Source organism: Beta vulgaris, chromosome 1 (assembly GCF_026745355.1).
Source record: "Beta vulgaris subsp. vulgaris cultivar EL10 chromosome 1, EL10.2, whole genome shotgun sequence".
Lineage (NCBI taxonomy): Eukaryota > Viridiplantae > Streptophyta > Magnoliopsida > Caryophyllales > Amaranthaceae > Beta > Beta vulgaris.
In genome coordinates, this window is record NC_079202.1 from 38,491,790 (window position 1) to 38,563,878 (window position 72,089).

At 41.3% G+C, this 72,089-nt stretch overlaps 3 protein-coding genes and 1 long non-coding RNA gene across 4 annotated transcripts; 2 read left to right on the forward strand and 2 right to left on the reverse strand.

Annotated features, from left to right (window-relative positions):
- Positions 1-8,336: 8,336 nt before the first annotated feature.
- LOC125492730 (uncharacterized) lies at positions 8,337-8,961 on the forward strand. Its single transcript, XM_048635446.1, has 2 exons — positions 8,337-8,677; positions 8,736-8,961. The coding sequence occupies exons 1-2, from the start codon at positions 8,337-8,339 to the stop codon at positions 8,959-8,961; spliced, it is 567 nt and encodes a 188-aa protein (XP_048491403.1).
- An 11,648-nt stretch (positions 8,962-20,609) lies between these two features.
- Positions 20,610-21,522, forward strand: LOC109134902 (uncharacterized). The gene is made up of 2 exons (XR_002039810.3): positions 20,610-20,928; positions 21,261-21,522. It is a non-coding gene; the product is annotated as an uncharacterized LOC109134902 (long non-coding RNA).
- Positions 21,523-30,885: 9,363 nt separating this feature from the next.
- LOC125492724 (uncharacterized) lies at positions 30,886-32,336 on the reverse strand. Its single transcript, XM_048635441.1, has 3 exons — positions 31,827-32,336; positions 31,600-31,725; positions 30,886-31,446 (listed from the first exon to the last, which is right to left on the reverse strand). The coding sequence occupies exons 1-3, from the start codon at positions 32,334-32,336 to the stop codon at positions 30,886-30,888; spliced, it is 1,197 nt and encodes a 398-aa protein (XP_048491398.1).
- A 2,094-nt stretch (positions 32,337-34,430) lies between these two features.
- On the reverse strand, positions 34,431-35,009 carry LOC104896800 (uncharacterized). Its single transcript, XM_010683594.2, has one exon. The coding sequence runs from the start codon at positions 35,007-35,009 to the stop codon at positions 34,431-34,433; it is 579 nt and encodes a 192-aa protein (XP_010681896.2).
- Between the last annotated feature and the right edge of the window lie 37,080 nt (positions 35,010-72,089).

Genomic DNA, 72,089 nt, shown 5'->3' on the forward strand with positions numbered 1-72,089 from the left:
AGAAACTCTGTATTTGTATTCTGGACCTCACTTGTTTTTTGGGAAACCCATGATTATGAAGAAATGGACACCTGCTTTTGATTTTCATAACGAGATCTTAAAAGTAGTTCATATCTGGGTTAGGTTACCAAATTTACCTTTGAACTGCTGGAGTGAAAATTCCTTGAGTAGAATTGGAAGCCTACTAGGTGTTCCTGTGTATGCAGATGAGTGCACTACAAAAACATTGTGCATATCCTTTGCAAGAATCGTGGTGGAAATTGATGTGATGAAGGACATTCTGTATGAACTAGCTATTGAGGATCCTAATGGATCTATCTTTAAGCAGAAAGTCATTTATGACTGGCTACCTGATTTATGTAAAAAAATGCCAAGTAATCGGTCATGATTGTGAGACCAAAGTTAAAGGCCCTCCTAGACTTGTGTAAAAAAGGGTGCCTAAGAATAGAGGTAGATAAGAAGGAATTCAAACAAGATAGTAGGTAAGGGAGAAAGTTGGTATTGAACTGTTAGAGTCAGAAGAGTGGATGTTGATCCCTGCTTAGCTGGGGGTCCTACTATAGTAGTAGAGCCTGATGTGGTGATTACACTTGTGGTAACTCCTGACCATCAAGCTAGAGTTTCAGAGGAAGAAGAACCATGGAAGATTGTTACTAGGAAGTCCAAGGGGAAACATGTGGCTTTTCACAAGAGTGGTAGTATGACTTTTTCTCAATTGGACTTTGGAAGAACTGGGGGTGCTAGGGCATCAAACCCCTATCTTTCTTAATGGGGCTGCTTACTTGGAACGTGAGGGGCCTAAATGACCCTATGAAAATAAAGGAGGTGAAGCAGGTTATCCAACAACATCTTGTTAACTGTTGTGCTTTATTTGAAACTAGGGTGAGAGCTCAAAATTGTCTTAAGGTACAAAAAAAGTTTGGTGACCATTGGAGGTGGGAAACTAACTATGATTTCTCTCCTAGAGGAAGGATTTGGTTTGGGTGGAAACCAGGGGAGATAACAGTGAATGTCCTTTGTAAGTCTGAACAATGTATAGCCCTCAAGGTTCAGAATGTTTCTAGAACATATTTGTTAGTTGTGGTATTTGGGCTTCATACTATTGCTGATAGGAAGGGTCTATGGGACGAATTAGAGGGGATGTCTAGAACTGCAAATGATCCTACGATATGTATTAGTGATTTCAATGCAGTGCTGAGTGTGCAGGATAGGTTAAATGGAGTGGCTACCAGTGAACAAGAAACACAAGACTTTGTTGAGTTTATGAATGCATCTCATATGTTGGAAGATCCTTCTTGTGGGTTGTTTATTCATGGAATAACAAAGGCCTTGGCAATCTAAGAATTTGTAGTCGTATTGATAAAGCTGTTATAAGTGACAACATGCTAAAGTTATACCCTGAGATGATGGTGAAGTATCAGCCTTGTGGTCTCTCTAACCATACACCTCTGGTTGTTACTTTCCAATCTGAACCTCAGGTGAAGGGTAGGCCCTTTAAGTTTCTCAACATTCTGGCAGAGGACAGAAGATTTCTAAATGTTGTAACAGAGGCCTGGAGAGCTGTCAATGATAGGCATCATATGAAGAGAGTCTGGAAAGACCTACAAGCAATCAAAAGAGCTTTGAAAAATCTTAAGAGCACTTACTATTCCAATGCTCATGTTAAGGTAGAGGATATATATTAGAGTGCAGTTCCAAATGTTACAAAATGACATTGCTAGAAATACTGACCCTTAATTGCAACAGGAGGAGAAAGACCTAGGCAATAGCCTTAGACATTGGTCTAAAATTGAAGATAGTATTGTTAGACAAAAGGCCAGAATTGACTGGCTGTCTAAAGGAGATGCAAATACCAAATTCTTCTTCACTGCAGTCAAGATTCGTCAAGCTAGAAATAGAATAGGGATCTTGCAGAATGCCCAAGGTGAGATCCTTACTTCTTCAGAGGCAATCAAGGAGGAGATTGTAAACTTTTATAAGGACTTGCTTGGTTCCTGTGCTCCTACATTGTCTGCTATTGATTTAACTACAGTTAGAGCTGGGCCAGTCTTGCAATTTGATACTAGATCTTCTCTTATTCATCTAGTGACTACTGATGAAATTGATAGAGCTTTGCATAATATAGATGACAATAAGGCTCCTAGCATTGATGGTTTTAATGCTTTTTCAGGGTCATTAAGCTCTGGTAAATTTCAGGGTCATTAAGCTTGAAAATACTTGCAGAAACTTATCAGTTTCTACAGTTAGAGAATTATTCTTTTACCATGAGAAAAGTACCTATGCAAGATATAGTGTCTCCACTTCACCTTCCAATATCCATGCATATGGATTAATACTCAATTGTCCACAAGATGTTGCCTCATATATCCCATGAAGCTTCTTGTCGCTGTAGTTGAATAGGAACAGAGGCATGCCCGGAGTAACATATTGCACATACTTTATATGTGGAGAGGGTAACCCTGTTAAGAGTTTAGCAAGTTTCTTGGTCAAGCCAAATTATACACACCAGAACAAAGTGCAAACTCTAAAAAGAAAATTCTATTATGAACAAAAGATGGCCAACTAACCAAATAACTATATATTTGCTTTTACATACATTGATAGTGTTGTGCTTGCACCCAAAGATTACTGGTAACCAGATAACTATAGCAATAATGCAAATTATTGTAATATTGTCTCTTTTTTCTCTTATGTTGTTGATGATGTACGTTTACTAACTATTACAATGTTTGAATTTTTAGGTGAATAATGAACCAACTGGAGGAGATCAAACGTAGACGTCTCACTATACACACTATCGGCCAGATTTAGCTAGCTATATTATAGTGATGCGGTACTTGGTGGTTAGAAGGAAAACAATCTATATGTACTTATGTGAAGTATTTGTGGTACTAAAACAAATATTTATTAGTTGGGTTTGATTAAGTACCTTAATTTTCGTTAATTAGGATTTGTCATGTATACTCTTAATTTAATACAAATATGACAATTTTTTTTGGCATTTCAATAGTATTTTTGCATTTGTTGGATTGTTACTAATTAATACATATCCAAGGCTGCAATATTATAGGTTTTCGGTAGGTTACAGTAATAATCATTGCAATATCCCCACAAAAAATGAAAAAAAAAATTTATGTCATAAAGGCGTTGCAATAGCTATATGATAGTGTTGCAATATATAGGAAGGCGTTGCTATAGAAGCCAAAATGGGACACAATCTAAATATTAGGGTCGTTGCAATAGCTATCGAATGTCGTTGCAATAGATATAGAGGCGTTGCAATAGACTTTATAGATAACGCAACGGCTCTTTACACCTATTGCAACGGCTTTGTGGTAGCCGTTGCAATAGATCCAAAAGGTCGTTGCATTAGACCTATAGCAACGCCTTCAAATGCAACGGTTGGAAGTCGTTGCCTTAGGCCTACTGCAACAGTATTTGGTCCTAATGCAACGGTTTTTAGGCGTTGCATTAGGCTTTAAATGTAGTAGTGATATTAGAGTGCAGTTCCAAATGTTACAAAATGACATTGCTAGAAATACTGACCCTTAATTGCAACAGGAGGAGAAAGACCTAGGCAATAGCCTTAGACATTGGTCTAAAATTGAAGATAGTATTGTTAGACAAAAGGCCAGAATTGACTGGCTGTCTAAAGGAGATGCAAATACCAAATTCTTCTTCACTGCAGTCAAGATTCGTCAAGCTAGAAATAGAATAGGGATCTTGCAGAATGCCCAAGGTGAGATCCTTACTTCTTCAGAGGCAATCAAGGAGGAGATTGTAAACTTTTATAAGGACTTGCTTGGTTCCTGTGCTCCTACATTGTCTGCTATTGATTTAACTATAGTTAGAGCTGGGCCAGTCTTGCAATTTGATACTAGATCTTCTCTTATTCATCTAGTGACTACTGATGAAATTGATAGAGCTTTGCATAATATAGATGACAATAAGGCTCCTAGCATTGATGGTTTTAATGCTTTTTTCTTTAAAAAATGCTGGCACATTATTAAACATGATGTTTATAGTGGGGTGATGGAGTTATTTGAGAAAGCCTATCTTCATAAACCAGTTAACAACACTGTCATTACAATGGTGCCCAAAGTTGCACAAGCTGTTTGTGCAAAAGACTTCAGGCCAATTGCTTGTTGTACTCTCTTGTATAAAATTATATCTAAGATTCTCACCCATAGGATGCAAACTGTGATGCATGAGGTGGTTGATGAATCTCAAGCTGGGTTTATCCCAGATAGATATATTGCTTGTGACATTCTATTAGCTACTGAGCTGATTTAGGGTTACTCTAGAAAAAATATTTCACCAAGATGTGTTATTAAAGTGGATATAAAGAAGGCTTATGATTCAGTGGAGTGGCCTTTTCTAGAGAAGATATTGCTTGAACTTGGGTTCCCTACAATTTTTGTGGGATGGATTATGGGTTGTGTTAGAAGTGTGTCCTACTCAATAGTCATAAATGGAGTTCCCTCTGTTCCTTTTAATGCTAAGAAGGGTTTAAAACAAGGAGACCCTCTGTCTCCTTTTTTGTTTGCTCTAAGTTTGGAGTACCTTAGTAGATGTTTGAAGGAACTCAAAGAGGAGCCCAACTTCAACTTTCATCCTAAATGTGAGAGGATTAATCATAATCATCTCATGTTTGCTGATGATTTGTTGATGTTTGCTAGGGCTGATGTTCGCTCTGTTGGTAAGATTATGGAAGCATTTAAAAAGTTCTCCGAGGCCTCAGGGTTAGTTGCTAGTGTTGAGAAGAGTAACATCTACATAGCTGGTGTGACAGATGATGAGTGCCAGGTGATTGCAGACTCTGTTAACCTTCCTATTGGGAGTTTTCCCTTCAAATACCTTGGAGTTCCTCTTGCTTCCAAGAAATTAAACACCTCTCAATGCAAGGTATTAGTTGAAAAAATCACTGCTCGAGCTCAGAGTTGGATGACAAAGCATCTAAGTTATGATGACAAGTTACAACTGATTAGAAGTATTTTGAGTAGCATGCAGAATTTTTGGGCTCACATCTTCCCTCTCTCAAAGAAGATTATCAAAGCAGTTGAATGAGTCTGTAGGAAGTTTCTTTGGACTGGTAGACTTTTTGCAATCCTAAGGTGGCAGGGGGATGGAGTTTGATCAACATGGCAAACTGGAACAAAGCAGCTATGCTAAAGCTCCTTTGGGCAATTACTTTTAAAACTGATAAGCTTTAGGGTAGATGGATAGTTGCTTACTATTTGAGAAGGCAGGATGTTCATAGTGTTGTAATTAACAACAATATGTCTTGGAATATGATAAAAGTTCTAAAGTCCAGAGAGCTTCTTGGTCAGGTGGGGAACTGGGAGAATGTGATGCATCAGGGTAGATTCAACATCAAAAAAGCTTACAAGATAATCCAAGGGGAGATCCAGAAAGTTGACTGGAGAAGGCTTATCTGTAACAATTGAGCAAGCCGTAAAAGCAAATTCATAGTTTGGTTAGCTGTTCAAAATAGATTACCTACTACTGACATAATTAATAGATGGAATATTGCTTGTCAAATGCAATGTAGTCTGTGCACTAATTGCAATGAATCCACCCAGCATTTGTTCTTTGAATGTAGCTACTCTGCTCAAATATGGAAGGGTCTTTTGTAGTATATTGGAATCTACAGAAATGCAGGTCCATTTGAAATGGAGTGCAGATTGGTGTGCACTAAAGCTCATAGCAAGAGTGTCAGAGCAAGAATTTATGTGAAAATATTCTCTGAAACCATCCATACAATCTGGTGCTAGAGAAACAATGTTGTTTTTGCTAATTCCCATTGTCCCCCCTCTATTCTGATTAAACAAGTGTTATTTCAAGTAGCCTGTAAATTTAATGAGGCTGAGAGGAAGTTGTTAGTGCAGTAGGCTGCAAATTGTTGCTTGTTCTCCTTAACTTGTTGTTGGGAGGTTGAGCTAGTTAGCTTACATGAGACTTGGCTGTAACTCATCACCAATATTTTTTTCGGTTTTCAATAAGAACTTTGAATTGCCAAAAAAAAACATGAAGTAATTGAGATGCTAAAAGAATTTAAAGATTGTTTTGCTTGGGAGCACCATGAAATGCCTGGTATTGATAGGACGATAATAGAACATAGATTACTTATCAAGGATGGATACAAGCATGTGGCTCAAAGTCCTAGGAGACTGGCGCCAGAACTAACAGAACCTATACAAGAGGAGATAAACAAACTCCTTAAGGCAAAGTTCATAAGGCCTTGCCAATGTGCTGATTGGATTTCTAATATAGTCCGAGTGGTTAAGAAAAATGGCAAGATAAGAATCTGTATTGACTTTAGGGATTTGAATATAGCAACACCTAACATCAATATCCCATGCTTGTAGCTGATCTTTTAATAGATGCAGCATCAAGATATGAATATATATCTTCCATGGATAGGTACGCAAGTCATCACCAATTAAGGATTGCACAGGAAGATTGTAATAAAACAACTTTTAGATGTCTAAAGTCATTAGGTTTATTTGAATATGTAGCTATGCCATTTGGTTTAAAAAATGCTGGTGCCACATACCAACGAGCCGTGAACGCAATCTTTTAAAAACATGATTGGTAAAATAATGGAAGTTTATGTGGATGACATACTTGTGAAGTCAAATGATCTTTTAAGACATAAAGAACATTTGGTTAAGTCATTTACAAGAATGAGAATATCACCTAAATATGAATCCACTGAAATATGCATTCGGGGTTAACGCCAGTAACTTTCTAGGATTTTCTCATTCATAAAAATGGAATGGAAATTGATCAAAATAAGGCAAAAGCAGTTTTGGCAGCTAAGCTACCTTCTAATAAGAAGGAGTTGCAAAGCTTCCTTGGACAAGTAAATTATGTTAGGAGATTCATGGCTTACCTAGCTGGGAAGACTAAAAAGTTTTCACCTCTATTAAGATTAAAACATGAATCAGACTTTAAATGGAATAAGGATAATCAAGAGGCTTTTGATCAAATCAAGCAAGATTTAGCAAGTCCTCCAAGACAAAATGGAAAACCATTAAGGTTGTATCTATCAGCTTGTGAAGATTCCATTGGTAGTCTCCTTACTCAAGAAAATGAGAAGGGACATGAGCAAGCCATTTTCTATCTAAGTACAATCTTGCATGATACAGAGTGAAGGTATACCATGGCAGAAAAGTGGTGTCTATGCTTATATGATGCATCTATTAAGCTTATACATTATTTCATGGCCTTCACAGTGGAAGTGGTATCTCCAACAGATGTCATAAAATATATGATATCTCAACCTTTCATAAAAGTTAGGTTAAGTAAATGGAGTCTACATCTACCGCAGTTTTCCTTAATATATATGCCTCAAAAGGCAGTAAAAGATCAAGTTTTAGTCGACTTCTTAGCAACTCACCCTTGCTGTGAATATGGAATTATTGATGAAGATGCTCTCCCATGGACATTATTCTTTGATGGCTCTAATACCATAGAAATAGAAGAAGATGAAATATATATTCTATCTCCTGATGGGATTCCAACTATATTAACAGTAACCTTAAAGGGTCCATGCACTAATAATAGAGCAGAATATGAAGCTTTATTGATTGGATTGGAGTTATTACTAGAATTGGGAGCTAAGAAAGCTAAATTTTATGGAGATTCTCTTGTTATTTATCAAATGACTGAAGAATTTAAATGTATTTCCTCAGTATCCCAGGAATATGGAAAGAAAACACAAGAATTGTCTAAATAGTTTAAAATGACTTCTTTGATGCATATTCCTAGAGAAGAGAATGGAATAGCATATTAGTTGTCCTAGATAGCTTCTGCTAGAGAGGAGATACCTTCACCAAATGAAGATATCATCCTTCAAGAAAAGATCCTAGATCCTATTAATGGAACTGATAAAGAAATATCAGAAAACAAATTGGAAGTCTATAGAATTTCAATATTAAGAGAGGATGAGGATCGGAGAAAGGAAATTATTCAATATCTCCAGAATCCAACTAGGATAAAAGTGCCAAATAGAGTTAAAATGGCTGTAACTAAATTTCGCATAAAATTTGGGGAACTACACAAAAGAGATTTAGAAGGATTACTTTTAAAGTGTCTAGATGTTGGAGAAGCTTAACCCTCATGGTAGACAATCATCAAGGACTATCTGGTGCTCATCAAAATGGCTTAAAAATGAGATGATTGTTACACGAACATGGTTTCTATTGGCCTACTATGAGAAAGGATTTTATAGATTATGCAAAAGGCTGTAAAAGATGTCAAAAGTTTGGACCCATTAGTAGGGCACCAGCTTCAAAACTGAAGTATATTCTTAAGCCTTGGCCATTTAGAGGATGGGTGTACATGCTATCGGAGAAATTAATCATGCATCTTCTAAGAAGCATTCATATATCCTAGTAATTACTGATTATTTTAATAAATGGGTAGAAGCGCTGGCTTTCGTTAAGATCAATACACAGGTTGTGATAAACGTTTTGGAAGAAAAGATCTTTATAAGATTTGCGATTCAAGAAACCATAACCTTTGATCAAGCTGCAATGTTCACAAACCCTGATTTATTAGATTATCTTACCCAATTTGGGATTACTAAGTTGCATTCAGCACCATACTATGCGCAGGCTAATGGTCAAGATGAGGCTATCAACAAGATCATAGTAAAGGGATCTAAAAAATGGTTGATAATAACCCTAGGAAGTGGGATGAATTGTTGGTATATGCTCTATGGCCTATAGGACCTATAAAAGAGAAGCAACAAGAGGTAATCCTTTCAATAGAGTTTATGGGCATACTCCAGTAATTCCTGCTGAAGTGAATATAAGATCATCCAGAGTAGCACAACGAATGGGATTATCTGGAGATAATTATTATTGGGTAATGAACATTGAGGTAATGGATGCTCTAGAAACCAAGGAAGAAGCTTTGGCTAAAATGAGAATCCAAAAAGAAAAGGTTGCTTGAGCCTATAACAAAAGGGTAGTGCTTAAAAACTTTCAAGAAAATGATAAGGTTTGGAAGATTTTTCTACTAGAAGCAACCTATATAGACCCTCAACTTGGAAAGTGGTCACCTAAATGGCAAGGTCCGTTTATCATTCACAGGAGATTGTCTGTAAATGCATACATGTTGAAAGATATAGACGACAATGTAAAAAATAGGGCTTTAAATGGCAAATTTCTTAAAAATTACCATCCCTATATATGGGAACAACACAATCTTGTGTTTCAACAAAAGCATACAGAATTGTTCCAAAAATCCAGGGATTACTAAGAATACATTATTACTAACTCAAACATTCAAGCATTGTCTAACAGCTAAGCTAAGATTTTTTATCGTTGACCAAAAGTTTCTCCCTTTGGAGAATCAAGTTCTATTTGACACCAATTTCTTTTAACATATCTTGTCTCAAAGTGGCAAGCTTAACGTGTCCCTGGTCCAGCTTTCCCTTTTCAATATCAATGGAGCTTTGAAGGGAAGATTTCTCATTCATATTGGTGATTTCTTCTTTGTTAATCTCAACCAGGCGATTATGTAAGGACTGCATTTTATCAGAAAGAGACTTCAGTTGCTGATCATAAGATTTTAAAGACTTTTGGGTTTGTGCAGTGAAGCTTCTAAAAGATTTGGCTTGGGCTTCCAAAGAAATCTCATCTTCTTGGAGTTTGTGAACTGAAAACTTAAGAGATTGAACTCATGTTTCAGCATTGCATTGCTGAAGAAGAAGAGTTTCCTTCACATAATCAAGACAAATATTCAAAGCCATGGAATATTAAAGATTCCAAAATATGCTTAAGAGCTTGTCCAGAAGCCTGATCATGAGGATTTTCTAAGAGAGCAAGGTAGAGGTTCGATATCTTGTCTTCTTGTTTAGTGTGTTTAGAATGTTCATCAGGACCACTCGTAACACAGCTAGAAGCAGGTTGGTCCCTCACAACAATGGACATGTCCACATTTATTAATTTCCTCCATCAAACTTTTTCATCACACTTGCTTCTTCAGTGCTTCCCTCTACATCATAAAGAAGAGAAGCCAAGTTAGCAAGATAGTGAAGTTTGGTTTTTTGAGGACATGGCCTCAAATAGAGGAAGTCTAAAATGAATCTATGAAAAAAAGAACGCAAACCAGTCCCGGAAGAGGATTGTGAAGATGATGGATCCTTTGATATAGGGGTGTTCAAAAGTTCAATGTTGCTTCTCAAAGGTGTAACATTTAAAGGAATGACATATGTTGGGACCTCTTCCCTAAGAATAGAGGGGCTTGCTATGACAATCTTTGAGGTAGGAGGAGAATCTAGAAATTCTCAACGGTCAATGGAATTGAATCCATAAGATCCTCATCGCCTTGAGAGAAGATATTTTTTTCAACATATGCCATGTTAAGATGCCTAGCTTCTCCTTGGGGGGGACCATGTCCTTCATGTCCTTCCAAAGCACCATGCCCTTCCAAAGTATGGATGGTCTTTAACTCTAATTGGGGGGGCAATCTTTCTTGGTGTCGAGATAATAGGCTCGTTAGCATGTGTAATGTTGGGTTCATAAAAAATGATTACCCTCCATATTTCATCCCGGACCAACTGTTGGGGAGCACTCGCAGCAATTGGACTGATAAGTTTGAGATTTGAAGGTTGTCTAAAATTAAGATTTGCTGGCCTTTCCAAAGATGGATCACTAAGATCCTTAGACTTACACTTTATCGGACCAGATGAACCTGTAATGCACAATAGATTATGCAAAAACAGGTTAATGCAAAAATAGAGTTTCACATCAAGGAATATAAAAAAAATGTATATACCTGCTTTGGTTCTTTGAAGTCTTAGCATCCTCTTCATCAGAAGAAATATTGAAATGTTGGACTTTAGAAGATGCTTCTAATTTGGGGCGTTTCCTATAGGAATTTCTCAAGGATTTAGGAGCTGAAAAGGAATTCATATCTCTTTTCTTGGAAACTTTATGAAGAAATTCAAATTACTCTATAAGCCCTGGTATGGAGTGCTCTTAGAAGTGGAGAGGCAGTTCTCATCTCTCTTTCTAGCAGCTCTTTTCCGAGGATCAATTTGCTCCATTAGTGCCATTGTTTGAATGTCCTCTACAGTCTGGTCATCCCCATCAGAGACCCCTTGATCATTGACAGTATCATAGTCGTCTTATGAAGGAATAGGCTTAGGGATCCGTTTGTCCACAACGTTCCTGTACAACTTGCCATACCTAGAGTTCACTTGCATTCCCTCAGGAACTTTCAATTTTTTCTTGCCAGCTTTTGCTAAAAAGTAATGGAAGGAAGAAAGAAATTAGATAGAACGTCTTCTTTCCAAAGTTATAAAATAACTAAGAAGATAGATCATTTACAGCCTAAGAAGAGTTGATCTTCAAAGTATGATATAGCATCAACACATTGTTGATCACTTGGGAAGGCATGATCCCACCATGTCTTAAATCCTCGAACAGCTTTAGAAACCCATTTCCAAGGAGTAATGGATATACGGGTGATGCTGAGAGTGTTACTTCGAAGGGCTTTACCTTCCTCAAAACGAGCCCGTGACATCCAAGGATCATTACAGGTCAGGAAATACGGTATGGCTAACATCCGGAGTAATCCAAACTGTTTAGCTACCAGTTGTTTTAAAACCAAAATATTCAGGCTCAAGTGCTACTAAATCCCTGGACCTGAGGACACTACTCTAAAAGTTCCTAATCCCCACGAAACCAGAGTGAATGGCGTCCATGCTCCCCAAACCACACCTCATCAGAACTTTGTAAGCTCAACGTGACAAAAGGCAATGGCGTAAATGTCACAAAGAATGTGGACACGCCACCAAAGATTGCAGAAAATTGAAAAAGTCTTATGACAACCTAGCTGATCAAGGGAAGTTTAACCGCTATGTTAAGCATTCAAAAGAGGACAACGGAAACCAATAGGTGGATCGAAATACAATAGAGAGACAAATGGGTTCATTGGTGTAATAGCTGGTAACTTTGTGTCAGGAGGCCTCATAGGTTGATCCCGCAAAGCCCACTTACAGTGTATAAAGTACCAAGTGCTTGACATCCACCACCCTGCCCCGACTGCCTGATGATGATATTTAGGGAATCTAGTTGAAATCTACACAGACCACATGATGATCCTCTAGTTTTCGACCTAATGGTGGCCAATACTAGGGTGAAGAAAGTACTTGGCAACAGTGGGTAATATGTCGACATAATCATCCTAGAACACCTTACAAAGTTGACGTACAGTGAGACAGATGTAACACATCTGAATCAACCACTCATAGGCTTCGGGAAAAACTCAGTCCACTCAGCCGAATTAATCAAGCTACCCACTTGGATGGAAAAGAAAAGCAAGGGGAGAAGCCTACTAATAAGCTTCCTAGTGGTGGACATCCCCTATACCATACAACATCATAATGGGGAGGCCGACCCTAAACAAGGTTAAAGCCTTAATCTTGATTTACCAACTCCTCGTGCAGTTTGAAACCGATGATGGAAAGGTCGGAAAGATCCGGACGGATCAGCAAGCAACAAGGGAATGTTTTGTAAATAGTATGAGAAGCAAGGTCGACGTCCAAGAGGACTCGAAAAAGAGAAAGCAAGAAGAAAGTAAACCAACAAGCAGCCTTGGGGTATACATCACTGGGAACCATAAGCAATATGAACTCCCTTAGCCATCCAAAGACGATAAGGAAGCTATCATCGACGAAGAGCTCGGTCTAACACTAAGGGTAAGCAAAAACATGGACTCTAAAGTAAGAGAGGAGATTATATAAGTGCTCATTGAGTACAGAAATGTATTCGCCTATGAAGCCTCGAAAATTCCCCGTTTAGGCCCCAAAATCATGTGCCATGAACTCAACATTAAAGAGGAGTTTCGACCAATCAAGAAAAAGTTAAGACAACGGTGTCCTGAACGCAACGCCACAGTAGTGGCGTAGGTCAAGAAATTGCTTGAAGCAGGCTTCATAGAAGATTTAATGACAGTATTCAAAATGGCTAGACAATGTAGTATTCGTAAAGAAATCAAGCGGGGAATGTCGAATGTGTGTAGACTTCATATTGAACAAGACCTGCCCAAGAGGCAACCATCTTATGCCCAATTGACAGGCTGGTGGATTCAACTGCCGGGCATGCCCTCCTAAGCTTCATAGATGCAAATGTCAAATACCATAAAATCCTAATGGTTGAACATGATTGTGTCCACACCGCCTTCGTCACCAAAAAGGGGTATATTGCTACAAAATGATGTCATTTAGACGTAAGAATGCAGGGGCTACATATCAAACGAATTGTGAATAAAATCTTTAACGACCAGCTCATTCGAAACATTGAAGTATATGTTGACGACATGATCGTCAAAAGCAAGCCCAGAACGATCATGCCTCTTACCTAAGGGGGACCCTTAGAACTTTAAGACGATTCGACATGATGTTGAATCCGAAGAAGTGCGTAATCGGGGTTAAGGGAGAATAGTGCCTCAGATTCCTTGTGGATGAGAGAGGAATTGAGGCCAACCCAGACAAGATAAAAGCTGTCATGGAAATGAGGTCTCCTTGGAACATATGAGTGGTGCAACGCCTAACTAGCTGTTTGGCTGCCCTCGGACGTTTCTTGTCCAGGTCAGCATATAAAAGCCTATGTTTCTTCAAGGCTTTGGAGAGAAACGAGTGCACTTGGGACGAAGAAGCTGAACAAGCTTTCGCCGCACTCAAAACACACTTATCAACCCTTCCTAATTTTGATTCCCTCCCCACCGGGGGTTAATTTGTTCATATATTTAGCGGTATCAGAATATACGCTCAGTGTCGTTCTGGTAGCTGAACGAGAAGAAAAATAACATTAAGTCTATAGCATCATCCATGCCTTCCAGGGGGCTGAAGCAAAATACAGTGAACCCTAAAATATGGTCTTCGCCCTTTTCGATGGCAAGTCAGAAGTTAAAATCATACTTTCAAACCCACCAGATCACGGTCCTCGCCGGACAGCCGCTTTGAAAGCTAATAGAAAGCGGAAATCAATCTAGTAGGATGAATGACCGGGCATACTAACTAACCAACTTTGGGATAGAATATGAACCAATGAGGGCCACAAAATCCAGGCCTTGACTGATTTCATAATGGACAGTACAAGGCCCCCAGTCGAAGAGCAGGATAGCTGGGAACTGCAGGTAGATGGATTGTACCCAAAAACCAGGTGCGGAGCAGGACCGATGATTAAACCTCACTCGAGAAATATGGAGTACGCTATAAAGTTTGAATTATTGGGGTCAAATAATGAAGTTGAATATGAAGCCCTTATACTCGGACTTCAACTTTGTATCCATGCCGGAGCCACATCGATCAAAGCTAAATTCAACTCACAACTCATTGTAGGGGTAAGTATCGGGAGAGTATGAGGCAATAGAGGACAATATGAGGATGTACTTACCCAAACCTAGAGAACTCATCAAGCAGTTAGCTCAGTTCAGCATTATTCATATACCCATATCGGAAAATAAGCAAGCCGACACACTTGCTAGGATGGTGAGTTTAGCAGATGGACTAGCTCCATGGACCATCATGTGGGATCTCCTGTGCCAACCAAGTATGAACGCTAAAGAAGGATTCCCACTGAATCGGCTATCCACGTGGATAAATGAGGTGATTCAGTATCTGCAAGATGACGACTTACCTAATGATTGCGAGGCCGATCAAATCAAACATAAGCCAGAGTGGTTTTTATGGCACGATAACCAGCTCTACAAAGAATCTGTCACTCATCCACTGCCCAAATGCGTAACACGCGAAGAGGGGGATTACATTTTGAGGGAGATGTACCAAGGGGCATATGAAAGCCACCAAGGGGGAAGAACCATAGCCGGAAAAGACCTCAGAGCTAGTTACTATTGGCCAACCCTAAAAGGAGACGTCATGACTTAGTCAAGAAAGACGTCATGATTACAGCTTGGAGTACTAAGGGCATTGTTATCTAACAATGGACGACAGTTCAACAGTGGTCCGACCCGAGAGTAATGTGCCCAGTTCGGTATTCAAACCAGGTTCTCCACAATATCAAGGCCACAAACCAATGGACAAGCTGAGGCTGCAAACAAAATTGTCCTCAAGGGGATTAAGAAATCCCTGGAAGGCGCTAAAGGGGCATGAGTTCATGATTTGCTAGGAATCCTATGGTCTCCTCAGACAATTACAAAGGAGGCAACAAGTCAATCCCTCTTTCGTCTTTTATATGGAAGTGAGATAGTCCTCCTAGTAGAGGTCGACATCCCTTCACCCCGAGGGACGGTCTATGAGTTCAAGCAAAATGAAAAGGAAAAGCCCATTAACTCAATCTGCTGCCAGAAACTAAGGGAAACACATTGTTGAGATCCATTCTGTACAAGAAGCGTATCACTTGTCACTTCAATAGACGAGTCAAGGCAATACCTATTTGGCTTAGCGATTGGGTAGTTGAGAAGGCGACGCCCTTACTCGCCCATGTAATGTTGCTAACTTGAAAAAATTCTATGTGTAATGTTTGTTGTTTGCAATAGGGGAATAATGTGTATAATAGCCAAGGAACTCTCACTAGTTCGACTTATCTCCTAACCCAATCAGATTGTTAGACTTTACCAGTCATGAATGAAAGGACTTACCAGAAGTCCAAAATTTTATAACAATTATTTAAAGGTAAATGAGTTAACAATTCGATTGTGACTAAGGGTATTCATGGGTGGTTAACCGTCCCGAAACAACATTTCGGTTCGCTATTCTTGAAAACCGTAATCGTAACCGTTTATACCAGTTACCGCCTAAGCGGTTGATTGGTTATTCGTTAACCAGTAACCGTTATTTAAGTAATAGTATTATATTTTACTTTATATACATATATATTTTTCATTATATTGTGCATATATTTTGATATTATATAAAATGTATTATAAAGTGTATAATAAATTTATTGGAAAACATAACTATCACTAAGTTTCATTGCATTTCCTAAATATAGTGTTTATATTAGTACTAGCATTTCTAAATAATCACATACTTCCTCTAATTGTTCTATCTTAGTAACAAAATATTAGAATAATGTAATTGTTTGTAAATGTTTTAAAATAATTAAATAAAGAAAAAATATTTCAGTATATCGGTTAACCTTCACTCAAAAATCATAACCATAACCGTAACGTTTAATCGTTAATCTTATTGGTTTGGTAACCGTACTATTAAAACATTTTTTGTCGGTAAGTTTACCACCCATTTTGACCGGTTTTTGGGTATTTCGGTTTCGGTTTTTTATGAACACCCCTAATAGTGACAACTTAACCAAAAATATATTAACTTAACTAATTATTATAAAGAAACAAGAGGTTGGTAAATCGGATATAATTGTAACAAACAAAAAGTACACGAAAATGGGAAAATAAAAAATTTCATTAAACGAGCTTCATTACATAGCCAAATACAATTCATCTGCAGTACAAGCCGAACTGAGACAAAAGTTGGTAGAACGAATCCTCGGTCCGCATGAGGCTTCTTGCCTCTTCGAGCCGCTTCATACTTAGTAAAAAATGACAAAGTACCTCATGGGACACTAGGGGGCAAAAAAAAAAGGGCTGCGCTTTTTCTATAAGCGCTATGTAGGGCTGCGCTTTTGAAGAAAAGCACAGCCCTTCACTTAGTAGGGCTGCGCTTTTGGAAAAAGCGCAGCCATTCTGTAGGTAAGAAGGGCTGCGCTTTTTCCAACAGTGCAGCCCTTCTGTTATGTAGGGCTGCGCTTTTGAAGAATGTGCGTCGGACGAGAGCCAGAGTGCGACGCAAAATTAGTGCCATATGCGTCGGATCCTCATGAAGTGCGACGCATATCAAGGATGTGCGTCGGAGGCTGAGATCCATCAGACGCACATCGCTGCATCCAAGGACAAAATTTAAGGCCTTATCTGCGTCGCACGTTATTATGGTGCGTTACAAAAGGTTGATTTGCGTCGGACCCTTGGCCCATCCGACGCATAACACTTGAAACACTGCACTCATGAATGGGCTAAGTGCGTCGAGTGGTCTCCACGTGCGATGCAGATGGGCTTCCTTCCCTTAAAGCCCATATTAACTCCCTTTGCGCCTCTTCCTTTCAAACCCTACCTACCCTTTCAGCCTCAGCCGTTCCTTTCATTTCTTTGCAAACCCCACCCCACTATCTCTGTAATAGCCCTGTTTTTAATCACCTTTATTTAAAAGCTAAAAGTGGATAAGACCATCATTCTTAATGGTTAAGAAAGCTTGTGGATAAGCATTACCATTCTTAATGGTTAAGAAAGCTTGTGGATAAGCATTACCATTCTTAATGGTTAAGAAAGCTTGTGGATAAGCATCATCATTCTTAATGGTTAAGAAAGCTTGTGGATAAGCATCATAATTCTTAATGGTTAAGAAAGCTTGTGGATAAGCATCATCATTCTTAATGGTTAAGAAAGCTTATGGATAAGCATCATCATTCTTAGTGGTTAAGAAAGCTTGTGGATAAGCATCATCATTCTTAATGGTTAAGAAAGCTTGTGGATAAGCATCATCATTCTTAATGGTTAAGAAAGGTCAAAGAGGATAAGAACCATCATTCTTATTGGCTAATAAGGCTTTGGAAACCAATAGATAAGTGAGAAAGTCCTTGAGAGCCTTAAACATTAAGATTATGAAAATCGTTTGGAGATTGTTTTATCGGGTAGCGATGAACTTCCAGTTAAAGAGCCAATTGGGATTGAATCCGAGCTCGGAACCCAACCAAACTTGATATATGACATGCTTGGGATGTCTTAAGGTTAAAATGGTCATTTATCCCCAAGAATTACGTGGATTCATAAGGTAAATTGCATACATAGTAAAACTTGACCAGCTGAAATTACAGCTCAGACCTATCCTCAAATAAAGCTGCTTAGCAGCTACTTAAGTGTCGATCTCTCAAAGAACTTTTTATGCATGAAAGCCAACACCTTAGGCTAACACCTCAAGCAAGAATCACCAAAAACTCCAAGAAACCGACCTTGCCCAGAAGAGGTTTCCCTCCCCTGGGGGTACCGCCAGAACAGACTATAAAAGCCTGTTCTGGATTTTCGTCTCTTTTCTCTTATTTCTTCCTCTTGGACACCCACTTTTCTTTACATGAACTCTTCTAGAATCCATACAAAGTAGTTCAAGCTTTGGTTCCAATCTTTAGACCTTAAACTCATATAGAAAACCTTGCTGAAAGATCACATAAGTTTGTAAGTTCAACAGTTTACACCTCTTGTATTTAAGCTTAGTTTTTCATATCTATAAGCTTGTTGAAACTAATCTTTAGCATTTTATACATTCAGGGGAAGCTGTAGGAGTAGTTAACCAAGTGGATTAAGGAATTTCGTGGCTTTAAGCATCCTTAGTTAAGGTACACACTTAGTTTGGTTTTACCCTAGAGATTTCCATACCTATAGTTAGGTGATTGTTTCTTTCTAGTGTAAAGCATGTCTATGAAATGAATTTACTTATGATGTGTATTTTATTATGTGTATATTGAGTATATTACATGAGTATAACATGCTAAGGTTCATTAGAGATGTTTCATTTGACCTAAACAACACTTATACACTAAGTATTACGATTATGATTCTTAATGGAATGTGTTTAGTACATGGACTTGTGGAGTAATTATGATGATTAAGGTGGAGTTGTTATGTTATTGTTGTTGTGGAGTTGTTGTGGTGGTTGTGGTGAAGTTGTTGTGGATTGCTATTGTTGTTGTTGCTCTGTTGTAGTAGTGTTGTTGGGTTATTGTTGTTCTGTCATTGTGGTTGTGGTGGAGTTGCTGTGAAGCTGTTGCCTATTGTTGTTGTTGTATCGTTCTTATTGGATAGTCGTTGTTGATGATGCGAGGGAAGTCCTAATCTTAGAATTGGGAAACTGTTATAATTATTGTAGTTGGAGTTGATATGTATGAAGTCGAGTTATGAGTTATGGGAATGACTTCATTAATTTCTATTTGCGGGATTCAGTTTTATTAGCATAATGGTTGCGTTAGAAGAAGATAATTAGAATAGTTAAGATTGGTTGTTGATTATTGTTATTGTTATGAGGTGATTATTGGAGGATGATTTTGGAATGGAGTATCATTCGGAATTATGAAGGAGATTATAATGTTGGAATTGATATATTGGTTAAGGATTTGAGTGCAACATAGAAATCAGTTTATTGAGGTTTATTTACGAGTCGAGCTAGCTTTATATTCTCAATATAATTGTTGGTAGCACAATTAGGTGCTTGATTTAGGTACAGTTGTGAGTTATGTTTAGTTTGTTTAGTTATATAATTTGGAATTATGATTATGAATTGGGATGCAAGTCGATGTAGCTAATATCATCGAAGTTATAGATATTAATTAAGGATTAAGGAAATTAGAATGTTAAAGGTTGATAATTTGTGAATTGGGAATTAGTTTAAGTTTGGTTATTGATTATTGATGTTATCGTGAGATGGTTGTTGGAGAATGGCTATGTAGACGTATATAATTCAAGATGATATGGGAAATCAAGTTATGATGCTTGGAGGTTTCGTATAATTGTTATAGAGTTGAGGTAACCTTTGGGTTCAGCAAAATATATTTAAATGCTCCCGTGGGCGTTATATTGAATTTTGGATATCATATATCGTTTGTGGTAATGGCCATGATTATAGATACATCTCTGTGAGTTAGTTGTGAATTGCTATTGGATTGTTATAAAAGTATCATTTTGTTCAATTATCGAAATCGTTCGAAAATACTATATTTCTCAAAATATGATTTGGTATGATAATGAGGAAATGATTCAGATATGAGTTAAGACCAGATAAGGTCGAATATGGTGTTATGTTATGAGTATTGAGGATTCAAGTATGAATCATTAAATATCTTATTTTATAAATATGAAAGTGAGGCATGAATAGGCACCCGAGTTAGGGCGGGTAGAGTCCCTAACTGTAGCCTTCCAGGAGTGGGAATTCCTGGCGTTATAGGACATGTCCGGGTAAGTCTTGCAAGCATAACAATAAAAGGCTGGGTGACGACCCTCACTAGTTTGGAGACAGCTGGTACTGCGTGGTACCCCTCTCCACTCGCGTTCATGCCAAACGATCTGATTTTGTGAAAATATATCAACTAAGTTGAGTGTGATTATCTGTTACTATAACTATGTGTTAGTTTTCAAAATACACCTAAACTTGTATTTTCTATTACACAGTGTGTACTCAGCTTTGCTGATGGTGTTGTCATTTCTGTGGCCTGTCACTTGGTGGGTGGCAGAGTCAAACATGTTGCAGGTTTGGTGTTGTGAGCTCAGGATTCTGAAGTGAAGCAAGATAAAGATGTCGTCGTAGCTTATGGATTGAGTTTGTATTTTAGATAGTCAATTAAGGAATAGTTTCTGATATATTTCGTTGTATACAATATTTGGGAATATTAGTCGAGATATCAGTGTAATTGAAGTCTTATATAAAGGATTTTGTTTTGTGGGCCAATAACCCACAAGTCCAGGATCGTTTTCTAGGTTATGTTTCCGTTGCGAGTAAATGTTTAATTCGAGGCTTATTAAGCATTGATTGTGATTAGTGAATCTTAAGTGTATTTACCTAGCAGCTCGGGAAAACGGGCTATTACAATCTCTCTCCAATTCTCTGGTTCTTCAATTCAAAGGCCTCTTCCTTTCATTTCATTCAAATCCCTCCAAAACACCACCAACTACATCCGAATTCGAACAAATCGTATCTTCTCAAGTTCAAGCTCTCAAGTTCGCATCCACTAAAATCTGTCGAGCACCTTTTTAGTTTTACGGCGAGCGAACGAAAGTAAGACCTTCAGCGAACGAACGAAAGTCATTCATGAGTAAGACCTTTTCGTTTTTCGGCGAGCGAACGAACGAAAGAAAATTCTGATTTTCCGTTTCTCGTTTTCAGCACTTTAACAGGTTTGAATTCTTTCGATTCTTAATCAGCGTCTTCAATTTCGTTTTTTTATTTTTAGATATGATTTCTATTTTAGTTTTCAAATCTGAAAATTCATTTTTTCAGTTAAGATCTGAAAAAGAAAATATTTAATATCTGATTTTTTTTTACTATTTTGGCATTTGAAAAATAAAAACGCACAAAGTTCATGCAATTGAAAATAATAGCCTTTCGTTTCTATTTTTATTTTTTCTATTTGATTTTTCTTGTTTACTTTTTTGGTATTTTTAAGGCTTATTTTCAGATTTAGAATTTTCTTGACTTTTATTTATGAAATTCTTATGTTCATTTTCAGATCTGGAAATCGTTCTTGTCGAAGTCGTCTCCCTCGAGTCATTGGAAAACTCGGCCTTAATCTTTTCACATGGAATAGGAATTGTACCCAGATATATAGTTACTTATAACATTATTTTCAGATGGAATTGTTGTAGATTCAATTTTAGTTTAACATTTCATTGTATCTATATTATTATAGTGGTTCGTAATACATATATGACCTTATTAATGCAAAAATACATTTTTTTGTATCTATATTATTAGGCAGTTTGATTGTGATTTTCAAATCATATTATGGAAACTATTTGCTTTTGGAATCATGTTAGTAGGAGCAATATTGTATGTTTTGGAGAAAAAGAAAGTTGGAAAAAAGCACTCATTAGCGTCGCATGGAGTGATACATGCGACGCAGATCATAGTTGCTTGAGCTTATTGTCATCTCTCCTTTCTGTGTCGCATGTTGAGACATGTCTGACGCCGATGATAAACCAAATGCGTCGCACATTGCTTCACATGCGACGCAAATCACTCATAAAGTGCGTCATGTGCTACTCCGAGGCAGATCTTGTCTCTCTCATCTGCGTCGAGACTTGTGCCGTCGGACCCATGTCCGACGCAAATGGACGCCTCTCATCTGATGCAAATCATAGATTCTGTACTCGTGTTTCTAGCTTCACTAAAAACCCTCTTTTACTGGTAGTAGACATTCTTGTTTATAGTGTCTCTTGACATACTTTTGCACTTGTAGTAACAACTGTCAGATTAACTATTGGGCCTTAGCTTGAGTTATCTGGTTACAAAAAGACTCGGCTAAGATTAGCCGTAGGATCCTAACTGAGTGATCTATGATGCTTCTTCTTCTTCTATCAATATATGAGTTCAACCTTAAGGAGTTTTGGGCACGATGGAGTTGGAAGGATTAGCTTTGGTGACAAAGGTAGCCCTAAACAGAAGGAAACTCCATATAATGTAAATCCCTTAAAGTAAGTGGTAATTTCCCATATACTTGAAGCTGATTTTGTTTGTTAATTTATACTGGTAAATCATTTGTTGTTACTGAGTGAAAATCTTTACTTATGTGTGACCTGAATATTTCCTTCTCCTTTTGGACATCGCTAGCTATAACATAACTATTACTCATATTCGAGTAGGAACAACTCTCAATGAAGTGGATTTTACTCCTCTTTTTTATTTTGGGACTTCTTTCACATATATGGTTGATCCCTCTTATACAAAGCTTGCAGGAAGTGTTTTTATTCTATTCGATCCATCTTATCTACAATCTACATACTGCAATTACATTCTATCTGCATCAGCTATTTTCTTTTCTTCCCTGCTCTGGCACTTTGATTCACAAATTATTAAAGATAAGAGGCGTCTTGCTGATTTAAGAATTCCTTTTGAATATTGCTATGATATGAGGTTTGATTCTAGATACTTCAAGTTAATCTAAACGTTCAATAAAATCTTTTAGCTTCTGACATTTGGTTATTTCATACACAATCTGCAAACCTGATGCAAATACCAGTTTAATACCCTATCATTGTGATTTCAACACAGGTGTCAAGCTAATTTCTACTTTATAAGATGTACACGAACTTAGTCTGAGATTAGTGCAGCATCAAGTCATCAACCAACGCATCTACCAACATTTTAGTAGCAAAGCAAAATTCTGCTTTTCTTTTTTCTTTTTTTTATCTGGAAGATTTGTTCTGTCTCGCAAAAATATAGTTAATATTCTCATGTATCTAATTATTTATGTTTATGCTTCAATTAAGCATAATATGCTTAATAAAATGATTATTGATATATATTATTGATTTTGTATTGATTAATAATGAAAAAATGGAAAAACTAAAATAAAAATTATTATTTTGGTTTTTTGGGTGGTTAACCGCTGTGGTTTTGACCCAAAATCGCAGCAGTTAATCATTTACCGCTGCGATTTTGGGCCAAAACCGCAGCAGTAAATAGATTAACTGATGTGGTTTTGGGTCAAAACCGCAGTAGTTAATCATTTACTGAGGCGGTTTTCGACCGCATCAGTGAATAAATGGGATCTGCTGCGATCCCACCTTATATGGACCAAAATCGCATCAGTAAATTCGGTTTTTACTGCATCATATGGGTTTTTTGTTGTTTGGACAGTATGGGCTCATTAGTTGTTGTTTGGACAGTATGGGCTCATTAGTCCCTATTGGAATAACATCTTACCCACTCGGTCGACACGGCGATCCTTGCATATCTGTGGAGCCGCTTCATTCTTAGTAAAAAATGACTAAGTACCTCATGACACTCGTTCGTACAATATAGGGCTCATTAGTTTTGATCCGAACTATGTCCTACCCACTTGGTCAACATGGGGCTCCTTTCCTCTCTGCACAATCACTTATTTAGAAATGACTAACTACCTTATGGTACTCGTTTTGACAGTATAGGGCTCATGAGCCCTCGTCCGAACGACGTCCAACGTATTCGGACATCATTGTGCTCCTTGCCTCTGTGTCAAAGGCACCTTATACTTAGTAAAAAAAATGACTAAGAACCTCATCATTAGTTGTAGGCGCGTTTTTATTTTGGCTACGCGGTGTGAGCACAAATTATATTTGAGTATCACATTGTAAAGATTGAAAATTGTTTTGAAAAAAGTCGCTAGCAATTTTTTATAGGAAGAATCATAAAATTGTTTTGAAAGAAGTCGTCAACAATTCTTCGAAAATTGGATTTGGAAAACCGTGGGGGACAAATTAGGGACTTATCCAATATAGATTTCCCCGTCATGACTCCATAGATGGTCAAAGTGAACCAAAGATTAAGTTCGGGTGTGAACGTACAATACAGTCAGGAACTATGTCTCACATTGTTGGCCTCTACTAAATATCGATTCATTTCATATTTTATGCCATATAAGATTTTTATAAATCCTATAAATAATTTAGTCTAGATTGGTTTAGGATACACATAAAAAGACTATTTTTTAGTGAGAAGTTAGTATGCAATCAATTTACATGGAACCTACCAGGTTATCCAAATTAATCTGATTAATATTAGAATAGTTCTCTAGGTCTTGTTTATCAGGTTGTCCAAATTTATTTATGGGCCCTCAGGATTATACCGTAGCTTGGGTCTGTGAGATTGACAACCTTCGGGCCGAGAAATCGTGAAGCCTGAAAATATGAATGTATAAATGTATGTAGATTGAATGTATTTGTGTTTGAAAGATGTAGATTTTATAGGGAGGTTTCATAGTACGTAAAAAGATATTCGTAAAGTATTTGTCGAGTGTTATGTGAATCTTTTTTGTTCTTAATCTGTATGAAAATCAGGCCTATTTATAAGGAAAGCATACACATGGGACAGGTGGACAGAGCTGCGCCTGGAGCAGGTGATGTGTCAAGTGCATGACTCGACATGTCCACTAAAAATCGTACGCATTTCCAAAAAGATAAGAAATAAACTTCACATCTCACTTAGAGTAATGCGCTTGACGCAAGACTCTGAATGAGTCAAAAATCCCCGTGTCAGGTGTAGATTACTGCACCTGGCACACGTGGACGGAGCTGCGCCTGATATGTTTTAACTATAAAAAATCTGATTTTAACTATTAAAAAATATGTTTTGAAAATATTTATTTATTAAAATAAATCAATTTATTATTTTTTAAAAATTAATTGTACTTTGCAAAGAATTGGACTCTAAATACTATTAATTATCATGAATATTAATTAGGTTTTAAAATAGGACTTTAACACCTTTCAAAATGGTTTTTACTGACTTTTCAGACTGCTTGTCCTTGGAGCGGACCAATTAAGACCAAGTTATTGTTCATCATCGGATCCATAGATGGGGAACTCGTCTGAATGATGTCCTAGCCACTCAGTCAGCATGAAGCTCCTTGCTCCTCTGTCGAGATGCTTCGTACTTGGTAAAAAATTAGTAACTACCTCATGACACCCGTTCAGACAACATAGGCCTCATTAGCCCTCGTCCGAACGACGTCCTACCCACTCGGTCAACATGAGGCTCCTTGCCTTTCTCCGAGCTGCTTCATACTTGGTAAAAAATGACTAAGTACCTCATGGTACCCGTTAGGACAGCATGGGGCTCATTAGCCCTCATTTGAACAACGTCCTACCCACTTGGTTAGTATGTGTACCTTAACTTCTCCATTGAGTCCTCTCATACTAAGTCAAAATATGACCAAGGACATCATGGTACCCGCTCGAACATCACGGGGATCATCAGTTCCCATCCAAACGTTGTCCTACCGACTCGGATAGCATGAGGCTTATTAGCCTTGTCCAAACGACGCCCTACTCGCTCGGCCGGCATGAGAGTCCAATATGAGACGGTCTCTCGGTCAAGACAAAAATCTGGTCCCAACTATATAAGTAACTAAATCAAATACCCCAAGAGGGGCCAATTTCTAGTCCGCCGAAGCTAGGCGTTCTTAGGTCGGATCTCAACGATCCCCCATCTTTGGCATGGGGTTAATTGGTTAGGCTCAATAAAGAATTGGCCCAATATCATATTAGAGCCCACGTATTTGCTAGACAGATGGCAGTTGTGGGTCCAACCAAGGAATTGACCCAAAACTGAGTGGTTTCTAGAACCTTCAATTGGGTGGAAAAGATGGTTACCTGAAAAGGCAACAAATTCACATACCCCAAGAAAGGCCCATCTTATCAAGGTTGTTTGTCTTGGAATTTCCAACAATATAAATATCACAAGTCTCATCAATGAATATGTATTCAAATCTAACCTATCAAAAACTAGAGCACCTTTCTTTACAATTACTGCTTTCTCTTTCTACCTCAATCATATCTAACTTGAGCATTGGAGGGGAGATCCTGGAACAACCCCGAGATAGGGTGACCATATTTTGCATGATTCTGGTACAGATAACGAAACACATGCATACCTTGTTGGGACCCACATCAAGTCTTTCAACCTTCAACAATCCTTAATTTATTAGGCAGAAATAAGGTTAAATTGAATAATTGCAAGTGTTCCGGTATAGGACAAGTTTTTAAGGTACGAACCGGGATGCCTCTTAGTCAACAAAACCGGTTCCAGTTCCTGCAAGAAAGAACACGTAAACTAGCCTAGGGGGTTGATCCGAGGAACGGCCCTCCAATGCCTAAGTCAGTTATGAGAAAAACCGGTAGGTCTCAAGTATAGATTCTTGGGATTCGTGAACGTACCTTATGACTCAGATCAACGGGGTATTTATAGGGAACCCGGACAGGCCCGTATACAGCTTGGGCCCTGTATTTACGGGGAATATTCCATGTATATTCCTTTAAGATATACTCTTACCGGTATACAAAATCTATCTTTAGGCCCGTAGGCGCTAATAGATGAGACTGAACCTGGCCCAAGCCCTTGGCAGAGAGCCTGTAGAATGATACCGACAAGGTATCTGAATAGGACCGTTATGACGAAGTCAATAATGCAATAACAAGCGTGTAATCACATCAGTGAGCCCCGGTCTAATCAGACCGACATGTGACTTAGTCAGCCGCCATACAACTAGCCCCCAAGCCGGTATGTCTAGCATAGACGTATCCTGCTTAAGTACTTTGTAAACCGGCACGGGTGGAACTGGCTAAGACTGAAGTAGGAAGCTGAAGCGTTGTCTAGGGAATTTCAAGCGTCGCCTTGATATCTGCGTCAGCTGTCAGAGCTCTTAATGAGAAGTCGCCTAATCCCAGCCGTGACTTCTTCTATATTTACGCCTTGAGTAAGATTCATTTCTCACTTTTCATAATCGCGCATCTGCTCTGCCATTCATAACGGACTTTCTCTCTCTAAACTCCTTCTTTGCATTTCTAACTGTTTGATCAGATTCCTTCCTTCCGACTTTGCGTATTTCTCGGATAGCGGCTCATTCTTCCTCCACACTCTTCATTCCAGGTAATTTCCCCAGAACTTTCCTTCGTCTTTCATACCGTCTTATTTATAATGTCTTCAGACTCAGACTCTCAAAACATATCTAAAAGTCCGTCCGTTATGTCTGAAAGTGACGTTAATTCTGATAGCATTTCCTTTAAATCCATAGATCTTAGCAATTCATCGGTAATAGACAATGTCAAGGAACTTAGAACTAAAGCTCGACATGACTGTAGTACCTCTGGCCGACCTATTGAAGAACCGACAACACGGGCCTCTCCCTTAGGGATAGTAGTTAGGCAGGCAGAGGCCTTGGGAGTAAATGTGTACGGACAATATGGAACCATGCGAGGTTTAGTTGAGCGGTCCCCTGAACTGTTCCCTACCGGCCCTTCATCTAACCCTAGACCGGTTTTTGAGGTTGGGGAAACCTCAAATAGGCCGGGACCCAAAGAGATTAGGGTGTCTGATGAGGAATCCGTCACACTGGAGGCGGAGGATGATTCTGACCGGGAGGACCCTCCGGAGGTCATCCCAGAGGAATCAGATGAGGAGGGCCTAGCTGAGTTATTTATGCCTCCAGACGAGCCTGGTAGTGCCGCAATTGTGCAGGTAGACGGAAGTTGGGCCGATACCTGCCGGGGGAATAACTTTCTGATCAAAGGACCCCAGTACTTTGCCTTTCCAGACGAATACAAACTAGTGCTCCCGGCTAAAGGAAGTCGTGTGACCGATTGCCCTGCCGGTCACTTCGCTATTTATGCCCATATGTTAGATTTTGGGCTGAGATTTCCTTTAGAACCCTTCTTTATCAAAATTTTCAAAGCTTGGAATATCTGTCTAGCTCAGCTGACCCCTTTGGGATGGCGGAACCTGGTAGCATATGCCTGGGTGGTTCACTACAAAGGCTTCCCGGAAACCTTGAACCTCTTCCGCAAGATGCATTGGATCAAGGAGGATGGTTCCGCCAAAGGAAAAGGAGCCGGACGAAAAAGGAGATCCCGGGCTGATGAAGAAGAGGGCCAGGGTGGCTGGATGTCTCTATACACGAAGGCCGGCAAGCTAACAGTGTACCCCAAACCTACCTCCCTAAAGCATTTGAGGGAGAGATTTTTTTGGGTCCGGGTGCCTGAAAGCTTTCCCCTTCGCCGCCATTGGACTAAACCGAGATCCCGTATGGAACACATCCGTGACCGCGGCCTTACTCGGCGGAAGAAAGTGGCTTATGACTTCTTTGCTTCGACCTCGATACCAGCATTGAGGGGCAAGAAACAGATATCAGTGCCAAAATACTTGTTGCCTCATGCTACATATGTGTTTAGCAATCCCGCCTTGTCGACTTTAGGCTTTTGTCGTACCGACCCTTATGGTGGGTACATGCGAAAATCAATCTTTTGTTTAATTGCTTTTTCTTATGTCCAATTTACTAACAGTCATACCTTCCTTGGGTGTTTGTCCTCATGCCGGGATTTCTTGATTCGCACAGCACTTCACGTTGATCACAAGTACAGGCCATTAAGCAATATGCCTCCAAAGCCTGCCCGCCGTTTTACTCCCATCCCGGCACCAGCTGGTGGCCGAGGAGCCGGCAGGGGCTCTAGTACAGAAGAAAACGACAGGGATTCCATGCCCCTGGTCCATCGTAAGTCCAGCCTAGCCCCTCAGAAGAGGAAGGCCGAAACGACAAAAGAGCAGCCGGCAGCGAAAAAGGCGACAACCCAGGTCACCCCGACTGTCGTGATTCCTGAATCCGTTAGTCTAAGCTCTGGCCTGGTTGCCGAGGTCGGCAGCTCCTCTTTACTGCCGAAGATTTATAAACAACTAACCCTGCCAGAAATGGTGCCAGGGTTAGAGCCCTTCGCCAAGCCCCGGAAGGTGGGCTTCCTGGTGCGTTCTCAGCTCGAGCTGCCGGAACTACTGAAAAAACGCTGGTCCCGTTCCCCGGTAAAGGAAGGTGAGAAGTTTGATCTGAACCTCAGATGAGTCCTTGCTATTGGACCGTCCTCTAGAAGGCGGGAATCTCGGCTACCGTCTTCTGAAGGCGACTCACCTGAAATTCGACATACTAGTGGATGAGGTCCATGCTCTTGCTGCGGTACACGCACACAATTTGGCCTTGGTGCGTCCTTTATCTTTTCTTTCATTTTTTCTTAAGTGGACTAGCTGTCTTTCTTTGATACTAACTATTTGATTTTTGCTTCCTTCAGTCAGCCCAGTTCGGTAAGGAGCTGTGTGACCTCTACTGGTATTTTCAGACTTCATATTATTCGGAACTCCGGGAGCACAGGGAGCTGAAAGGTCGGATGGCCGTTAAGGAGCAAGAGCTACTTGCGGCCCAGATCGAGATAAAAAAACGCCCTTGCTGCTGAGAAGAAGGCGGACGCAGCTCTTACCAAGGCCGTGATGGACCATTCCTTGGTACTGGACAACAAGGATTAGGAGATCCGCCTTCTTCGCGAACAGATCGCAGAGGCAAAGACTAATGAGCGCGAGGCCGTTAAGGAATATCAGAAGCCTGTGGACTTCGTGGCTCGCTTGCTCAACCGGTACAATGGTGGCTGGTCAGCTGCCATGAGATGTGTTCGCCACAACTTCCCGGACATCGATTGGTCCAAGGTTGAGGAGGCTCATCTTCGTGGTGACTTTGGGCTTCCGGTGGAGGGTGAGGTCTTGGACTCCGGCGTTACTGAGGCCGATATTGCCAACGTGGATCCAAGGGACGAGTTTGCGGAGGAGCAGGATCAGGGAGCCGTCTACGCGGCCGCTAATACTGAGGAGGAGATCATTGCCAACACTCCTATCGCTGCTGACAAGCATGGGGAGTCGGTTGTGGTGGTCGACGGTTCTGAGGAAGAAGAGAATGCAGGGTAGATTTTTAGCGTACTTCCTTACCCTCCTTATACTGGGCCACTTTGTGGGTGGTGTGCTTTTTGCGATCATAACGTCTTTTCCCTTGGGTAGCCAAACTATCTTTTCCGTTCTGTTAATATGGTCGTCTGTGGCCGATAGTATTCTGTAGTTGGCCGATTGTGGCCGACTGTTTTAGGGTTGTAATTTTCTTTTCATTAATGAAGTATAATTTTCTTAACTGTGATGTCGTTTCTTGTCAAGCCTTTGCATGCTTTTAATGTTTTAGTCAATTTTGCCGCTAACTCGTCGAAGGTCATTGACCGTTATATTATTAACATAACAAGATTTTAATCGACATATTCGCGAGGGTCATGAATTGACTTTTAACACTATGCTATTAATTTTATCCGGCAGATCCACGAGGGTCATTGACCGGTTTCGCACTCTAATCTATTCAGCAGATCCACTAAGGTCATTGACTAAATGATTAATAATGCCTTTTAGTTTTATCCGGCAGATCCACGAAGGTCATTGACCAGTTTCGCACCTTAATCTATTCAGCAGATCCACTAAGGTCATTGACTGAATGATTAATAATGCCTTTTAGTTTTATCCGGCAGATCCACGAAGGTCATTGACCGGTTTCGCACTTTCATGTATTCAGCAGATCCACTAAGGTCATTGACTGAATGATTGATAATGCCTTTTCAGCCTTATCTGACAGATCCACGTAGGTCGTTGACCGGTAGGTTTAGATAGTTAAAGAGTTGTACATAGAAGATGCTCATTTTATTAAAATAAAACGGCTCTTCCCTGCTGTGCCGGATTTATGGCCTACAATGGTAAACACAAGAATGCTAGGAAAGATTAAATCCTACTGGCAACAATGCCTGTTCTATTGACTACACATAGTATCTTTTGAGGACACTAGCGTTCCAGCTATTTTTCAGCAGCTTACCCGACATGTCTTCCAACCAGTAAGATCCGGGCACGATTTCTTCCTTGACCAAGTATGGACCCTCCCAATTAGCGGTGAGTTTACCGTCCACATGCGCCTTCCCAGTTGCTGTTGTTCGTCTAAGTACGAAGTCTCCTTTTGAAATAGGCCGACTTCGCACACGCTTGTAGGCCTTGCTTATCCTGTCCTTGTATGCTGCAGACTTTAGTTCTGCTACCAGCCTGACTTCTGGGAGAAGATCTAGGTCTTCTTTGTGTAGCTGTCCATTCAGATCTGGTTCGTAGTTTAAGATTCGCCAATTAGGCAGTCCCACTTCTACCGGCAGCACTGCTTCTGCTCCGAAAGCTAGCCGGAACGGAGTTTCGCCGGTGGCTTCCTTTTCCGTGGTCCTATTGGACCATAGCACGGCTGGAACCATGTCGGCCCATGCTCCCTTTAGCTCATCCAGCCTCTTTTTTAGTGCATGGAGGATCTGCTTGTTAGCAGCTTCTGCTTGTCCGTTGCTCTGGGATGGCAAACCGACGAATAAGCAAACTTGATGTTGTATGGCCGCAAGAAGTCTCGTATGGGACCGCAATCAAACTGGACGTCGTGATCCATCACTATTCCCATAGGAATTCCGAACGGTGATGATGTTTTGCCAGATGAATTTTTTCACCTGTTTGGCCGTTATCTTCGCAGTTGGTTTTGCCTCAATCCATTTCGTGAAGTAGTCAATACCCACAATTAGGAACTTCCTTCCTTCAGATGCCGGTGTGAAAGGTCCTATTATAGCCATCCCCCACTGAGCGAAAGGGATTGGGTTTAGGATCAGCTACAGGTCATTTCCGGCTGGTTTATCACTGGCGCAAATCGCTGGCACTTATCACACTTTTAGACGTATGCCTGGGCGTCTGCCAACATACTTGGCCAGTAGAAGCCTGCTCTTAATGCTTTTAGTGCCAGCATTATTCCACCGATATGATTCCCGCAGATTCCTTCATGAATCTCCTCTATTATCTTCGTGGCCTCATGGGCCGTTACACACCTTAGTAGTGGGAGTGAGAACCCTTTCTTGTACAATTGGCCTTGAAATATGCAATACCAAGACGAGTCCCTCTTCAGTTTTTTGGCCGCGATCTGTTCCTCCGGGAGGGTACCTATCAGCTTATAGGCTACAATGACGTCATACCATTCCGGGCTCTGGTCTATGGTGTTGACGTCTAGTGCTGGAGTATCTATGCTTCGTTCCCTCACAATTTCCACCATGACACTTCGCTTTTTGTCACTAACGCTCGAGCTAGCTAGCTTTGACAGGGCGTCAGCTGCCATGTTTTCTGTTCTTGGCACTAATTTGATCTCAAAGCTCTGCAATCCAGCTGTCATGCTCCTTACTTTACTGAGATACTTCTGCATAACCGGCTCTCGGGATTCATAGGTCCCCTCAATTTGGCTCGATACCAACTACGAGCCTGTGGTCATGAGGATCTGCTTTGCGCCAGTCGAATTGCTCAGACTTAGTCCGGCCAGGGCTGCTTCGTATTCTGCCTCGTTGTTGGATGCCTTAAAGCCAAACCGTATGGCGTATTCAAAGATCTCCTTTTCTGGGGATGTCATGACCACTCCTGCCCCAACTTCACTCTAGGTTGCTGAACCGTCGACCTCTATTTTCCAGATACCAGTGGATTCAGATGGCTCGGTGTAAGTAGTTTCAACAATGAAGTCGGCCAATGCTTGGGCTTTGATGGCTGTACGAGGCCGGTATTCGATGCCTAACTCAGATAGTTCTATTGCCCATTTGAGGAGCCTGCCGGTTGTATCGAGCTTGTGTAGAGCTTTCTCCAGAGGTTGATTAGTGAGCACTTGGACGGTATGGGAGTCGAAGTATGGCCGTAATTTTCTTGCTGCAATCAGGACGGCATATGCCATCTTCTCCAGTAGCTCATATCTTTGCTCTGCTCCAATCAGTACGTGACTCATGAAGTATATGGGGCTCTGCTGCTCCTTGTTTACCAACAACACCGCTGCCACCATCTTTTCCGATACCGACACGTAGAGCTGTAACTTATCTCCCAGATCTGGCCGGGTTATTGTCGGTTGCTTTTTAAAGTGCGCTTTCACTTCCTCGAAAGCCTGCTTCTGCTTATTCCCCCACTCGAAACGGTAGGGCCTTCTCAGCTGACTTAGATACGAACGGTAGGGCCGCCATTCTTCCTGTCAGTTTTTAAATGTCCCGGATGCTCGTCGGCTCCGGGAGGTCACTTATGGCCTTGACTTTGTCTGGATTGGCGTCAATGCCTCTCTCACTTACCATGAACCCCAGGAACTTGCCGGATCTTACCCCGAACACACACTTCTTGGGGTTTAGCTTCATCTGATACTACCGTAGTGTGGCGAAGGTTTCTTCCAGGTCAACAACGTGTGCTTCCTCTGTGAGGCTTTTCACTATGCTGTCGTCGACGTACACCTCGACATTCCGGCCTTTTTGGTGCTCGAAGATCTTGTCCACCAATTTTTGGTACATAGCGCCGGCACTTTTTAGCCCAAAGGGCATGGCTTTGTACGCATAGACCCCGGCATCCGTGATGAAAGCCGCTTTATTCTGTCGGACTCTAGGAGGCTGATCTGAGGGTACCTAGAGAAGGCATCCATGAAGCTAAGTAAGGCATGACCACTAGTAGAATCTACCAGTTGGTCTATTCTGGGCAGTGGGTAGCAGTCTCTGGGACAAGCTTTGTTGAGGTCGGTGAAATCAACACACATTCGCTAGGAGTCGTTTACTTTTTTCATCATGACTACATTCGCAAGCCATTCAGGATAGTCACAAGGCTCAATGAAGTCTGCTGCCAGCAACTTATCTACCTCCTCTTTGATGGCTGCATTTTTCTCACTGGAAAAGTCACGCTTCTTTTGCTTTACCGGTCTGACATCTTCATTCACATTCAATCGATGCACCATGAATTCCGGGTCGACGCTCGGCATCTCGTCTACGGAGAAAACAAATATGTCGGCATGACCCCTCAGCAAGGAGATCAGGTTTACTTTAACCTCTTCCGCCAGATCGGCTCCAATCTTCACAGTTCTTTCCGGCCTTTCCTACTCTAAGCTTACTTCCTATGTCTCTCCCTTTGGGCTAGGTCCCGGCTGGTCTGCCAGCCTTCCCTCGAAATTCTCCATTGACAGATCTTTTTTGGCCTTGTTTTCCAGCCGTCGTTTCTTCCGCTCCGACGGTGGTGTATCAGCAGGACGTTTATGGTCAGAATGCCTGAGAGCGGTCAAATAGCATGCCCTTGCCGACTCCTGGTTCCCCTGGAGTTTCTCGGGGTTGCCGTCATTTGAGTTATAGACCATTGTAAGGTGGTAGGTTGATACCACAGATTGAGCGTCATGGATCAGAGGTCGTCTTATGATGGCGTTGTACGCCGCCGGCACATCAACCACGAGGAATTCTACTAGCAGGTCTCTGGAGTGAGACCCCTCCCCCAGTTTTACAGCCAGTTTGATGGTTCCTTATGGGACGACATAGGCCCCTGTGAAACCGATAACTGGGTATGAGACCGGTTTCAGACATGTAGTGTCAAAGCCCAGTTTTTCGAACGTCTCTTTATACAGTATATTGGCAGATGTTCCTCCATCCACTAGCACGCGATGAACCATTGCGGTTGATATCTGCAGAGATACTACCAGGGGATCATCATTGGGGTAGACAATACCCCTGGTGTCCTCCGACGTAAAATCCATAGACGGCATGGCTGGAGGTGCCGGCCACTTTCCTGTGTTGTTGTAGTTCACTTGGTGCCTGACCTCTTTCGAGCTAGCTTTGGCACCATGTATGCTTTCACCTCTTGTCGGTCCACCCGTGATGACGTGGATTTCATTGATCCTGTCTTTGACTGGCCTTCTGTTGCCGTTTTCATCTTCTCTTGATGGAGATTTTCGGTCGACCCTTGCTTGGTACTGGGTGAAGTATCCTCTTCTAATGAGGTCTTCGATCCCATCCTTCAGGTCTTTGCAGTCTTCAGTTATGCTGTGACCGTAATCCCTGTGAAATTCGCACCACTTTGATTTATCCCGGCCTTTATAGTACATCTTCATAGGCCTACGCCACTTATCATCATCTTTGTGCAACTCGTATATTTGGGCACGGGATGTCGTGAGAGGAGTGTAGTTGTGGTACTTGTCAGGTCGGCCTTCATGGCCCTTTTCACAGAGTTACTTTCCTCTCTTCTATTGGAGGTGCCCGGCTTCTTGTCTTTCCGGTACTTATCCTCTTTACGTTCTTTTTCTTTATCTTTCTCCTCTACTGCAGGCCTCTTAGCATTCGATACTTTGTCAAACTCCTCCCCCCGTATGAAGTCGTTTGCCTTGCCCAACACCTCTCTTAGGCTTGCTAGCTTCTTTCGGCCCAGATAACTTCTGAAAGGAGTTCCTTCCTTTAGTCCTGTCACGAGAGCTAAGACAGCAACTTCCTGCTAGAGAGTAGGGATGGTGACGGCTTCTGCGTTAAAACACCAGACATAGTCCCTTAGACTCTTTGTCTCTCCCTGCTTGACCGACATCAGCTCACCGGTGGTTTTCTCGCTTCGTTTGTTGCTAACAAAGTGTGTAACAAACACTGATATAAGCTGGCGGAAGTCGAAGGCTGTTGCCGGTGGTATGCTTTTAAACCATGTCTGTCCCAGTCCGATTAGTGTAGAGGGGAACACCTTGCACCATACTGAGTCAGTGTCGGTGTATAGCAGCATGTGCCCCTCATAGGCCGATATATGCTCCTCCGGGTCCGTCCTACCGTCATACTTGCATGTCGGCATCTTAATTTTCTCCATGGGCTCTTGGAGAATAGCAGTGGAGAATGGCGAATTCCGCAAAGATACCGGTGCTCTTCGCCGGTATTCACTCCCCTTCCTTAGATGAGAGGATTGTTGCTGGACCTCTGTGTCCTATGCTTCGTCCTCCTCTTCTTCCTCGTCTCCCATATGTTCTGTAGGGGACTTGGAATTGGCCACCTAATCTTGATCATGCCGGCCTCGCTCTCCCTGGCGGCCCGTCCCTAGTGAACGAAGTTTTCTCACTAGACTGTGGGCTCTGCACAAAGGTCGCTTAGCGGGCGGACCGGTAGGTGGTGGGGTGTGGCTTGCCATGGCTTGGAAGACTTCCGCAGCACTTCGAAGTTGTTCTGGGGTGAACATGTGCTGCAGGGTATGGAAGATGTTTTCTTGGGGAGTCTCAGGGGTTTTTCTACCCTTGTCAGTGGGCGGCCAGACTTGTCTTGTGGCCGGCAGCGGGGTTGAGAATCATGGGGGAGTTTTCTCAAGGGGAACGTTGTTTTCATCAGTTTCCGGCATCCCAAGTTGCTGATTAGGATCCATGGGGATTTTGCTTGCCAGAAATGGCTTAGACTACAAGGTATTGTTCGCCCCTCCTTCTAGCGCCAATTGTTCCTGTTATGGCTAAATTTTTTGACAAGATGACATTGACGCGACGACATAATGACGCAATGACATGATGACTGTGACTCGAAGACACAGCAAAGAACGCAAGGTTGGAACTAAGCATTAAAGTAGTAACGGTTTTGCTAAATAAGGAAGGAGCATAATGAGGCATAAAACCAGCCGTTGAGGAGCGCGGATTGTGACGTTGGAGCATAAATGAGAAAGATCTCCCATGATTGAAGGGCCAAACTTAATGTAATAATTAGGGAATATATTATGTATTTGTTGAGAAAAAGCCAGGAGGAAAAAAAGGCATACAAAAGAGGGATGAGGATCATTAGTCAGGGATCACGGAATATTGTTGTAAGCAAACTAAAGAGAAAAATACTTCTGTAATGACTGTCGCTCACCAAGAAAGGCAGTGAACCATAGTAGATTGGTGGATCTCCATCCACCCGCGGTTTTTACCCATCTTCTTTGGGGTTTTCCGCATCACCATTTTTGTGTGTTCATCCCCTTTGATCCCTATTGCATTCGTTCATTGCATTGTCTTAACCATAATCTGGTTAAATCGTCCCAAACATTAATTTCATCGTAAGTGATAAATTTTAGCATAAACAATTTGGCGCCCACCGTGGGGCATAACCAGACCATCTACTGTTCAAAATCCATCAAATGGGAGAAACACCTAACCTCAAGGAAATGCAGAGACAATAGGAACCGATGAGAGCAGAAATGCTTGAAATGAAGCAAGCCAATGAGCGGCTAGCTACCGACTTCACGACATCGCAGGAGAAGATCCAGAAATTACAAGAAGAGTTAGCATCGTCCAAAGCTTCGAAGGTCCGACGTCGCAGTAATCTGAACGACATCCCTTTCATGGGGAACCTTTCTGAGTCAGACAGTGAGGAGCCTGAAAATGACGAAGAGCCCGAGGATGAAGAGCCCTTAATCAATGAAGAGAATGACCAAGGCCAATGAGAAGCGAATCTTATGGCAAAGCGCATGGTCCATATCGAAAAGCAGAATAAGCGCTTAATGAAGCTCATGTCCCAGCTCCCCGGGGCTCCGACGCCAAGCATCGTGGAGCATCCAGATGGTTATGTAGAATCACCATTCGTCGAAAGGATCGCGAGGGCTATGCTTCCAAAAAGCTCAATCTGCCTACCCTCGCTGCTAATTATGATGGTTCAACCGATCCAGGCGAGCATGTCGCCCAATACAAGCAGCGGATATGACAAGCGTCAATTTCTTGGCATTTGGTAGAGGCCTGCATGTGAAAGTCTTTTGGAGCCACGCTCACCGGTCCCTCTCTCAAATGGCTTGGGTCCCTCAGGCCAGGGAGCATTGGTAATTTTTCCACGCTAGTCAATAAGTTCTATGAGAAGTTTGAAGGCAGTCGTAGCCTGGAAAAGCAGACGAGCGACCTATATGGCGTCGTTCAAGGGCCTAAAGAATCTGTTCGCGATTATTATAACCGCTTTAATAAAGAAATGATTAGCATTAAAGATCTTGATACTAAGACTACTATTGAATGTTTCAGGAAAGGATTAATTTTGCAATCAAAGCTATACAACCGTCTGACAAAGTATCCGTGCTAGACGTTCGAGGAAGTCAAGTTGCGAGCACTAGCGCAGATGAGACTGGAGGAGGATGATGCCATCCTTAACACCATATCAACCCGACGTGCACCAGAGACCCCTGCTGACCGGAAGGCTTTCGTCCCTAAGAAGAACAATTGGTGAAGCCACCCATATGGTCGCTCAAATCAGGTAAACGATGTTACTGACACTGTCAAGAATGCAGGTAACGACACAATGCAAGGACGGAGTCGTCGACCTTCCTAGATCTTGACTCTTACGGATTTTCCGTCGATGTCGGAGGCGTCGTAAATGCTTTATCCAAAATCGGAGCACCCGTCTGTTGGCCAAAGAAGAGCGACCGACCGGAAGCGCAAAAAGATCAAACAAGGTGGTGTCAGTTCCATCATGACCATGGCCATAAGACGGAAGAATGCATTGCGTTGCGACGAGAGGTCGCGTTCATGCTTAATAAGGGGCACCTTAAAGACCTCTTAAGCGACAAAGGTAAAGCGTCCTTTGGGAGAAATACCGCGCAGTCCGACCCTCCTGTGTCGCCCACGCACGTAAAGGTAATCAATGTTATTTCTGGTGAGTCTGATGTATGTGGACTAACGTATTTCGCGGCCAAAAGGCTAGCAAGAGAGAGTACTCCCTCGTCCGCTGTTTTTAAATCTTGCAGGTCAGCGGAAGAACGCAAGATCGAAGCGATGGCAATAACCTTTGATGACGACGACGTTTGCAACGTAGAACAACACGATAAACTAGTCATATCCTTGACTGTCAGTAATTGCTTGTTGAAGCGGGTGTTAGTCGATGGGGGCAGCTCAGCCGACATTATATTCAAAAGCGCCCTCGAAGGTATGGGTTTGTGCGATAAAGATATTACTAAAAAATCTACTGTTTTGGTAGGATTCAGTGGAGAGGCTCAACATATTGTCGGAGAAGTCACATGGCCAACGTTAGCCAAAGGCGTCAACCTGCCGACCAAATTCAACGTTGTGGATTGCCCGTCCGCGTATAACATCATTCTCGGCACTCCATGGATACACAAGATGAAGGCGTCCCCTCAACTTATCATCAGTCGCTGAAGTTTCCAACCAAGTGGGGCGTCCAAGAAATAAAGGGCGAGCAGAAATCTGCAAGAGAATGCTATAGTTCGTCGCTCAAACCCCCAAAGGCGTCCAACTAGCAATTAAAGGATGGGTCAGCGCCCGACGCGCCCAGCGAGCAGGACGTGGATGAAGTGATGCTCGATCCATCCATTCCCGATCGTGTCGTTCGAATCGGAGCGACGTTGTCGCAAGAAATACGAGGTCAGTTAGTGATTTTTTGAAAGCTAACCAAGATTGTTTTGCTTGGTCCCATGAGGATATGACAGGAATCAGTCCTGACGTCATCACGCATAAGCTCAACGTCGACCCCGTCACAAGCCGTAAAGCAAAAGACGCAAATTCGCGCCTGAAAGGAATCAAGTCATCAATGACGAGGTTCAAAAGGTAAAGTATCCAGATTGGTTAGCCAATGTCGTGGTAGTCAGCAAAAAGAACGAAAAGTGGAGAGTCTGCATCGACTTCACAGATTTGAAAAAGCATGTCCCAAGGATCCATTCCCTCTCCCTCATATAGATGCAATGGTCGACGCGACGGCAGGTCACGAGCTTTTAACGTTCATGGACGCATATTCCGGGTACAACCAAATATTGATGCATCCGGACGACTAGGAAAAGACGTGTTGTCACTGATAAAGGTATATATTGTTATAAGGTTATGCCTTTTGGTTTGAAAAATGCAGGTGACCTATCAACGGATTGGTCAACCAAATGTTTAAAGACCAACTGGGCGACACCATGGAAGTATATATAGATAATGCTCGTCAAATCCAAGCAGCAGCGATCATATCCAGCATTGTCGGAGGCTTTCGATGTCCTGCGAAGGTATGGCATGAAATTAAATCCCACTAATGCACATTTGGAGTGCCCGCAGGAAAGTTCTTAGGGTATGTCGTTATGCAACGAGGAATTGAAGCCAGCCCGGATCAAATAAAAGCTATTATCAATATCAATCTCCACGAAGCGTCAAGGAGGTGCAAAAGTTGACCGGTCGTGTAGCGCGCTGCTGAATCCTTCATATCCCGGTCGTCTGAAAAATGCCACTATTTTATGACGTCCTAAGAAGAATAAGGGCTTCGACTGGTCGCACAACATGAAGACGCGCTGCAGAAGTACAAAAGCTACATAGCGTCGCCACCGTTGCTGTCGAAGCCAAGCATTGGAGAGACGTTGCAGCTTTATCTCGCGGTAAGCAACATGTCCGTCAGTGCTATCCTGACGCGGGAAGCAGAAAGCCAATAGATACCAATCTACTATGTCAGTAAGTCTCTGCTAGACGCGGAGACCAGGTATTCTTCATTAGAGAAGCTCATTTTAGCCATAGTCGTAGCTGTTAAAAAGCTTAGGCACTATTTTGAAACACATACTGTTATCGTTATGACTAACTATCCTATCAAGTCTGTCTTGCGACACCACGAATTGACAGGACGCATGAGCAAGTGGGCAATGCACTCAGTGCGTACGACATCCAGTTTCATCCAAGAACAGCTATCAAGTCACAAGCTTTGGCAGATTTTGTGGCAGACTTTAGCCCAGATAGAAAAGCTTGCGAGAGAAGTCGCAAAGATTAATCAAGTAAACGAGATCTTGGATATTATTTGTTGATGGTCTTCTAATTTTCGTGGTGCAGGTCTTGGCATTGTGCTAAAGTCGCCACAAGGGGCAAGATAGTACGAGCCTTTGCTGTGAATTTAGAGCGACGAATAACGAAGCCGAATACGAGGCGCTCATAGAGGAATGACGTTAGCAGAAGACATGGGAGCAAAAGCATTGAAAGTCTTCAGCGATTCATGCTGATAGTCAGCCAAGTCAAGGGCGAATTCGGCAAAAGACTCTAAAATGGCCATGTACTTAGAAATAGCTCAGCGTAAAAGTAAAGTGTTTAATTCTTTGACATTTTGCAGATACCAAGGGACCAGAATACACAGCGGATGCATTGGCCAATCTCGGATCTTCTTTAAGGGACATTTCTTTACGTCCGTCCCTATAGTTCATCTGGCAATCCTGCTGTCGCTAGGAATTGGGATGCTGTCGCACAGACGGCCGAACGGCTTCAAGACAACCATGAGGTCGTTAGTAACATCGTAACCTCGCACTCGAACGACCCTGACGATGAGAGGTAAGTGTCAGTTGGACAAAACCCTTTATGATTTTCTTGCTAACGATGTACTTCCAACAGATAAGGCAGAGGCGCGCAGAATTCGTTAAAGCGTCGGTACATACTCATTCAAGGAGTACTGTTCAAAAAATTGTCGCAGGCCCCTACCTGCGTTGTTTGGAAAAGGATCAGTGGGGGCAAGTCCTGAAGGACATGCATGAAGGCACTTGTGGAAATCATTCAGGAGGACGCAGCTTATCCAATAGAGTGTTACGCATGGGATACTATTGGCCCACAATGAAGAAAGACGCAATAAGGTATGTCGCCAAATGCGATAGTTGTCAACGACATGCAGGTATGACGCATAAACCTTGTGAAGTTTTGCATCCTACTCTAACACCTTGGCCTTTCATGAAATGGGGCATGGACATAGTTGGCAATTACCTCCAGCCCCAGGCCAGAAGGTCTTTATGTTGGCACTAACTGACTACTTTTCTAAGTGGATTGAAGCAGGTTCTTTTCAACAGGTACGTGACAAGGAAGTGATTTCTTTTATATATACTAACATTATTTGCAGGTTTGGTGTCCCGTCCGAGATAGTATGCGACAATGGGTCGCAATTCATTAGCAATGAGACAAGACGTTTTTGCGACGAATGGAGCATAACGTTGTTAACGTAAACACCAAGATATCCACAAGCCAATGGACAGGCTGAGTCCAGTAATAAGATGATCATTGACTCCTTGAAGAACGACTCACAGCCAAGAAGGGTAAAGGGCGGAGGCGTTGCCTTCCATCTTATGGGATAATTGCACGACACCGCGCACCGCGACTGGACAAACACCGTTCTCACTAGTATATGGTTACGAGGTTGTCCTGGCTTTAGAAGTGAACGTCCCGACTGCGAGATGTGGTCTAACGACGGAGCGACATAATTGTGATGAACTTGTGAGCGACCTAGATACCATTGAAGTGTTGCGCGACACAGCATTGGTACGTATGGCGGATCAGCAGCAAGTAGTCGCAAGGAGTTTCAATAAAAACGTCCAAGCCAAGTCCTTCGTCGAAGGCGATTGGGTCCTAAGAAAAGTATTCCAGAACACACAAGAGGCTAACGCTGGTAAGCTAGGACCGAAATGGGAAGGACCATACCAAATTAGTAAGGTGGTAGGCAATGGAGCCTACCAATTGGTCCGACGTGACGGAAGCTCGGTGCCACGTAGCTGGAACGCTACACACCTCAAACGATACTTCTTTTAAGCTAAGTAATACCCTTCATTATGTAAGAAGTAGACGATAGTACTATTGTATCTGTGTCGCTAGTTACTAGCGACCATAGTGTTCTCTAACCGGGTGTGTTTGAATTTCAGGGAAGTCGCCCCCGTCCATCTTAATAACGTTGCGACGATTTTTGAGACAACAGTCAGTTTTGCATCTTACAACTATATAAAGTCTTTTGGTCCTCTATTACCCCAGCTGACACTACAACAGGGGCACAGTCATTTTAAAGCCATAACTGCTTACGACATTTCATCTATCTCCCTGACAAGCACACGTAAGTATCTATGTATTTCCTATATGTATTCTAAAGTCATTTAATCCGAACGTTACGTCTGAACGACCAAAGATGGCTTTTACTAAGTCCAACCGTTACGTCTGAACGACCAAAGATGGCTTACTAAGCGCCTGACCATCCTCTATAAACGTCAGAATAACGACTGAGACACATGCATATGACATAAAGTAAGGACATAAGATTAACTTTGTTAAAATTCAAAAGCATCAAAGTAATGGTCACCCCCATAGGTGACCCAAAAGTTCAAACGATAAAAGTTATGATCACCCCCGTAGGTGACCCAAAAGTACAATACAAAGAGTCACTCCCTTGAGTGACCTAGAACAAATTAAAGTTTGATTAAAAGTTCCAGTGAAAGGGGCGTAATATAAAATGATTAAAAGTTAAACGTCAGGGGCCTCCTCAGCTTCCTTTTCCTCTGACGCTACAGCTGGCAAGGCAGAGGCTGGAACTTCCTTTTCAGTCTCAGGGTCAGGTGGCACATATGACGCTATGAACCCGGCATAGGATGGGGCGTTTTCATCAACTTTTGATGAAGAATCCGCCGTCGCAGCCAAGTTCTTTCGTCCATCAGATCCTTCATTGACCCCATGTACTGGAGGAACATGTCAATGTCCTTTTGTGGCGTCCACGACGCCGTCTTTTTCATTAGGAACTGGTACATTAGCTTAGCCCTGACCCTGGTCGTCACTTCAGCCTCAAGAAGATCCAGCTCATTCTTCTGTGCGTCAACGCTCGCCTGGAGAGTCGCGATCTCCCGACGCGAAGATTCTTCCAGCTTAGTCGCCTTTTGCCTAAACTCTTCCAGCTCCTCCCCATTCTCCTTCGGGCTTTTTCCCATATCCTCCATAGCCTTCTTGCAAGACTCCACTTCAGCGCCTTTGGACTTCGCGTCCAATTCAGCCTTCTCCATTCTCTGCTTCATGGTCAGATGACACTTCAGCAGAGATGAGATCTCCCTCTTAGCCATTAGGAGATGTTGAGAAGACTGCATAGAAAAGACATGATGCATGTCATTTGAAAAGTCATAAGTCATTGTCATAATAGCATAGTGTCTCAAAAGTAAAACAAGTGTCTATACCTGGAATAGGAGCTCTAGTCCATCCGACATCATGCGGGGAAGAGTATGGTCCTTGATCCTTTCCATAGCGTTGGGAAAAAGGAACCTATCAGCCTCAGGCCATATGGACCTCTCTAACGACATGAAGTCGTTACGGACGATCACAGTGTAAGAAGGCCCGCTCTTGTCCGGAGGGGCCAGGAAGTCAGTTCTACGCATCTTAGACGCGACGTCATGCTCGTCATCTAAATGGATGACGACCGCGGTGTTCTTCTTTGTCGACACTGTCGACAGGGACGCAGCGTCAGCAGAGGCCTCCCTTTTGCGTTAGCATAGCATCTCAGCTAATGCTTGCCCGTCCATAATCCCCTTAGGGCGCGATTGTGATGAACATGTCTAGTAGCGTTTGAGTCAATAACGTGAAACCCTTCCTGGCCAGGTCCTACCCAAAAATAAAAAAAAAAAATTAAAGAGGATAGGCAGATTAACCAGATGCCATAGATGAACAACTGTCTTGAGAAGCAAATAGAATTCTTCTAAACTACCTGTCTTCTTCTAGTACTTGCAAAAATTTGTCGCAAATACTCCAAGACTCGTCGCGATGCGACAGTAGTTTAGGATTAAGACCAGCAGTAGAAACGATGTAAGAGTAGTGTTAACAACGTGATGTAAATAGTAAAAAAAAAAACTGGAAATAAACACACCTTTGGTATTCCAACCGCTAACCAAAGACGTCCCAGCTTCCCCTAGCGACGACCTCTTCACAAATACAAATTTGTTTTTCCAACCTCTGTCATTCGACTGGATTCCCCCGACCAGAGGTTCTAACCTCGCTTTTGCATGTAGGGCTGTTCTTTTTTTTTTCCTTGACCCTAATCTCATAATGCAACAATAGGTCGTGGAGGGTGAAAGTTTTTTCCCACGACGCCGTCACCCTGTCGATGACGCTCAGAATCCGCCAGACTTGGGGCACAATTTGCCCAGGGCTGATCTGATAAATTTGCATCAAGTCCCTTGCTAAGGGGGTGAAGGGAAGTCTCATACCTATTTTGAAAGGGTACTCGTAGAGCACCACCCATTTCGGGGGACATGACTCTGGTAGTTCGTTAGACTCAGCATTCCTAATGACAGTACTTTCGGGCAAATTCCCTAAATCTAAAAATCTAAACATGTCCTCCTCTGACATAGTAGACAATTCGTCTTCATTTTCACTCCTCTGTTCCACAACCTTCTTTTTCCCTCCGATTTTTCTTGATTTTTTACAAAAGTCCTAATGCTACGTCTGCTAGGCGCCATGAGAGCAGTAGGAGAAGAAAGGAAAATAGCACGAATTGAAGGAAATAACGAACGGAAAGTGTGAAATTACCTGGTATCAGTGATCGATTTCCGGCGGAGAGAATAATGGAAGTTAAGGAAACTTCTTACTTAAGGAGAGGAAAGATTTGATGAAGTTGGAGTAAAAGTTAGAATCCTTAACGCCCAAGTTATTATGTCATAAGAGCAATCATGATTTGTGCCAACGGTTAGAATTAAAACGCTATTTAAAAAAGAAAACTACCTTTTATGTTCTGAGACCATTGGCCTACCTAGTATAACCGCCTAAAAGGATTTTCCTTCCTTCCTTATGTTTCTTTGGAGAATTTTTTCTATAATGACAAAAGTAAGATTCTTATTGTAATTTTTGATATCTTGGTAACTTAGAAGGAATGTCATTTGATTTATTGATTTCTTTTAACAATTGTTTCATGGATTTTGTGTTACCCCGATTCAGGATGACATTGACGCGACGACAGGATGACATTGACGCGACGACAAAATGACGCAATAACATGATGACTGTGACTCGAAGACGCAGCAGAGAACGCAAGGTTGGAACTAAGCATTAAAGCAGTAACGGTTTTGCTAAATAAGGAACGAGCTTAATGAGGCATAAAACCAGCCATTGAGGAGCGCGGATTGTGACGTTGGAGCATAAATGAGAAAGATCTTCCATGATTGAAGGGCCAAAGTTAATGTAATAATTAGGGAATTTATGATGTATTCGTTGAAAAAAAGGCATACAAAAGAGGGAGGAGGATCATTAGTCAGGGATCACGGAATATTGTTGTAAGCAAACTAAAGAGAAAAATACTTCTGTAACGATTGTCGCTCACCAAGAAAGGCAGTGAACCATAGCAGATTGGTGGATCTCCATCCACCCGCGGTTTTTACCCATCTTCATTGGGGTTTTCCGCGTCACCATTTTTGTGTGTTCATCCCCTTTGATCCCTATTGCATTCGTTCATTGCATTGTCTTAAACATAATCTGGTTAAATCGTCCCAAACATTAATTTCATCGTAAATGATAAAATTTAGCATAAACAGTTCCGGTATGGGACAAGTTTTTAGGGTACGAACCGGAATGCCTCTTAGTCAACAAAGCCGGTTCCAGTTCCAGCAAGAAAGAACACGTAAACTAGCCTCGGGGGTTAATCCGAGGAACGCCCCTCCGATGCCTAAGTCAGTTATGGGAAAACCGGTAGGTCTCAAGTATAGATTCTTGGGATTCGTGAACGTAGCTTATGACTCAGATCAACGGGGTATTTATAGGGAACCCGGACAGGCCCGTATACAGGTTGGACCCTGTATTTACGGGGAATATTCCATGTGTATTCCTTTAGGATATACTCTTATCTGGTATATAAAATCTGTCTTTAGGCCTGTAGGCGCTGATAGATGAGATTGGACCTGACCCAAGCCCTTGGCAGAGAGCCCGTATAATGATACCGGCAAGGTATCTGAATAGGACCGTTATGACGAAGTCAACAGTGCAATAACAAGCGTGTAATCACATCAGTGAGCCCCGGTCTAATCAGACCGGCATGGGACTTAGTCAGTCCCCATACAACAAGAATGAAGGTGAAACCGTTAATGAGGATATATAATATTGTACGTACAAGGTTTTTTAGAATAATTCCTATGTATAAAGAAATGGGGAAAGATAGCTTTGTCCAGGTCGTAGCACACATCATAAGTTGATAAGGTGCCAAATTCTGGATGTGTTCATATTAATAGTTGGTTTTGAATTGTCATATATTCTTGGCAAATTCTGTATTGACATTCCGTATGAAATAAATGCTTAAAATGGAAAAAAGAACTTGGACCACTCAATTAATGAGGGATAATTGACATGGCCCAAGTGGTAATACTGAGATGCCGTATAGCACATAAGTTAGTTCTTCAAACTAAATGCTACCTAATACGTATTTGGATTGTCGCAAGAAAGTGAACGGACCTTCACCATGTTCTGGACTATGTATTATTTTGGCAACTCTATTTAAGATAAGAGGGTCATTTAGCAGTTTATGTCTTTGTGACAACTGCCCTTTTGCCCTTATTCGTAAATAAGTACTTGTCGTTTTGTCTCTAGTGTTTGGCTTTTCTTAATTCACAACTTGGAAATACTAATTACTTGTATAGTTCATACATGTGTCAATATGTCATTAACGCGCAGTAGTTGGATATATAAGATACCCAAGATCTACTATCACATTAGCTGACTTTTACTCAGTCAAAGATTGTAAAAACTTGGTTTTTTTTAATTTAATTTTTTACACAGACGATTTAGAAGAGAAAAAAAAACTCTAACTTATCAGATGAAATTTAGTCCCTTATGCTCAATTTAGAAAACGAGTATCATATACTCAAACATCTAATGCAACATTTTTGCATAAATTTACATGAATCTACTAAGGGTATAGAATTATACCTCTTGGTGCGTGAATTCCTCTTACACCACAAGCCTTCTAGTGGAGATCCATTAGAATGTCAAACGTCGTTCCGTTAGTGTTGGTCCACGAACAACCCTTAGATCACCATCTATACTAGTACGGAAGAGAGGAAAAAACCCTCTTGCTTTTGGAGTGTATGGTGGTCGAATGGGGGGGGGGGAGAACAAGGAGAAAAACTGAATTTTTTTTTTCTCTCAAGATGATGTAATATATATCCTCAATTTATAACCCCATATCCCTATATAAGGTGGTTACAAAGAGGTGCTTCATGAGGCTCTATTTGCTTCATAATGTCACACACAATATGAGCCTAATAAACTCATGATTAAATCTCACTCCACCCATCTAAAACCATCCAACCCATTTCACAAATGAGTTTGGGTAATATCCAAGGGTTGTCACATTGTGTGACCTCATTGGACCCAATATATATTAGTAGTTGGCCCTATTATACTAGCCCAACAAACCACAATTAGCTTCTAGCAAAATGTAGTGGCCACCTAATATTATTGAATATATTATCTCCTTAATTTGACCATATACATTTAGTTTGCTACACTTGATCGAGGACAAAAATCCTTCAATCTCCCACTTGTCTAAGAACAAGTCGCGTAATGCCCAACTTCATGACATGGTAACATCGTATGCAAACCATACCAATAGTCAAGTTGTTTCTTGAAATTCGAGTATGAACTGTCGAAACAAATGATTAACTTCTTAATCTATTTGAGCACGACCATGTATTTTCAGTTCTCGCTCTTTAAGAAGCCATGACACTGTACTAATCCTAACTCTAAGGAGGACTTTTTCCAGTCTTATATAAGCAAAAGTCCCACTTAATTCGTAGCCATTCCGATCATTGCCTTTATAGCCTCCTTTTACGGCACGACGTTTTGCAGTGTCAAAAACATACGAATCCTTAAATAAGAATAGTATCATACTCATGTCAAATGAATCCACTAAATATATTAATGAGATTATCCTAAACTTTTTAAGAACTCCCACTAGGTCTGCCCGATGTGTATCAACTATACATGTCGTTGCAAATGACTAGACATATCTACGTCCCCGTAGCCCATGAAACGGCACTATCAATCAACTTGCAATCTAGTCCATGAAACTGAATCATTTACGTTCAACTTAATCATTTGAACTAGGGACCAAGGTATATTATAACTCTTCTTCACTAGATAAGGTTTGATTTGCCAAACCACGTATTTGACAATCCTATCAACCATTATAAAATACTTTGAACGTTTTATCTAATACTAAACGAAGATTAAATAAGAATATAACCTTTTATTGATAAACATCACTAAACATTTAATAAGAGAAACTACAATTGTGAACTAATTAAAAATAAATAGTACAGTATCAAAACCACTCTCCTACATGCTTAAGTCCTATAGCCCTAGTATGGCTCTCGTGCTTAGGCTGAGGCAATGGTTTAGTCAAAGGATCAAACGACATTTCTATCCATATGAACTTTGCTGATTAATGCATCTTTTCTCTCAATGATTTATCGAATAAGATGAAACTTTCTAAGTACATGTTTACAACTTTGATGTGATCTTGGTTCCTTAGACTAAGCTATGGCACCATTGTTGTCGCAATGTAAAACAATACCATCTATCTCCAACACTAGGCACTACGTACTCCTAGCTCCAATATGAACTTCTTCTTCCAAACGACTTCCTTTGCTACATCTGCCACAACAATGTACTCAGCTTCTGTTGTAGAATCAGCAACAATGATTCGCTTTGAACTTTTCCAGGTCACTCCCCCTCCAACTAGACAAAAGATGAAACCAGATTGGGATCAGAAATCATCTTAGTCAGTTTGGAAGCTCGCATCTATGTGACCCTCAACAATTAACTTACTTTCACCTTCATACACTAAGAAATTATCCCTACTCCTTATTAAGTACTTTAGAATATTCTTAGCTGCACTACAGTGTGCGTCAGCTGGATTTGGTTGGAAACTATTACACATGCTCAAGGCATATGAAACATTGATTAAGCACATCGAAAGAGACTTTGGTCGGGATAATCAAGACTATTACCATCACACTCACCGAACTACATCGGAGAGTGTGAAACTCAATTCCCAATTCTATTCAATTTAAATTAACTATTACAACACAACCTTGATTCTGAAACTCTATTCTAATAAATTTCTCTATAAAATCCGACAGAGTTTCCTTTGAAAATAGGATAACTCTAAAGCGAGAAATAATATGAACCTGTTACAATTTCAATAAATAAAATATTTCCAGCTCCCATAACTCAACGGCCTCAACGGTTTCGCGTAGAAATACCCAACATATAATCAGGCGCACTAACAACACATAAATGGAAAGATAGATTATAAATAATAAACGACTAAATATTACAAAGTCGAGCGTCCTCACTTCGATAACAACTATAATATTGCTCCAGCTTGTATTAGCTTCAACTTGTAGATATTAACTTACGTCTTCAACCTGAAATATTTAAGAAGCTGCCGCCCACCAAGTGACAGGCCATAGAAATGACAAAACAACATACGCACATCAGCAAAGCTGAGTACTAACCCCGTAAATAAATTTAGCACATGCTTTGGTGGCTTTTACTTGTAACGACTCAACAGTCATCATAGTGACAACAATCACATTGTCATATCAGTGCATAGCTTTAGTCCTCTCGGACACATACATGATAATCACATATGTCATAATAGTGCTTAGCATTAGTCTTATCAGACACATATAGGTAATACCTTAATTCATTATTCTTCTTATAATACACCATCTTTCACATAACAACAAACGTAGTAAGAAGATTCTAAAACATTCATAACAGAGACATATCATATATCATTATTTAATTAACCATTCACTATCACAATTTCTAATAGGCGATATGAGTTTACCAACTCTGATATAAAAAATATTCTTTATCTCCTTTAGTTAATTTCTTACCGAAAATCCACACCTATGCTTTCAGATACTATATCAATCATCCTTATACTTTTACAATCAATTCCTTATGCATGAGGAATTAAAAAGCATGACAACACTCCATGACATTATTCCCTATCGAGAATCCAATATCATAATAACTTATCGTGATATGCTTCCTTATCAAGAAACCAATATCATTATCCCTATTCAAATTCTGGATAAACATTCAATACTTACGTGACATGATTCCTTATCGGGAATCCAATATCATAACAACTTACCACGATACGATTCCTTATCGGGAATTCAATTCCGAAATAACTTTAATACTTTGAGATAACATTCATTTCAACTAGGGGGAAAGAGAACGCGACGGAGGACACAAAGCTTCAGTGCGGGTTGTCGCCCAACAATTGGCTTTACATTTGGCCAATAACCGCAACTAGTCCGGAGTACATTTTTTCGCTGATTTAATAAGCCATCCACATGTTTTACATTTGGCCTATAACCGCAACTAGTCCGGAGTACATTTTTTCGCTGATTTAATAAGCCATCCACATGTTTCACATTACCTGATATATCGCCCGATTAATCGCCCCACTGACTAATGGGCAAGCTTCACTGTGGGGACCCCCATAAGGTTTACAATCCATGGGGATATTGTTCATTTCACCTCATCCGTCGACTTAGATGAGGCTACTTTCCCCTTCAGATCACTTCTCATTATCATTCATATTTCAAGCAGATCATTCTTAGATCCCATCCAATAGTTTAGTAATTTTTAACAACGATCTTTGAATAACTAACCAAACCAAGAGATTTCCCCCATATATAACTCTTATAAATACGTATTTCAAATCGATACATAAATGGCTTTCAATTCCAATTCCAATCATGAAGCTTGTGAGCAGCAACTGGCAGGATATAATCACGTCGGTAAAATATCCACAACAATATAACTAGGTCTCTCAGTTAGAATTATCTAATGAGAGTTACTAAGCCGATTCCACACGTTTCACTATTTTGCATATACATAGTTCATACTAATTTTACTTTTCATATTCATCAATCTATATTCATCTCGAAAATAATATCAGTTATCAAGTCCTAATAACATTCACAATGTATGGGTCTCTCTCTTAGAATTAACTAAGTAGAGTTAACATAAATTCTACTTAAGATTCATGAAACAATGATTGATTAAATTAATCATTTATGGGAAATGTTATCTCGTATGTCCACTTCCAATTATCCTTATAAATGGTAACCATTAATCAACTATATTATTCTTATTTAGTAGAGCGAGTCAACCTTAGTGATCTAATCCATAATTAATAAAACTATCTCAAGTACTCTTCATATTAGTAATCAAGACTAGTTAATTCTCTTTCTAACTTCATGTGAGTAACCTCATTAAATTAATTCAATTTTAGAGTCTATTCATATGGTTATTCTTGTAATCATTGAACTATTCCTATCATATAATATGCTTTGTTAGAAACTGAGTCTTATAACTCATCAATAAACAATTAAAGTCTACTAAAATAATTATTCGTCAAACACCATTGAACAATTGCAATCAGGTACTCTGCCATTTTAGAAGCTAATTCTTTTAATCCATTAATACATCTTAGTGTAAGCTTTCATCGAAATCAACATCTTCTTAGCGCTTTACTAAACCAATAGTAGAAAACCATTCTAGTTATAAATAAATCATCACAATAACAACAATAATAACACCCAAGAACCGTTCTCCACTGCATTATAAATAAACTAATTGAACTAACATTCTTATTATAATCTCCTACATTACTATATTAACATTTCTTTTACACTAGTGCAAACAATATGCAACGGCTACGATGAAAGTAACCCTAAGGCCTATGTTTTTGGCCAACAATCCTTGTTGTAGCAGCCTTAAGCCAAAAGGAAGGGTTGTGGTTTTTGAATGTTGCCCTTCTTCAGGAAGAGGTTGCGGTTCTTAAGAAAGGGCTGCAGTTTTTCAACAAACTGCAACCCTTCGATACTTGAAGAGTTGCAGTTTAGGGAGAAAAATTGCGGCCCTTCACTTTTAGAAGGGTTGCGGTTTAATAAGAAAACGCAACCCTTCATTATAAAAAGGGTTATGTTTGTTCATAAACCACAACCCTACAAATATAAAAGTTTTGTGGTTTATGCCCAAAACCGCAGCCCTTTTTAAACAATTTTTTTCCACAAAAAAAAAAAATTAGTACCCACAAGCCGCCTGCCCACACCCCAGCCCACACCCACCTGCCCAACCACCTGCCCACCCCAGACCCTCTGCCCACCTCTCACAACCCCAACACCCCTTACTGCCACTAGCCCACAACCACCTGCCCACAACCACCTGCCCACCTGCCCACCCACCTCCCCACACCTCCCCACCCAAACCTTCAGACCACCTCCCATACCCTGAGCAACCCCTGCTGCTCCAGTCACACCCACCATCCCACCTCCCCACACCCCTGGCCACCCCAGACCTTCAAACCACTTCCCACACCCCCAACACCCCCTGCTGCCCCCAACCCACACCCATCTGCCACCTCCCCACACCCATGCCCACCTCCCCACCTCCCCACCCATCTCCCCTCCTGCCCACACCCCTTTCCACCCACCTTGCCTACCCCAGACCCTCAAACCACCTCCCAAACTACAACACCCTCTGCTGCCCCCATCCCACAACCACATGCCCATCTCCCAATAATATTATCATATTCAAAAAGAATTTGGCGTTAAATGACTCAAGAAGTACAAATTGGACGGGAAAAGGCCGAAAGGCCTAAAATCACATTTACGTTCCCAAAATTCGATCAACAACTAATGTAAACCTAGAAATCTACACACTACTTATATAATACCTCATATTATCATGTTCAAATTGAATTTGAGGTTAAATGACTCGAAAACTACAAATTGGACGGGTAAAGGCCGAAATAGGCCTAAAATTACATTTACGTTCCCGAAATTCGGCCAACAACTTATAGAAACCTAAAAATCTACGCACTAGTTATATAATACCTCATATTATTATGTTGAAAGCAAATTTGAGGTTAAATGACTCGAAAACTAAAAATTGGACGGAAAAAGGCCGAAATACGCCTAAAATCACATTAATGTTCCCGAAACTCGACCAACAACTAAATCAAACCTAAAACTCTAAACACTAGTTACTAATGCGGAGAGTTAGGTCACATGGAAAGGGAATTCCCATCTAGTAGTAGCGGCGGAGGTGGTGGTAACTGTGGCCAATATGGAGAGACAGGTCACATGGCATGGTAATGGCCATTAGGTGGTAGTGGCGGTGGTCATAGAATTGTTACAAATGTGGGGAGCACCAGATTGGCATTCCAATGCCATATGACCTCACTCCCTGCATTGGTAACAATTCCACAACCACCGCCACCCCACTGCATTCTTTCTTTGCTATGTGAGCCTAAAAGCACATTTAACGTTCCCGAAATTCGACTAACTAATTCAAACCTAAAAATAATCTACTGGCTAGTTACAAATGTAGAGAGTAAGGCCACATGACATTCAAATGCCTACCTAGTAGTAGCAACGTGGGTGGTGGGAACTAAGGCCAATGTGAAGAGTCACGTCACATGGTAAGGGAATGCCTATTAGGTGGTAGCGGAGGTAGTCGTGGAAGTGTTGTAAATGTGGAGAACACCATATGGTCATTCCAATGCCATGTGACCTCATTCTCCACATTTGTAACACTTCCACAACCAGCGCCATTCCACTGCATTCCCCCTTTTGCGATGTAGGCCTAAAAGCATGTTTAAGATTCCCAAATTCGACTAACAACAAGAATAAGCTAAAAAATCATCATATTAGTTACAAACTAGATAAACTAGACATACCTGAGTATATGTCTCATGATTTCTTGCCTTCCACCGTTTCTTAGGATCTTCAAGAACATGTATCCCTTCCATGTATCTACATGCATATAGTTCTCCGACCTATTCACATCATCTTCTACTCTATTTTCAGGATAGGTAAAAGTTAGGATGTTCCCAAATGCATCATACTCTTCCTCATCAACATCACCAATGCCGATGATACTCCTTTTGCTAGGTACAACAATTGACCACTTGTTATCAGCAGGATCAGTTACATAAAATACTTGTTTAATTTATGAGGCAAGTACAATTGGCTCCTGAGTTTCACGTAGACGACCAAGGTCCACAAGAGTGAAACTGGAAGGATTATCCTTTTTTACGCAACGTAGATTATCGTCAACCCACTTACAACACAAGAGGCAAATGTGAAAAGCTCAGTAGTCCAACTCCCATATTTCCTCAATTCACACATAATAATTGCTGTCAACAAGTACATGCGATTTATCCTTCGAGCTTGGGTATTGTGTAGATGACGCCAGAAGTGAAACACCACTATTTTGTTGCGATGTTGACTTCAGATCTTGACGTTCAGTTCAAAACGTAGGCGCATTAATATCATAACCCTCATAACAGCGTACAACTTCACGAGGATCCAATGCTAACCACTTGACTGTTTCAGAAACACTTTCATCCAAATCATTCACTACTCGTTTTGAAACCAATCAATAAAGTCTTGTTATGCATTTGCGTTCAATCTCCTATTCCTTTTCCAGGTTGTAACACGTAATTCCTTCATATGCTCATCCAAATAAGGATGGCAAATGATATGTAATGCAACATAAATTAGTGAGCTTGTGTACGCTTCTCTACAGAAGGTGAGATCAATTTAGAACCAATTGTACCTTTGCCCTCAAGTCTGCCCTCGTGTTGAGATGTTGGAAGTCCAACAGGATCGACACTAGAAAAATACTCATTAACAAAATTACTAACTTCTTCACCCACAATCCCTTGAATTATACTACCCTCTGGTTGTGCAGGATTTCGAACTTTATCTTTCAAAGAACCCATATATCGCTAAATACGATAGCACCACCGCAAAAACACTGGACCACACAACTTAATTTCTCGAACTAAATAGACACTGAGATGGACCATAATGTCAAAGAATGTATCGGGAAAAACATCACAAATTTGCATAGAGTTCCAACTATGCTGGCGTGGAAGGAATCGAGGGTCGATGAATCTAGGACTTTGCTGCATATTGTATGGAAAGATGAACAAAGTTCTAAAGTTGTGTGCCTCACATGCATTGAAAGTATCTCACGAATTGCAATCAGTAAGAATACCTGCATCATGACATGGCAATCGTGAGATTTTATACTCGATAACTTTAACTCACCATTTAAGGTAACACGTCGCTTCATATTCAATGAGTAGCCACTTAGAACCTTAATTCCATACAACGACTCACACAAAACCCGTTTCTCTTCTCTCGGCATCTTTGTAACAAGCCAGTGACAAATAATTGTTCTATGAATCCTTCACATTTGGTTTTCTTTTTCAACTTTCCTGATCAACTCTTTCATCCTCTACTGCCTTCTTCCTTCCGTCCCTTTTCTGAACCCACAACTCTGGTCGAAGTCCCTGTTTTTCCAAGTAAAGTTATGACGGCTTAACATCTTTTCTCTTGCCCAAATTGTTCATAAGTGTCCCAAATAATAGCATCACAAAAATTCTTTTCTATCTGTATGACATCCAAGCAATGTCTGACTTGTAGATCTTTCAAGTATGGGAGTTTTCAAAAAGTCGACTCCTTTTTCCATAATTCCGTAGATCCATCAACCTCACTTGCAGGTTTACCAAAGATTGTTTCAATGCTTAACCTGATTATGAACTTCAATGCCAGTTAATGGTCTACGAGCATCTTCGTCATCAACTGTCCCATCGAATGCGTTCTTCTTAAATCGATAGGGATGGTCGCGTTTGAGGAGCCTTTGTGTGCGTATATAGACATGTTTGCATCCCTTAAGGTGTGTAGACTTCATGTCATCTATACAAATTGAGCACAATTGTTTTCCTTTTGTCTTATACGCAGATAAGTTTCCATAGGCTGGATAAAAGTATGGCACGCAGAGGGGACATCTTATTAGCATACGCATCAAATACTAACACTCGTTTGTTCAACATCTTTTGTAAATCTTAATCAAGCGGTTGAAAGTATACATCTATGTCATTTCTAGGTTTTTTCGGCCCCGATATAAGAAGCGACAACAGGATGTACTTGCGTTTCATGCACAACCAAGGAGGCAAGTTATAAACCACTAAAATGGTTGGCCTTGTACTATGTTGAGAGCTAAGATTGCCAAAAGAGTTCAGCATTTGTACATAATCCAAGCCTCAGATTCCTACCCTCGTTACCCTATGCCCCCTGTTGATATTTTTCCACTCAGGCGAATCAACCGAATACTTCTGCGGACCGTCTTTCTTTCTACAATCTGCATGCCACCTCCAATTCTTCGCATCTCCTTTAATTGAGAATATGTGCTTAAATCTAGGTATTATGGGTATATACCATAACAACTTACCTGGTGGTCCTTCACCACCCCAAGCTCCTTCACACTTGTACCTCGACAATCAACAACGTGGACACTCATGAAAATGCTCGTACTCATTACGATAAAGCACACAATAGTTAGGACAAGCATTATTCGCTTGTACTCTAAACCGAAATGACAGATGAGCTTCGTAGCAAAATAGTACGACTTTGGCAGTTCATTTCCATCAGGGAACATATCAGTTAAAACTTCAAACAACGATGTGAAACTAAAGTCCATCCAACCAGCTTTCGACTTAATGTTGAAGAGTGTAATCACGACAGAAAGTTTGGTGTACTTTATGCAACCTGGATACAAAGGCTTTCAGCAGCCATAGACATAGACTCAAAAATACGAGGTCCTTTACATGAATGATCTTTAACCTCATTTATCATCTCGTCTACCCAATCCCTATCTTCATTCCTATACTCATCATCCCAATTCTCATCCCCGACATCATTAATGAGCTCTAAATCCTTCTTTTCTTTACGAACATCACTCATTATTCTATATGCCAACGCTTGAGTAATTTGAGTAATTCTCATCAAGGCCCATTTTCAATGGCGTTATTTTCAAACGCCTATCCACACAACAAGCCTCAATGCTTACCGCTCCATTCTCTCGGCTAGAAATTGAGGGAGTTGTTTCTTGCAACTCCGAAAAGTCCCCGGGTCTGACAGTTTTAACTTCAAGTTCATCAAAGAAGCATGGGAAATCATCAAGGATGATATCTATTTGATGGTAGATAATTTTTGGTCCTCTTGTTCGCTTCCCAACGGCTCTAATGTGGCATGGAAGACTTTGATCCCGAAAATTGACACTCAAGAGGGCTTGAAAGATTTTCGGCCTATAAGTATTTTGGGCTACTCATATAAAATTAGCGTCATGCTTCTTGTAAGACGGCTTCAAATGGTTATGAATTCCCTCATTGGCCCCTTCCAATCACCTTTTATGGAGGGGCGACAAATCCTTCACGGTGCACTAGTAGCAGGTGAATTGATTGAAACTTGTAAGAGGAGGAAGATCAAATCCACGATTCTTAAGCTGGATTTTCAAAATGCCTTCAACAGTGTATCTTGGAGTTTTTTTTAGACTGGACATAAGAGATGATGGATTTCCGATTTTATTGAGGTAATGGATTCGCGCATGCACAATGAATGTGGCATCCTCAATTCTCATTAATGGATCCCCCACGACACCTTTCAAGCTTCTTAGAGGTCTTAGACAAGAAGATCCCCTAACTCCCTTTCTTATTGAGGTAATGGATTTGCTCAATATCTAGAAAACTCTAATCCTTTTCCATCTTGTCTGTGGTCTACAAGTCAACTTCCATAAAAGCTCTCTTATTGGAATCCATATCGATGAGGCTATGCTCAAAGAAACTGCAAACACTCTCCTCTGCAAGGTTGGGAAGCTCCCCTTCCCATATTTAGGCCTCCCAATCGGAGGCAATTATTCTAGGCTCGAAATATGGGATCGAATCATTAAGCGAGTGAGCAAGAAACTTGCAATGTTAAAGGGTAAAATGCTTTCTATTGGAGGGAGGCTCACTCTTATTAAAGCTTCTATCACAAGCTTGCCTCTCTACTTCATGTCCATTTTCCCTATTCCTAAAGGAATCGTTGAGAAAATTTACAAACTCCAGCTCCAATTCTTGTGGGGTGGTAGGCCCAAAAAATCGGCTCTTTCACCCGCTCCATTGATGCTCATTTAGCTGCCAAAATTACTAGGATATCTAAGTGTGGGTAACATTATCCACTGGAATTTCGCACTTCTATTTCAATCGGTGTTGAGATACTTTAAGGAACCCAATACTCTTTGGCGAAAGGTGATTTTTGAGAAATATGATTACTTATCTTCCTTCACCATCAAGATCTTGATATACCTACATATGGAGGCCCATCGCAAAATATATGCAAATCCATATTGAATATTCCGGATGTAAAGAATTTCATAAATTGAAGAATTCGCACCCGAATTGGCAGTGAGGTGCAAGCGTTATTTTGGCACGATACTTGGGTTGGAAAGAGGCCTCTCAAGATCATCTTTCCTTGTTAATTTGTTTAAACTCTCTCCATAAACCCAAACTCTTCAATTGTGACACATGGTTTATGGGAAGGATTGCAATGGGTTTGGTGTTTTATGTGGAGATGAGAACTCAGACCGCGTGATATTGGTGAATGTGACGCTTTATAAATGTTGCTAGATGACACTTTTTTATCAATGATGGAGATGATACGCTCATTTGGAAGCCACATAAAACAGTTGAATTCTCAATGCAATCAATGTGCTTTAAATTTGCAAAAAAACTGAGGCACCAAGGTCTTGAAAGGAACGCCGCAACAAGCGTGGAGGTTAAAAAGCTGCTTGAAGCAAGATTCATACAAGAGTGCCAGTACTCAGAATGGTTGGCCAATGTGGTATTGGCCAAAAAATCGAGTGGGGCATGACGAATGTGCGTGGATTTCACAGACCTAAACAAGGCATGTCCAAAACACAATCATCCTTTGCACAATATCGACAAACTGTTCAACTCTACTGCTGGCCACTAACACATATACCAATGGCTGAGCAAGAGCGGATCCACACGGACTTCGTCACTCCTCATGGATTTTACAGCTACAATATGATGTCGTTCGGCCTAAAATGCTGGGGCTACGTATCAACGGACGGTCAACAAAATCTTCAATGACCAACAGGGTCGGAACATTGAAGTTTACGTTGATGACATGATAACCCTGGGCACGCTAAGGTGATTCCGCATGATGTTAAACCCCAAGAAGTGTGTTTTCAGGGTCAAAGGGAGAAAGTGTTTCGGATTTCTGGTAGATGAAAGAGGTATCGAAGCCAACCCCGACCAGATCAAATCGGTATTGGAAATGAAATTACCTCGGAATGTACAAGAGGTCCAACGCCTGACCGGCTGTTTAGCTGCACTTTGACGCTTCCTCTCCCGGGCGACAGATAAGAGCTTGTTCTTCTTCAAAGCTCTAAAAAGAAAAGAATTCACTTAGGACGACGAAGCCGAACAGGCCTTCGCCTCCCTCAAAAAGCACCACTCAACCCTCCCGAAGCATATATCCCCCTTGTAGGGGGAAGCATTGTACATTTATCTGGCAGTCTCAGAGTATGCGCTCAGCGCAGTCTTGGTGGCCGAAAGAGAGGGAAAACAACACCCGGTCTACTTCATCAGTCATGCCTTCAGAGCAGTAGAGGCCAAGTACAGCAAAGCGAAAAAATGGTCTTCGCCCTCGTAATGGACAGTCGGAAGATCATACCTTACTTCTAGGCACATCAGAAGTCCTCACCGGACAATCGCTTCGGAAGGTAATTGAGAGCAGAAACCACTCCATTCGGATGACTGACTAGGGTGGCCAACTCACCGATTTTGGTATGGCATACGAACCAAGGAGAACAATCAAGACCCAAGCCTTGGCTAACTTTATCACCGAATGCACATTCTGACCCCCGATCGGCGAGCGAAAGGAATGAGAACTACAAGTAGACGACTCCTCTACTAAAACCGGGTGTGGAGCCGATCTGGTAATCAAGCCCTGGTCGGATACCAAATGGAGTACGCTGTTAAGTTCAAATTTTCGGGGTCCAACAATGAAGGTGGATATGAAGCCCTCATCTTGGGACTCCTGCTATGCCTATTGGCCAGGGCATCGTTGGTCAACGCCAAGTCCAACTCACCACTCAGAGTAGGTCAGGTCTCAGGCGCGTACAAAGCCAAAGAAGACAACATGAGGCTGTCCTTGGCCAAAACTCAGGACATCATCAGCAAGTTCTCCATTTTCGCATCAGCCATATACCCCGGTCGGAAAATCAACAAGGCGATGCCCTTGCCCGAAAGGCTAGTTCACCTGAAGGATCGCCCCCCGGACCATAACATGGGAAGTGCTCAAAATACCAAGCATAAATGCCAAAGAGCAGCTGGCCTTAAACCATACCTCTACATGTATGGAGGAGGTAGTCGGATATTTATGGGACGGATTGTTGCCTGATGACCCAAATGATGTCGAGCGGATCAAGCACAAGTCGGGCTGATTCTTATGGCATGAGGACCATGGAACGCCGACAATCTTAAGACATTTTACGTGTAATATTTGTCACTTGCAATGGGGGCATAAGCAGACTCCCTAACAAGATATGTAGCCTTTTGGACTTTTGATATGTAACAAGTCGGGAATTAACCAGTCCATTCGACTCTTTCTGTAATGAGTCGGATTTAACCAGTCCATTCGACATTTCAATAATAAATTAAATCGGACTTAACCATTCCATTCAGCGTAATTTACTACGTGGTCAAATTCATAGCATTTTTGACAAAATGAAATGGCTTGAGGACTTAACCAGTCAAGGGTAACTAGGAGCTAGTCGAATTAATTGGAAAATTAGTCGAATTACGAGGAGTTAGTTGAGAAAGTTAAAAATAAAAAGATAACAGTATTGCAAATGACAAAAAGTTATATTTCATTGATCAAAAAGTTATGAGTTACAAAAGTAACACACGACAAAGCAACGAAAAAGAAAAAAAAAAGCAATCTCAGAGCTAGGGGGCACATTTTCGAGATCATCCTCGGACACTCCCGCAACCTAGGCGGTCTCGTCACGTTCGCCCTCAGCCGCCTCAGCCTTGGCTTCCTCCTCGGCCTCCTCCTTGGCCATCTTAGCACGGATCTCGTCGTCCTCAGCATCATAGATCTCTTGTATCGAGACCAGATAATGTTACATTCCAACGAATGACAAGTCTCGGCCAAAACAACTTTTAGCCGATCTAGTGCCTAATCCTCGCTCAGCTGATGAGACACCAACCCAATCTCAGCATTGTACTCGTTACAGGCTTTGGAGGCTTGCTAGTGAGCAAACCACTGATCCTCGGACCAGGTAGCCTATTCCTCAGCCAGCTTCAGCTTCACCTCTTCCGTATTCAATTTGAATGTAGTCGGATCAAGATCATCTTGTAGTTGAGTTATTTTGGCCTCAACATCAGCCTTGTCCAGCTCGGGCTCGGTCTTTGCCATGGTTAGGTCAGACTTCTCTTTATCCCAACCCTCACGCTCTTTCTTCCAAGCCTCTTCGCCAACTTTGATGGCTCGGTTGGCATTGTCCAATTTACCCTTGATGAGTCGCTTCTCCTCCTTGACGTGCCTTCGATTGGCAAAGTGCTTGTCCTCCTTCGCCTTCAGTTCGTTGACCTCCTCGTAGAGTGTTATACGATTCTCCACAACATTGGTCATACTGATGGAGAACTTTAAAAACAAAGAAGAGTTAGCGTAAAATCAAGAAGTTAAAGGAAGGAAGTGAGACAAGGCACTAACATTATCAAGCCATGAGTGATAAAGCTCGTTTCTCTCGCTCTTGCTGCATACATTATTTATGTGTGACCAGTTAGCATTGGTGCACACGCCTCGTTCACCAGGTTGTTCTTTTCGAACTTAGACATCTTCCTACAGAGAACGACCGTCTCGGCAGTACCCTGCACGGGCAACTCCCGAGCATGAGATGGAGACCGGGGAGCATTGTCCGGGCTACCCGGAGGGATAAAATTGGACAAATGGAGAGAGATGGCAATCTCTTCTGCCCTTGAATCAATTCTTGGGCTCTTCACTTCAACCGAAACGTCGGTCTTCGCCTTTTTGGCCGACTCTCTCTCAGCCCAACGTTTGCCAAGGCTTTCTTGGTTTGCGCCACCTTGTTGTGGCCGCGCTCCTTGTGTTTCTTGGACTTTGGATTCACTGGATCTTGAATACATAGAGTGTTAGTAAAAAATCAAAGAGATACTAAAGGGAAACAAAGAAGGGATCAGACAAAAAGACCTTAGGTGCGGGAGGTTTTTCTTTATCTTCGCATTTAGCTCAGCTCAGATCCGAGCCGCTTTGGAAGCTGCGGAAGTTAGCCGCTCAGCCATCTCTGGGTCGGTCTCTTTAATGAAGATAAGGGAAGGCTCTTCAAAAGTAATGAAAGTTATTAAAATTATGAAGTAAAAACTATGCTCGAAAAAGGCAAATCAGACCTCACCCTTGGGGAAGGCTGTACTCAATCTCATTGCAGCCAAAAAGTTCTCATTCTTGAAGAGTCGGCAATTGGGAAACCAATTGTCAGCAAGCAGCCACGACCTTGTAATCACTCTATTCGGGCACCTTGAAGTTTAGCCCGTGGTTTGGCTCGACCGATGGGGGTAAGGCCGACACACCCCACTCTATGTCGTAAAAAACGAAGGTGAAGCTTCGTCGAAATCCAGCACCGACCGATAGCCTCTCCAAGACTGGAAACACTACCAATCCAGTCCATGCTCGTTGGTCATCATCTCCACCAGTTTATACATATGACGCTACAACGTCACGTCGGCTTAATCCCGATGATTTCACATATGACTGGGACGTCCAAAATACCTTCCCGGGAGTTAGGAGATATCTGGCATAGCGATAAATTATAGGCGTTGATCAAGTCCTTCTCGAACTGAGTGAGATGGAATCTAAGGCCCATCTCCATAGCCTTGTAGTAAAAAGTCGTGCAACCTAGAGGAGGAGATAAAATTGCGTGGAACGCCTCCGGTCGGACCAAGAGGTACCGATCCTTTATTTGAAACCTTGCGGCTTGGCCTTGAGGATCCTCCAGAAGCACTTTTACTAAAGAAGAGAAGGAAAATTTGGAGCCTATACCCCCCTTCGGATCCAAATCGGGGTACTCTAATCATCCAGATGTGGACGCTTCACCTTCATCACCCGGCATAGCTATCCTAACTACACCTTCAAACAGATATCGGTCTAAGTAACTCCTCGAAGAGGGATAGGCCAGGGACACCTCCCTAGGAAAGCGAATGATCTCCTCGACCTCATTTTCTACCTGGGAAGGAGAACTCGGGAGAGAGACCGCATCGGGCACGTCGACTTATTAAAGTTGACACCAACACCATCACCTTTACCTCCTCGAACAAATTATAAGGAGGCGAAGTTAGGGGTGTCCCTGACTCGGACGAGCACCCATTATTTATGAACAGAGGGGGTCGACTGATTTTATTAAAAGGAAAGAAAAGAACTTAAACAAAAAATGAAAAGAAGAGCATACCTGGTCGGACGAAAATTAAACTCGAAACTAGAAAGATAAGGAGGCTTGAGAGTAGAGAGAGAAATAGGAGATTTTAGAGGTTTTAGAGAGAGAAGTTCTGAAGGAAATGATCTCAAAATCCTCTCTGCGCCTCATATTTATAGATGGCCTTCGGGAATGCGTGAGAGAAACATCCCCCGCGTCAGATTATGGACCTGGATGCGCCATTCGCGTCCCTTAATGGGCCTTTCTTTAGCGGCCCAAAGGAGTTATTGGACCAAAGGCCAAGTTTCAAAGAATTTGAAACGCCACAAGTAGACTCCAACTTCCCATAAGTTGAAACGTCCCAAAGAACTCCAATATTCAAGAATCCACGTCTTCAAAGTGGCACATATAGAAGTGCACAGGTCTACCCAGCGCTTTGGCTCAAGACTGACATCAAAGGCACATAGTCGGACAGCTTGGGGCTCATTAGCCCCACATCCGAGTGGCGTCCTACTCACTCGGCCAATGGAGGCCCCATTCTCCATTGCGGAGCTGCTTTCTGAGTCAAAGAATGGCTAAGTAACAAAGGCACCTACTCGGACAACTTGGGGGTCATTAACCCCTCATCCAAGTGGCGTCCTACTCACTCGGCAGATGCAGGCCCCATTTTCCATTTCCGAGCCGCTTTCTTAGTCAAAGAATGACTAAGTAACAAAGGCACCTACTTGGACAACTTGGGCTCATTTGCTCCTCATCAGAGTATCGTCCTACTCACTTGGCAAATGGAGGCCCCATTCTCCATTGTCGAGCCGCTTTCTCAGTCAAAGAATGGCTAAGTAACAAAGGCACCTACTTGGACATCTTGGGGCTCATTTGCCCCTCATCAGAGTATCGTCCTACTCACTCGGCCAATGGAGGCCCCATTCTCCATTGTCGAGCCGCTTTCTCAGTCAAAGAATGGCTAAGCAACAAAGGCACCCACTCGGACAGCTTGGGGCTCATTAGCCCCTCATCCGAGTGGCGTCCAACTCACTCGGCCAAGGGTGGCCCAATTCTTCATTGCCGAGCCGCTTTCTTAGTCAAAAAATAGGTAAGTAATAAAGGCACCCACTCTGTAGTTGGGGGTCAATAGCCTCTCACCCAAGTGCGGCCTACCCACTCGGCCATGGGAGATCTTACTTTCCATTGCCAAGTCGCTCTCTCAGTCTAAAAATAGCTATCTACTCGGGGAATCCACTAGGACGGCTTGAGGCTCATTACCCCCTCATCCGAGTGGTGTCCTACTCAGCCAAGAAGAAGGGTGATCCGGTCGGTGCCAATATCCTTTGCCTCATAAGATCGACTCGGTCCCTCAGGCTACTCGATCGGTCACCTCTCCTCCCAACGAGAAGAGTGACCCGGTCGGCGCCTATATCCCTTACCTCGCAAGACCGAGTCGGTCCCTCAAGCCACTCACTCGGTCACCCCTTCTCCCAACGAAGAAGAGTGACCGGGTCGTCACTCTTCTCCTGCCAAGACCAGGTCGGCACCCCTCTTCTCCAGAGAAAGGGTCATCCTATTCAAATTTAGTACACATGATTGCAGATCTTGTGATTAGCAATTTTTATGCTCCTTTTCTTTAGTGCCTATGGCTAATATGTTTGGCAAATCACATTCAGTAATTGTTGTAAGGTTGTTATTCATGTATCCATATTTTCAGTCCATGTATCATGGCAGTTTTGTGTTCCTTTCTTTTATTCAATCTATGTTGTTTAGATTAATACTGGATTTTATGTAGCTGGCATGTATGAAGCCTGATTGGTTTTGGGTTTAATTAAAAATATCTTGATGATAGATCCATTTGTTGTTTAGTGCTGACTCGATGTGCTGAGTCTACGCCCACAATAACATTCCTTAAGTAATTGTTCCTCATTACAAGTCATGGTTATTCCACTCAAGACAATTTTGATTCCATTTTCTCCTCTGCTCAAACAAATAACCGAGTGCCTACAATTTCTAATGCCAATCTATAATTTTTTAACATATCTAAGAATAATGCTTGTTTTTTTTTTTTTTTTTTTGCAACGGAGTGCAGTCCAGATGCATATATGTATGTTGGTGGAGAGGCCACCAAGGTTGAAGAGTCTTGTGAAAGAGCAGCTTGGCAAAACAATGATGTTTGTGTAGAAGATTTCACATCTTATAAAAAGCGAATGTCAGAGAGATACTCTAGCTTATATCGATTAAAAAGAACAAAACTATAACATGTTGAAGAAAATTTGCCAATAATGTGATACATGAACATGAATATTTGGACATTAAATTGTCTGTGAAATATGTTTGTTTTGAAAAGAACGCCGCGACAGCCGTGGACGCTAAAAAGCTGCTCGAAGCAGGATTCATACAAGAGTGCCAGTACTCAGAATGGTTGGTTAATATGGTATTGGCCAACAAATCGAGTGGGGCATGACGAATGTGCGTGGATTTCACAGACCTAAACAAGGCCTGTCCAAAACACAATCATCCTTTGCACAATATCGATAGACTGCTCAACTCTGCTGCTGGCCACTAACACCAGATACCAATGGCTGAGCAAGACCAGATCCATACGGACTTCGTCACTCCTCATGGAGTTTATAGATACAAAATGATGTCGTTCGGCCTAAAATCTGTAATGACCAGCTGGGTCGGAACATTGAAGTTTACGTTGATGACATGATAGTCAAACGTAAGGCCCTGGGAGATCATCCATCCAACCTAAGGGGAACCTTCGGCACGCTAAGGTGATTCCGCATGATGTTAAACCCCAAGAAGTGTGTTTTCGGGGTCAGCTCACCGATTTCGGTATGGAATACGAACCAAGGAGAACAATCAAGGCCCAAGCCTTGGCTAACTTTATCACCACATGCACAACCCGACCCCTGATCGGCGAGTGAGAGGAATGGGAACTACAAGTAGACAACTCGTCTGTTAAGTTCAAATTTTCGAGATCCGGTCTGGTAATCAAGCCCCGGTCGGAGACAAAATGGAGTACGCTGTTAAGTTCAAATTTTCGGAATCCAACAATGATAGTGAATATGAATCCCTCATGTAACATCCCGCACTTCCGAGCTGCTAGCTAAACACACTTAAGATACGCTAATTACAATTAACGCTTAATAACCTCGAATTATATTCACTTGCAGCGGAAACATAACCTATAGAACGATCCTGGACCTGTGGGTCAGGGCCCACAACAAATCATCCTCAATAACCAAATAACATATTACATAATATCTTGCTCGACTTCTAAAGCAATATAATAATTTATTCACAAATAAGGATATATTTAATCCTAAATACAACCTCTGAACCATTACATCTAATTATAACCTTGATACCTAAATTCTTCCTTTTACTCCATTCCGAGCTTTCCACACACGAACCTGCAAGATCACTAACAATGAACTCCGCCCCCACCAGGACAGGTTCCAAGAACAAAATCAGGAAAACTGAGTACACACTGTCCAACCAGAACATCTTTTTCAGTGGCTTAAAACATATTTACAGATTTAAATTTATCTTACGAAACAATTGTAATCAAGATCTTATGAGACATTTGAAATCAAGATACAGCGAAGCCATAAATAAAGAATTATATAACAAATATTTGAACACAATTTGTAATGTTACTTCTATAGAACTAATACGATCTTCCGAAGTCAACTCTAACATACTTGACTTCAATAAATCTCTCCCCCTTCTGTGGATCATACACAAAAACATTTAATCCATATGTATATCGAAGTTAACTCCTGCATAAATTCCTAAGAAGTTTCTTGGTAAATCATTTCCATAATCGGCGCATGAATTCCATAACTTGGGTGAGTAAAACATCATTTCAGAAATTAAAGTTTGAAATAACCTTCCACGAAACCACTCGAATACTCAAATACATATTCTATTTTCTTTCAGAAATCATATTATATTGGGGAAGAGAACACGAATAGAGTTGCCTTTCGGGCGAATTCTCTAAGCTTTTTACAAGGGACGTCTCCCTCTTCCATTTTGTACGGCTTGCAAGACTTTTAGGTCATGACACCACATAACGGAGCAATACCCGCTCCAGATCAATACCCGCTCTAACACATAATGAGCAATACTCGCTCTACGAATGTTGTTCGTCACTGCTTTAGCAGCTTCTTCCCCTCATAAAAACAGAATCATAATTTCATATTTTCGAAAATTCAGATCATAAATCTCAAATTCTCATAACATAATCACTTTCGGGTATTAAATATACCCAAATTAAATTACTTGCATAATATAATCGAGTTTCTATTAACTTGGTATAAATCAGCCTTTTATAAAAATTCTTCAGCTAAATCCCTTTCAAATACGAACTTTAAAGAAACTATGCTTCAATCCCATAAAAGATTCTCCAAAACAAAACATTGTTTACCAAAAGATCATAACTCCAAATTAGAGTTTCTATTCTATATAAACTTTATATCTAAGACACAAATGCTCTTTACGAAGAATAACCTTTCCATTTAATCCTATTTAGCAATTCAGTAATTGTAGTAAGGTTGTTATTCATGTATCCATATTTTCAGTCCATGTGTCGTGGCAGTATGAAGCCTGATTGGTTTTGGGTTTAATTAAAAATGTCTTGATGATAGATCCATTTGTTGTTTAGTGCTGACTCGATGTGTTGAGTCTACGCCCACAAAAACACTCCTTAAGTAATTGTTCCTCAATACAAGTCATGGTTATTCCACTCCAGACAATTTTGATTCCATTTTCTCCTTTTCTCAAACAAATAACCGAGTGCCTACAATTTCCAATACCAATCTATACTTTTTTTTAACATAACTAAGAATAATGCTTGTTTATTTTTTGCCATGGAGTGCAGTCCAGATGCTTATATGTATGTTGGTGGAGAGGCCACCAAGGTTGAAGAGTCTTGTGAAAGAGCAGCTGGGCAAAACTATAATGTTTGTGTAGAAGATTTCACATCTTATAAAAAGCGAATGTCAGAGAGATGTTCTAGCTTATATCGATTAAAAAGAACAAAACTATAACATGTTGAAGAAAATTTGCCAATAATGTGATACATGAACATGAATATTTGGACATTAAATTGTCTGTGAAACATGTTTGTCTGAACTATTGATTCAATCAAGTCCGTTTAGTTTACTATTACTTGTTAGTCTATTAGGGGGAAAGGAATGAAACTGCCCCATGATGGAAGAATTGGTTGTTGTTGTTAGGCACACACAGGCCTTACTCACGCAGGCTGAGACCCTTTGCTTTTGTCGTATCACTTATGCTTCTTGGTTGACAATCACCTGCTGAAAGAGTGCTAATGGTATTGAATGTGTATTTGGGGATTACTGTGACACGCTTGCGGAAGCAAAGCAGAGTGTTGCAAAGAAGACAATTACCTAACTCATGCGCCTATACAACTTTGCACTCAATGATGCAAATTATAGGTCCGCCAATTATGCTACTATTTTATGCTCCCTTGAAGGGGAAAGTTATTAAACCGTGAAGGAGCCTGTTCTTGGAATTAAGGAACCAATCCATCCTTGCCATGTCGTAGTGGAACAAGATTGCCTCACTCCTCGTGGTGTTTAATTTCAGATACCTTCTATGGTTTCTCCTCCTCCCCCTTATATGAAGCAAAAATCAAGGCCATCTTTTGGAGGATCAGTTGTTGCTGGCTCAAGCACTGCAGTTTTGCTTATTAACATTCCATGCGAGCTCAGAACCGTGTTTAAACGCTGTAAAATTGCTTACACCAGCATATGGATAACTTCTGCTTGTTGTTAATGTTCTTAGTATTTTGTTCAGCTAGGCTAGCTCCTTTTGTATTAGAAGTAGTAGTTTAATTTGTTGTAATTAGGCTAGGTTGGTGTGATTAAGCTGTGAAAGCACTCACTCTATAATTTGTGCCTCCTTGACTTGACTTAGCTCTATTTTACTTAAGCTAAGGTAGCTTATATATGCCACATTGTAAAAGGGGTTTGAAAGATCGGTTTATGCGTCTGGTTTCCAGCTTACCCTATACTTGGGTGAATAGCAAGGCTCGCATGTAATACACTCCTTTGAAATAAAAATGGTCTTATGCTTTTGTTTCTTATGACATGCCTCTTGCTTTAAGTTGCTTTTGTTCCCTCTTAAATTTGAGTTACACAAGACAGTGCGTATATGAGATTCATAATAATTTCTATGGCCCTTTAATTTAAGCTTATACAAGGAGATGTTAGGGATATGGACAAGGTGCACTTATGACCTTTAACTTGAATTGATGTCGTCGTATTCCATGCATAAATCATTGATACATCATTTGTTTCCTTTAGTTTAATTTGTTGTTGGTGCTAAAGGAAATTGTTTTCTCTCAGCTTATGCTCTAAGTAATCTTATCTGCATTGCCTTCTCTTTTGCAGGAACTCAAGCAATTATCCTAACTTCTTTCTTGGTAGAGCACTTTGGTCCTATTGGGAGAAGTGATGGGTACTTATGTTTCTCCTAATTCATTTACATGCCTCTTATATTTTAGTCTGCTTAACTCGAAATTTAAACTATACGCAAAGTTAATGTTCTGTTAACATGTTCTAATTCTTTGTGTGTAGGCCTAGGCATCTCTTATCATGCATTTCTTATGCAACGTTGCTTACATTTTAGTTGTTTTCTCCCTGTAAACTACCTTGAGGTCCAAATACCTTTGTATTTGCAGTTTTTGGTCTTGTTGTGTATCCTCCATTTGGGTTGTCATGCGTCTGACGATTTACACTTTTGGGAGTTAGTCCTTGGTTTTTTTTGTAGAGGCCACAAGCAACAAGGACACCTAAGTTAGAACCCTATCTCCATTTCTGTTAAAGCCTGTCAGATAGACAAATTGCTTTACGTAGGTGGATGATGAATGCTACACTACTCCTCTATGCTTACAAGAAATTAAACGAACCCAAATTGGTTATGAAAGTTTCTTTCTCCTTGTGAACCTTCATGGATTCTCTATAGCCTTTGTAAACTATTCTTATTATCTATAAATATTCCAGATTACGCTTCATCATCTAGGACGCGTGTTAGCTAGTGATTAAGAACAATTCAGCAAAATACAAATGTGGATAGAGAGGTGAGTTATATAGACCCACTACTCCCAGCAAGCTGCTGCCATAACAGGCGCTTGTCACAAATCACAGATGCAGCACCACAACCACGGAAAGCAAGAGCAAAGCGCCAGAAAACAACAAGTAAATAATCGTGCGTTCAGACCATACATGTTTCGGTTACGAAACGGTAGCGGAGCTAAGAGATGTTCGTTACTGAGGTTCATCCGCGAGTGGTGAACTGCAAAACAACAAATGTGAGCTACCCTCGAGGGGGATTAGAGAGAGAAAGCTTGACCACACAAACCTAGCCTAATCCCCTCCGACGCTCAAGTCAGCTAATGCCCGATAAGGATTAGAGAGAGAAAGCTTAGAGAGGGAGAGATAAGCTATATTTAGTATGAGAGAGAATGTACCTGCAGAGATAGTACCATTGGGCTATTTATAGTAGTACTATTCATCTAACAGGATGAGTAATCCTTTGACACGTGTACAATTGTGATGAGTCTGTCTGGAGGGAAGATTTCCTTATTTTGTCCTTTTCGGTGGCCGCTAAGGTTGTCCTGGTCCGCTGTTAAGGATGACTTGTTCTCTTCTTGTGGGTTCGCGTCCTGAAGCGTTTCTTGTCAGACTTCATGGCGTGTCTGATAGTAAACTTGGGTCCTACCCATATAACTAGCCCCCCAGCATCATTAGAGGTCGTGACCGTCATTGATGTTGACTGTGAGGACGCGAATGAAGTTTGCGTGCTCCTTTGGGTAGCTCCTCTGATGTTGCCACATGTTGACGTTGGATGAGTTGTGGATTTCAAAAAGTGTAATCATTGTTGTTTTTGGAAACCCGCTCGTTTTCCCCCTTTTTCTTTATTAGGGTGTGATATTGAGGTGACACTTGGCGTTGATCCAAGGCAGCATTTGATGCGTTTCTAAATCCTCATCGCTCGTTTTGGTATTTAAAAACAAAATTTCCTTTTGTATATTATTCTTTCTTCTTAGTCTTTCTTCAACCTTTTTCTCAGGTTTTTGTTTTTGTT

Excerpts from the sequence above, each read along its gene's own strand:
- LOC125492724 (XM_048635441.1), bottom strand. The coding sequence starts at position 32,336 with ATGCAGAAGTATCTCAGTAAAGTAAGGAGCATGACAGCTGGATTGCAG. Across the intron at positions 31,726-31,826 it reads GTATGTTGGCAGACGCCCAG|TGGGGGATGGCTATAATAGG; the intron begins GCATACGTCTAA and ends CCTTTCGCTCAG. Across the intron at positions 31,447-31,599 it reads CGAAGATAACGGCCAAACAG|AGCAACGGACAAGCAGAAGC; the intron begins GTGAAAAAATTC and ends TTGCCATCCCAG.
- LOC125492730 (XM_048635446.1), top strand. The coding sequence starts at position 8,337 with ATGGGTGTACATGCTATCGGAGAAATTAATCATGCATCTTCTAAGAAG. Across the intron at positions 8,678-8,735 it reads GTAAAGGGATCTAAAAAATG|GACCTATAAAAGAGAAGCAA; the intron begins GTTGATAATAAC and ends TATGGCCTATAG.
- LOC104896800 (XM_010683594.2), bottom strand. The coding sequence starts at position 35,009 with ATGTACTATAAAGGCCGGGATAAATCAAAGTGGTGCGAATTTCACAGG.